Genomic DNA, 72,089 nt, shown 5'->3' on the forward strand with positions numbered 1-72,089 from the left:
AACCCATCTGGTTTTCCAGAGCCCTTTAGGAAGGGGAAACGGCTATTGTTGCCTGACCTGATCTAACTGTGAATCCACACCCCCAGCAGTGTGGTTTACTGTAAACTGCCCCCTGAAATGGTCCAGGAAGCCACGAGTTGTATTATAACTTGTACATTCAAACAAAGTATTGAATGGCAGGGCAGGTTTGAGGGGCTGATTGCCTACTCCTGCTCCTATTTTCTTGTGTTCTTGTGATTATTGATCCAGTCATCTGGATTATTTGTCTGATAATGTAGCCAAAACACCACCACGTACCCATCACTGCAATTACTTGCTAAGGCTATTCGAAAAGCATTTCCCAAACCCACAAACTCTATTATGAAATAGGACAAGGTGATCAGGTACATGGGGACTCCACCCTCTTTAGGTTTTATTCCAAGTCACACACCATCCTGATTTGGAAATATATCGTTATTCCTTGTGGTCACTGGGTCTCACTCCTGAAATTGTCTACCCGACAGCTTTGCGGGAGTACCTTCACCAGAAGGACAACAGAGGTTCAGAAGGCACTTCTCACTATCTTTTCCAGGGCGATTAAGGATGGGCAATAAACACCGTGAGTCTCAAATCCCCCCAAAAAATGATAAATATGTTATAACTGTACACATTGATGAGACAGCACTTTCAGTGCACTGTTCTGGTCGCCCAGCTAGAGGCAGGATGTCATTAGGCTGGAAAGGATGCAGAAAAGATTGACGAGGATGTTACTGTGAGTGGAGGGCTTGAGTTATAAGGAGAGGCTGGATTGGCGGGGACATTTTTTCCCTGGAGTGTGGGAGGCTGAAGGGTGACATTATAGAGAGCACAGACAAGCTGAGAGGTCATAGTCTTTTTTCCCAGGGTAGTGGAGTCTAATGGGGAGAATAAAGGGGGATAGTCTAACTAGAGCACAGAGACTTAAGGTGAGAGGGGAAAGATTTAATAGAGAACTGAGGGGCAACTTTTTCACACAGAAGGTGGTGGGTATATGGAATGAGCTGCCAGAGGAAGCTGTAGAGATGGGTATAATTAGATATTTATTTCAAGATATTTATTTATTAGTCACATGTACATTGAAACACATAGTGAAATGCGTCTCTTTGCGTTACTGAGAATGTGCTGGGGGGCAGCCCCCAAGTGTCGCCATGCTTCCGGTGCCAACATAGCACGCCCACAACTTCCTAACCCGTACGTCTTTGGAACGTGGGAGGAAGCTGGAGCACCCGGAGGAAACCCACGCAGACACAGGGAGAATGTACAGGCAGCAGCAGGAATTGAACCCAGGTCGCTGGTGCTGTAATAACGTTACGCTAACCGCTTACAGCATTTAAAAGAAGTTTAGACAGGTGCATGGATAGGAAATGTTGAGATGGATGTGGGTCAAATGCAGGAAAATGGGCCTAACTTAGGTAGACGACTTGGTCAGCATGGACAAGTTGGGCCGCAGGGCCTGTTTCTATGCTGTGTAACTCTATGACTATAAAGCTGGATATAGGAGTGTGGACACCTGAAACTCACGAGGAACAAGGGTCCCTGGATGGGAGTCCTTTCTCCTATCTTCTCTTGGGGTCCCTGAGCAGATCTTCTGCCTTTCCTACAACTTCACTTCATCACCTCACTCTGTGGGACCACCATGAAAGACTGGCAATAAGTAGAAAAGTGGCATTGCACCTCATCCAGCGTTGCTATGTAAACCTGCGGTGATCTCCTGGATCCCCAGGAATTTGTCTAAATGCTCAGCAGACTAAACCTTGTGAGCATCCATTTAAGTCATGCAGTTGTAGTGAATGGAGCACAATGAAACTATGTGAACGATCTGTTGAAACCAGTGGCCCAGTTCCACCTGGCAATGTTCCTAGAGGCATTCTCCATGACAAATGACGTTAACCTTGGTGCATCCTATATGTCAGACATCTGTTGTATGCTAACGCATATCATAATCAGAAGCTCTGGATCCATTTTCCTGAACTACATGGCTGTTTAAGACATTGCATGTTTACAATTTCCTCCCAAAAATATTGATTTTCAATTGCATTTAAGAAAGCAGTGCCACACAATCCAATGTCTAAAGAAATAATTTTCTATTTGGAAAGTTTACTCCTAGCAGAAATATCTGAACCATAGCTCAACAAACTTGTTGAGCAATGTGTGAGTTTGCCACATATTTTGCTGTCTTTTACGCAGGCATGATAAAAGAGATTTGGTTTTTTGCGTTATCAGTAACAAAATTCCATTAAGTACCATGATAAGTGAAAGGGAAAACTAAGATAATAAAATCACATATCAAATCACATATCAAAGAATATCGCAGATGCTTGGGATTCTGGTACCTGTTATCAGATAAATGAACGCTGCTTTGTTTAAAATCATTCTGCACTAATATGAACTACAGTTCTATTTATCAAAATAAGGTGATTGAAAATTTCCTCAATATTTTATCTTTAGTATAATTGTCATAACAGAAAACTAGAGATTTAATGAGAATGGATTAATATCATTGAATATTCAAAAGTGTAAATTAATACATGTTAAATATTTGTGCTTCACTTGACATAAATGACATCAAACATTTGTAGTCACACCGCACTCTTCATGATGTGAGGATGTGCTCCAGTGTTTTACACTCAATGAAGTACTTCTTCAAGGGCAGTCGCTGTTATAATGTAGGAAACCTGGCAGCCAGTTTACACTTGAGATTCACCATCCGCAATACGATAATGATTTGATTATTTTTTTAAATGTAGGACAACACAGCAGGGAGAACTCTGTTGTTGTTTTTCCAGATAGTGTCCTGGGATCTCTTATGGCCACTTCGAGAAGGTAGATAAATTTTTATCATCTCATCTAAAAAAAATAGTGTGTCCTTCTGCAGCTCTTCCTTGGTACCAACAATACCAAATAAATGGAATTGTAATTGATTTATTATTGTCACTTGTACCGAGGTACAACAAAAAACTTGTTTTGCGTACCATTCGTACAGATCAATTCATTACACAGTGCATTGAGGTAGTACAGGGCAAAACAATAGTAGACTGCAGAGTAAAGTGTCACAGCTACAGAGAAAGTGCAGTGCAGGAAGCCAATAATATCCAAGGTCATAACGAGGTAGATTGTGAGGTCAAAAGTCCATTTTATTGTACTGGGGAACAATAAAAGCTGTCTTATAACAGCAAGATAGAAGCTGTCCTTGAGCCTGGTGGTATGTGCTTTCAAGCTTTTGTATCTTCTGCCCAACAGGAGAGGGGAGAAGAGAGAATGTCTGGGGTGGGAGGGGTCTTTGATTATGTTGGCTGCTTTACCGAGGCAGCAAGAAGTGTGGACAGAGTCCATGGAGGGGAGGCTGGTTTCCGTGATGTGCTGAGCTGTGTCCACAACTCTCTGCAGTTTCTTGTGGTCCCAGGTCGAGCGGTTTACTGCCGATAGTATTACTGCCAAAGGGTTGTTTCCATGTCCATTCAGGGAAATAGTGATTTGGTACCTGTCTAATAATCAGTTTGTTTTATATGAAAACAGACATAAAATCTACTTTTTACTTCTTGAAAGGAACTCATGCCCAACTCAGTTGGTTTGTAGTAAACATTTTAAGCAAACTTATTATTTGAATAAAGAGAGAACATACATCTATGGTCATCTATAGATGCACCTTGTTATGTGGACACAACATGGTGGTGCATATCAAAGGAATTAATATATTTTTGGTAAAATTAAGCTTGGTCACATGATAAACTATGTTTATGAAACTTTCCTTTCAAAATATTGCTTGTGAAATGTGGTACACGACTTGAAGGTTAAATTAAAAAGCCTGGGAAAAAATAGGAAGTGAAATTACTTTTTACATCTATTAGAGCTTGTATGTGACATTTTGATTGATGTCAGTAGGCTGCTAAGTATTCTGATGTGCATCCTTTGTTTTTTAATACTTGGACCATTACAAAACTATGGAGCAATTTGAAAGCAATCCGATAATTAATGTAAAATTCCACTGACAAAAAATCGGCCACCCATTAAGAACTTCTTCCTTCCGTGTTAAATTCAGTTTGTTTTTCACACCTAATTTGAATGGATGGAATTAATACTGTGCAGGCACTTCCATGAGCGGTTCAGGAAGCAGAGGGTGAATACCAATGTGCTCATTTAAATGCATGTGCACAGTTTTGGAACCCTTACCTAAAGAAGGATATAGAAACATTGTAGGCAGTCCAAAGGATATTCACCAGACTAATTCCTGGAATGAGAGGGCTGTCTTATTAACAGAGGCTCGACGGTTTGGGTGTGGGTTCCTTAGAGTTTAGAAGAATGAGGTTTGACCTTATTCAAACATATAAAGTCCTAAGGGGGATTGACAGGGTAGATATTGAGATGTTTTCACTAGTGGGAGATTCATGAACAAAGGGACATATCTACCAAGGAAGGGGACATTCATTTAAAACTGAGGTGTGCAGAAATTCCTCAGAGGGTAGTGAATCTCTGGAATTCTCTGCCCCTGCGAGTGGTGCAGGTCAGATGGAGATTGATAAATATTTGAAAGATTGATAAATTGAGGGGTTATGGGGAACTGGCACAGAGGAGGCCAGCATAGATCAGCCATGGTCATATTGAATGGAGGCGACGTTTGAGAGGCTTGGTGGCCTACTCCTGTGCCGATTTCCTTATGTTTTTGTGTCGTGAATCTGCCCTGCATTCCACTGAAGACAGGCTGAGAAATTATACATTGCCTGTTTGGAGCAGAAACTTGGTGAATTCTTGAAGTGTTTTCCTGAAATTACATTGACTTAGAGTCGTAGAGCAATACAGCAAGGATACAGGCCCTTCGGCCCAATGAGTCCATGCCGACCACGGTGCCCAGCCAGCTAGTCCCAAGGATCCTCAGGATCACAAAGCACTTCAAAATGAATGAAATTTGGTGAAATGCTTTATTGTTATACTGTAGGTAAACATGGCAGCTAATCAACGTACAGCAAGATCTCACAAATGTACAATAAAGAAATGAGAAGTCATTCTGTTTAGAGATGTTGACCGGGAGATAAAAATTCACCTGGATACTGAAAAGCACTCCTCTGGCCTTGGATTACTGTGCTTGGCTCCTGTGATATGTTGGGTGGAATAGGTTAACCTTACATATGCTAATTCACAATAACTGTGTTCCAAAGAATAGTACTAATGGCAGTATTGTACTTCTTCAATATCTGAATGGAATAGGTGTCTGGATTATTGATGAATCGAGGTATTTAATGTAGATAAGTAGATTATTGGGCAAAGTGACAATGCTGCAAAAGAAGTTTTTACAAAATGTAGTAAGGTTTTTGAACACACATAACTCCGTGAAGTCCCTATTTGTTATGTCATGTATCAGTAGTCCTACAATATTTTGTTGCTGGGTTTTATCACTTGGGGTATAATCCTTTCTCTTATTCTTCTTCCCGAAATGGATCTCAAATTGCTCCATATCAAACTCCATCTGTCATTTAGAGAAACAAAGGACCGCAGATGCTGGAATCGAGATGAAAAACACAATGATACTGGAGGAACTCAGCAGGCCAGGCAGCGTCCGTGGAGAAAAGCAGGCGGTCAATGGTTCGGGTCAGCACCCTTCTTCAGGATTCTAAAGTATTCAGTGGAATTGGGTGGGATGTACAAGAGGGAAAATACTTCGCTCATTTTGTGCTTCCGCCCATGGCAGATTTCTACGCCTCTCTGTGTTCTACCCCTATCCCCTATCCCCATCCACAAACCATATGTGGACCTGACATATTCTGTGCCTGTGGAGAATAACCACTTGAAGTTCCATGTAGCTTGATGTGAGGGGCAGAATGATATAGATGTGTTATCAATTCATGATTTTTTATAATTATAAAAACTGGAAGTTTTTCTTCATTTTCTTCTGATCTTTCGGTTTAGCTTCCCTAAGATTCAAACATGTATGATTTTGCAGCAAAGATGGAAATGGCTTCTTTTATCAAACCCAAAAACATCTTGCCAATTTCAAAAGATTATGTAAAACTAAGTAGAAAGAGTTTTTTGTCTTCAAATTTTGATAATATTTATTCAACTGGGTGGACCATGCATTCTATTGAGTCACTTGCACATATGGTAATCTATCAAGACTGTTTACCTTTCTGTTTCCTCAAGAAACCACACTCTTCAGTGCCGTGACCATTGAAGACTGTGCTGATATTCATCCATGTACGCCGGTGTTACAGTGATTAGTGTAACCACACATACACAGGGAAAGTAGTGCATGGCCCATCATTAACTCCAGTAAATCCTGTTTGTAAACAGTCTGTGATGTAAAGGGAAACATTTATAAGTTTAAGCGGAGTGGGAACAAAATCCTGATTGAAGTACTGCAATGAGGCAACTACTTTCCTCAGTTGTTTTAGCTGCCATGATATCCTTTATATGGGCATCTGGATAGAATTTCCCTGATCCATGTTCCAGCAGTAACTGAACTCAAACATACTGAACTCAACTGTAAAACACTTCAGGACATCCTGAGGTGTTGTATAAATGTGTTTTATTATTCAACACCTTAGCTGTGGAATTTCATCTTGAGCCACTTTTGGTAGAAGGGTCAATTATATGTTTCATTTTATGTTTATGTATTTCAGTATGTTTTATTGCAGGTTTGATCGATTTGAAGAACTGATTATCAGTTAAAGTTGTCAGTCATAAATTAGGTGTGAAGTTTTTACAACCTGCTGAAAGTGAATGAAAAAATCATTTTGTACAAAAACAATGGTTCATTTGAAATATAAGATGAAACACAATCCTTCTGGACACGAAGAATTATTTTCAAAAATGAAAAATTAATATGATCTGCCAGAATGAAATGAAGAACTATTAAATAATAAACTTTTTAAATTTTCTGTATTGTTTTTCAGTTATTGAATAACAGCCACATCTGAGATATTGGGTAAAAGTACTATTGTACTTTCAACAAGGTTCAAAAAGTTAATTTAGTTGTGAATCTATCCTTGATCACAAAAAGAACAGGTGTCACAAGGTAAGTAATTATTGATTATTCATCTTAATGGTCACTTCAGTACTAGGAGAGAATGAGGGGTGACTTTATTTAAACGTACAAGATCGTGAAGGGTTTGATGGGGTGGATGTTGAGATGTTTTAAGACCTTAAGACACAGGTGCAGAATTAGACCATTCAGCCCATTGAGTCTGCCCTGCCTTTCGATCATGGCTGATTTATTTTTCCCTCTCAACCCCATTCTCCTCCCTTCTCCCCGTAACCTTTGATGCCCTTGCTAATCAAGAATCTATCAACCTCCGCTTTAAATATACCCAATGACTTGGCCTCCACAGCCGTCTGTGGCAATGAATTCCACAGATTCATCACCCTCTGGCTAAAGAAATTCCTCCTCATCTCTGTTCTATACTGAAGCTGTTCCCTCTGGTCCTGGACTCTCCCACTACTGGAAACATCCTCTCCATGTCCACTCTATCCAAGCCTTTCAATATTTGATAGGTTTCAATGAGGTACCCCCCCCCCATCCTTCTAAACTCCAGTGACTACAGGCCCAGAGCCATCAAACACTCCTCATACATTAATCCTTTCATTCCTGAAATCATTTTTGTAAACCTCCTCTGGACCCTCTCCAATGCCAGCACATCCTTCCTTAGATGTGGGACCCAAAACTGCTCACTATACTCCAAATGTGGTCTGACCAATGCCTTATAAAGCCTCAGCATTACATCCTTGCTTTCATATTCTAGTCCTCTTGAAATTAATGTTAACATTGCATTTTCCTTCCTTACTACCAACTCAAACTGCAAGTTAACCTTTAGGGAATCCTGCACTAGGACTCCCAAGTCCCTTTGCATCTCCAATTTCTGAATTCACTCCCCATTTAGAAAATAGTCTACACCTTTACTCCTTCAACCAAAGTGCATGACCGTACACCTCCCTACACTGTATTCCAGCTGCCACTTCTTTGTCCGTTGTCCCAACCTGTCCAAGTCCTTCTGCAGACTCCCTGCTTCCTCAACACTACCTGTCCCTCCGCCTATCTTTGTATCATCCACAAACTTGGCAACAAAACCATCAATTCCGTCACCCAGATCATTAATGTATAACGTGATAAATAGTGGACCCAACACTGACCCCTGCGGAACACCACTAGTCACTGGCAGCCAACCAGAAAGGGACCCATTTATTCCCACTCTTTGCCTTCTGCCAGTCAGCCAGTCTTCTAGTGGGAGATAGCTGCAAAATAAATGGCTGGTAATTTAAAACTGAGGTGTATTGAAATTTCTTCTCTCAGAGGGTAGTGAATTTCTGAAGCTCTCTGTCTCCAAGTGGTGAAGGCCAGATCATTAGATATATTTAAGATAGATAAATATTTGAAACATCAAGGAATTAAGAGTTATGGGGAAATGGCACAGAAGCAGAGTTGAGGCCAGCGTAGATCAGCCATGAATACTCAAATGGCAGGACAGGCTTGAGGGAACAGGTGGGTTACCCCTGCTCTTATGTCTGCCTTTTTGCTGGCTACGTTGAACAGTCTCTGTTTCAAGCCTACTCCGGCCCCGTTCCTCAACTCTTTCTCTGTTATATCAATGACTGCATTGGTACCAGCTCTTGTACCCGAGCAGAACTTGACAGTTCCATAAATTTCGCCACGAATTTTCATCCTGCTCTCCAATTCACTTGGACTATCTCTGACACCTCTCTCCTTCCTCAGTCTTTCCATCTCCAGCTCAGGAGATTCCTTATCCACTGACGTCTTCTACAAACCCACTGACGCCCACAGCTCCCTCGATTACAGCTCCTCCCACCCTGTCTCTTGCAAGGATGTGATCCCTTTCTCTCGATTACTCTGCCTCCGCTGCATCTGCTCCCATGATGAGGCTTTCCACTCCAGAACATCCGCGATGTCCAACTTCTTTACTAACCGGGTCTTCCCCGCGACTGTGGTCAAGAGAACTCGCACCCACATCTCTGCCATTTCCCACACCTCCACTCTCACCCCCCCACCCTTCCCAGACCCAGCAGGGATAGGGTTCCCCTTGTCCTCACATTTCATCCCACCAGCCTATGTATCCAACACGTCATTCTCCGCCACTTCCGCCATCTCCAACGGGACCCCACCGGCAGCATATCTTCCCCTCCCCACCCCTTTCGCAGGGACCGCTCTCTCAGCGACTCCCTAGTTCACTCCTCACCCCCACCCACCCATCCCATTCCCACCCAGGGAAACTTACACCGCCCCTGCCGTAGGTGAGACACCTGCCCCTACATCACCTCCATCCAGGACCCAAACAGTCCGTTCAGGTGAGACAGAAATTCACCTACACCTCCCCTAATATCACTTACTGCATTCGGTGTTTCAAGTGTGGCCTCCTCTACATTGGTGAGACCAAACACAGACTAGGTGACCGTTTCACAGAACTCCTGTGCTCCATCCGTAACCGCGATCTGAGTCTCCCCGTTGCCGGTCACTTCAACTCCCCCTGCCACACTATCACAGATATGTCCGTCCTCGGCCTCCTCCACTGCCAGGAGAATTCCAAGTGCAAACTGGAGGAACAGCGCCTCATTTTCCGTCTTGGAACCTCACAGCCTTATGGCATGAACACAGAATTCTCCCACTTTAGGTAATCCCCACCCCCTCCCCCACAACCCTTTCCCTCTCCCAACCATACTTCTCTTTCCTAGCCTCTTTCTTTTTTTCTACCTTTTTTTTCCTTTCTCTCCTTACCTTTGACTCATCCCCTGGTGGATCTGCTCTCCCCTCCTCCCCCACACCTGCCTATCACAGTCTCTTACCTGCATCTACCTATCACCACCCTGCGTCCACCCTGCCTCCCCTCTTTTGTCCACCTATCACTGCTCTGCTTTTCCCTCCTATATATTGGGCTTCCCCTTTTCCTATCTTCAGTCCTGAAGAAGGGTCCTGGCCTGAAACGTTGACCGCCTGCTTTTCTCCACGGATGCTGCCTGGCCTGCTGAGTTCCTCCAGCGTCATCGTGTTTTTCATCTAGATTCCAGCTTCTGCAGTCCTTTGTTTCTCTACTCCTGTTCTTACTTTCTTGTGTTCGTGTGAGGCTCAGTCTGGAGAATGGCAGGAGGATTATACATGTTGTGTGTGAGAGTCCTTTAAAATTTATTTTCAGACCTGGGACTCACTGGCAAGGTCAGTATTTATTACCCATCCGCAATTGGTAATAGTGAGACACCTTTGTGAAATGCTGCTGGTGAAAGTATCCACACAGTGCTCTGGGGCAGGGAGTTCTGGGATTTAAATTCAGTGACAATGAAAGAATGGAAGAATCCTCTCCAGTAGTTTTCCTACCACTGATGTGAGGCTAACCGGCCTATAAGTTCCTGCATTACCCCTATTGCCCTGGATGCATCGCGGCTTTGTACAGCAACTGCTCTGCCCGTGACTGCAAGAAACTGCAGAGAGTTGTGGACACAGCTCAGCACATTATGGAAATCAGCCTCCCCTCTGTGGACTCTGCCTATACTTCTCGCTGCCTTGGTAAAGCAGCCAACATAATCAAAGACCCCTCCCACCCCAGACATTCACTCTTCTCCCTTCTCCCATTGGGCAGAAGATACAAAAGCCTGAAAGCACGTACCACCAGGCTCAAGGACAGCTTCTATCCCGCTGTTATAAGACTATTGAACGGTTCCTTAGTACGATAAAATGAACTCTTGACCTCACAATCTACCTCGTTATGACCTTGCACCTATTGTCTGCCTGCACTGCACTTTCTCTGTAACTGTAACACTTTATTCTATACTCTGATATTATTTTGCTTGTACTACCTCAATGCACTGTGTAATGAATTGATCTGTATGAACAGTAAGCAAGACAAGTTTTTCACTATACCTTGGTACAAGTGACAATAATAAACTAACTTACCAATTTAATTTACCAATTTATATGACCTCTCAGAATTTGACTTCCCAATGTGTATAACCTCATACTTGTCTGGATTAAATTCCATCTGCCACCATCCCATCCAAAGTTCCAGTTGATCTATGTCCTGCTGTCTCCTTAGACAACCTTCTTCGCTATTAGTGAGAGAAAAATTACCCAGATCCAGATTACTACCCAGTTACTGATGCCTGGAATATATTTATTGGACGTGTGATATGGTGCATATGTGCCTGAAGATAAACAGAAATGCTTCAAGGTATTGGAGAATACTGGAGCATCAAGCCACACGAAACACATATAAATTAGGTGATAACCTGTGCCCCTTATCTGCACAGAATGTCACATTAGTTATGTCAGCTTTCTGTGTATGCACAGCTAATTGATAGCTAAATTATGCATGCATATCTATTGGTACTAATCTCAACGGTTTAGCAGACTAAAGTCTGGTCACTTCTCGAATGCCAGACAGCCTGGGAATATCAAACGCACCTGGCCTAACCCGGACAGAAGCTGAGTGCCACCAGGTCATTCTGCCTGAGAACCGCCATGGTACGAAATGCACTGCAGTGGTCAGAAGAACGATATTATGTTTGCATGTGGATATAGTCAGGCTGGGACAACTACAGTATAAGTAAATAAGAACGGTCGATATTCAGGGACCATTAATAGAAATACAAAGAACAAGTGCACGCCTTAGTAAAGTGCAGTTGATAAAAGTAAGATAATGTATCAGCACATCATATAATTTCTAAATGGTGTGAAGTCAGAAATACAGCTGGCATTACTGAATCATGACATAATCTTTCACAGAAGTGCAGGTGTTTACGTGTTGCACCATCAGTGGCGTGATGCTTTTGTTTACTCTGTGAGTTCACTTTTAAATTTCCGATGGCTGGGTGATAATTAATTGCAATTACAATTTTAATTTTCACTGCAGTTAATTCAGTTAATTATCAAATCCATTGACTGTAACACATCACTAACACTTACATAATAAATCAGCCTCACACCGCAATGCTGTTTTATTCCCTTCTTTTTGTTATGCTCCTTGGGACATTCACTGCATTAAATCATGTGGTGAAGAATGTGTTTTTTTAATGTAGAAATTAAATCCATAAGATTTTATAATTCACTCCTTATTACTAGTTTTGGTTTCTTTCCTAAGTAAGGAGGAACATAGATTTCATCTCAAGCATACTTAGAATAAAATCTAATTGACAAAATATAACCTACGAAGTTCACTAAAAAGGGATCATCAGGAACTACCATAGTCAAACTTATTTCATGCTTACGAATTCTCTTATAAACAGCAAATCACATTTTTACTTCCCTTCCAATTTTCTTTCTTATTCTGATGAAGAGTTGTTTGTGAAGTATTTAGTATTTTTGATGACATCTGTAATTTAGTTATTTAATGCAGATAGTGCAGTTCCAGGTCTAATACGCAAATTCCTGGAAGCAGCAAGGAGTCTGTAGTGCCTGCAAAATAGATGTGTTTTCTCACTCATCAATCACGATATCTCACTGCTCAACATCTGTCACCTTCATTCACAACTCAACACGTCAGTCATAAATTTTCACAAATACGTATTTCAGTTTTTTTTTAAAAGTGACTTAATTCGGTACAAGAGTGTGCAGCACTGCTGTGAAGAGCACTTTCAATGACTGAGCTCTTGACGCCGGTAAAACAGTCACAACCTAGACACAGCTCTAAAGCAACAAGAAAATAAGCTCGAAACATTTTATACTATTGAAGCTTAACACATCCTCATTGTTGCTATAACTCTTAAAAGAACACTGTTTTTCCCTTTACTGGACACAAACCAAATCCCACATATACAATATCAACCTACCATATGCAGTATGTCAAGTCATTATATGTTTAAGGCAATTGAAAAGTAAACTCATGAAAGTAATCCCGTTATTTTTAACATGTAAGCATGAAAATTGCTCTTTTTCATCAGCAGCTTCAAGTTCCTGGGCGTCAATATCTCAGAGGATCTATCCTGGGCCCAGCACATTGATACAATCACAAAGGAGGCACGACAGCAGCCTCTGCTTCATTGGGAGTTTGAGGAGATTTGGTCTGTCACCAAAGATTCTTGCAAATTTCTACAGATGTACGGTGGAGAGCATTCTGATTGGCCGCATCACAGCCTGGTATGGAGGCTCCAATGCACAGGATTGCAAAAGGCTGCAGAGGGTTGTAGACTCAGCCAGCTCCATCACGGGCACAACCCTCCCCACCATCGAGGACATCTTCAAGAGGCGATGCCTCAAGAAGGCGGCATCCATCACTAAGGGCCCTCACCATCTGGGACATGCCCTCTTCTCATTACTACCATCAAGGAGGAGGTACAGGAGCCTGAAGACCCACACTCAATGATTCAGAAACAGCTTCTTCCCCTCCGCCATCAGATTTCTGAACTGTCCATGAACCCATGAACACTATCTTGTTATTCCTTTTTTTTGCACTATTTATGTATTTTATAATTTATAGTAATTTTTATGTCTTACACTGTACTGCTGCCTCAAAACAACAAATTTCATGTCCTGTAAGTCAGTGATAATAAACCTGATTCTGATTTTAATTTAGTATCTTATTCTTTCTCTTAGGCCATCCCTCAGGATCGAGGATGATTTGAATTGGCTCTGAGGGTTCTGTTGCACCTGCTGAGAACAACATGGGAGCTGCAGCCAACAGATGGATCAGGAGGTGTTGAGAGGCAAAGGTGGAAGGATAGTCTGGGAGGTCCTGTGCTCCTTCTGCTGTTTATGCTGGGCTTTTGTGTGATCCCGACACATAGACTGAAAGATCACTGCTCAAATGCTCCTTCACTACCTTGACTGCTCATGGGCTGGGTCCTAGACATCAGTCATTTTCCCAAGAAGTTTTTGAGAACATCGTTGAATCTTTTCCTCTGTTTACCTGGTAATCTCGTCCTTTGGCACATCTTCCAATAGGGTGTCTCTTTAAGGAACCTGGTGTCAGTCGTGCAAATGATGTAACCTGTCTGACAGAGCTGTCTGGGTATATTTAGGAGCTCAAATCTGGGGACACTGGTCACTGGTGTTGCTCATCCTGCTAATGGATTTGGACAATGATCTGTACCCTGAAATGCAGTGTGGAATCTGTCCACACTGCGGACATGATCTTCACCAAGGACAACTCCCGGAGGAACATAGGGGCAGCTCGAATTGCTCCAACTTAGTCTCTTCAACCTCCGAAAAGCATTTGACACCATCAATTGGGAGGGACTGCAGAGAACTCTCCTCAAGTTTGGCTGCCCATAGAGGCATTTCTCCATTCTACATTTCAGGTCTTCAACTTGGAGCATTAACCCCCTTTCTCCTTCCATTTTGCCCATTTGCTACACTTCTTTTGCTTTTTCTTGCTGCAGAGCTGCAGGTCACCTCCAACAAGCTTCCCGCTGGAGTGAAGTTAATCCACAGGATTATTAGGAAGCTGTGAACTAAGGTCATCCACTCCGGAACCAAGGTCACCTCGGTCTCAGTTGTTGAACTGCAGTATGTACCTGTTCAGAGATTGAGCATCAGGTCGTCAACGATTTCTTCACTGAAGAATATGATGGGTTGGAGCTTACACTGAACATCTGCAAAACAAAAGTCCTCAAACAACCTGTCCTTGCTGTAAAACATCATCTTCTGACAATGGAGGTCCATGGTGAATATATGGGCTACCTCATATCCCTCAGAACTATCTCTCAGTGAAAGCAGACATCAATGAACAGCTTCAAGTTCCTAGGCATCAACATCTCGGAGGATCTATCCTGGGCCCAACACATTGGTGCAATCACGAGGAAGGCAAGCCAGCGGATGTACTTCATTGGGAGTTTGAAGAGATTTAGTACGTCACCAAAGACTCTTGCAAATTTCTACAGATGTACAGTGGAGAGCATTCTGACCGGTTGCATCACAGCCTAGTATGGAGGCTCCAGTGCACAGGATCACAAGAGGCTGCAGAGGGTTGTAGACTCAGTCAGCTCCATCACGGGCACAACCCTCCACACCATCGAGGACATCTTCAAGAGGCGGTGCCTCAAGAAGGCAGCATCTATCACTAAGGACCTTCACCATCTGGGACATGTCCTCCTCTTATTACTGCCATCGGGGAGGAGGTACAGGAGCCTGAAGACCCACACTCAATGATTCAGGAACAGCTTCTTCCCCTCTGCCATCAGATTTCTGAACGGTCCATGAACCCATGAACACTACCTTGTTATTCCTACTTTTTGCACTATTTATTTATTTTGTAATTTATAGCAATTTTTATGGCATTGCACTGTACTGCTGCCACAAAACAACACATTTCTCATCAAATAAGTCAGTGATAATAAACCTGATTCTGATTCTGATGCACTCAGTGCACCAGCTCACCTTTTGGCTGTCTGAGGAAAAGGGAGCCTGAAGATCAAGAATCTCAAACTTGGCACATTGAATTCAGTATCGTTTGGAGATTACACACCTTGTGCAATGAGAAGATGCCCGAAATATTTTTCTGAAAGATCACATTTGAAAGACTATTCAAAAATTTTAAGTGCTTTAGAGAAAGTATTTTGGGAATAAAATCAGGAGCACTGTAAAACAGGTCTGCAAATGCACTTTGTTGTGACACAAAAAGTCTAGACCTTCACCCCTGAGTAGACCAGATACCAGCTGTGGGAGATTGAAAGTGTTTGAGAGAAGATGAATTGACTGTGTCTCAGTGGAAGGGAGGTTTCTTTATTATTTATTCTTTTCTTGAACCATTGTATTTCTTTTGTTGAATGCTGTTGGTAAGGTGTCCCAGGAATTACACCAATGATGATAAAGGAATGGCAGTACTTTCCCATTATTCGATAAGATGCACTCTTGACCTCACAATCTACCTTGTTGTGACCTTGCTTCTTATTGTCTACCTGCAACGCACTTCCCTGTAGCTGTTACACTTTATTCTGCATTCTGTATTGTTTTACCTTGTACTACCTCAGTGCTCTGTGTAATGAATTGATCTGTATGAACAGTATGCAAGACAAGTTTTTCACTGTACCTCAGTACGTTGACAATAATAAATCAATTTAGAAATATCTGAGTGGTGTTTGACCAGAGGGGAACCTGCAGAGAAGTTCTTGATTTCTTGTGAAACGCAAAACCGCTGTAGATGCTAGAAATCTGAAATAAAATCAGAAAATGCTGGAAACACTCAGTAGATCAGACTGAGTGGATAGAGAAACAGAGTTGACATTTTAGGTCAGAATCCTTTGTCAGAGTTGGAAAAGAGGGAAAAACAAGCGGAAGAGAAAAGTAAGTTAGTTTTGAGTCTCAGAGAACATGGGGAGAAGGATGGTTTGGAGAACAGCCAGGGTTTCCATGTGGATGAGTGTAGAGGTTAAAATAGGATTTCTTTGTTAGTCACATGTACATCGAAACACACAGTGAAATGCATCTTTTGCGTAGAGTGTTCTGGAGGCAGCCCGCAAGTGTCGCCACGCTTCCGGCACCAACATAGCATGCCCACAACTTCCTAACCCGTACATCTTTGGAATGTGGGAGGAAACCGGAGCACCCGGAGGAAACCTACGCAGAGATGGGGAGAACGTACAAACTCCTTCCAGACAGCGGCTGGAATTGAACCTGGGTCGCTGGCGCTGTAATAGCGTTACGCTTAGTGGGAATAGAAGAGGGAGCCAGGAAGGAAACAGTCCCTTTGAAATGCTGGATGGGGCAGGAAGGGGAAAATGTTTCTGGTGGTGGAACCTTGCTGGAGTTGGCACAGGTTCCAGTCTCTGACCTGCTCTTGTACCCAGAGATCTTGATCAGTGGTTGGCCCCAGGATCTTAATAGTGGGGGGACTCAGCAATGATCATGTCATTGAATAACAATGCTGGGCTGGGCTGACATCAGTTTTATGAAGGCTCCTCGAAGCCACACTCAATCAAATACTGCCTTGGTATCAAAGGCTATTGCTCCTAACTCACCTTTGGAAGCTCAGCTCTTTGGTCCGTGAGATGCCTTCTGGAGATAAGTGGTCCTGGGAAGCCCAAACTGGGTATTGGTGAGCACCTTAGTGGCAAGTAAATGCTGTTTAATGGCGCTGTTGATGCTTTCAACCATCACTTCGCTGATAATTGAGGGTAGACTGAATAGACAGGACTCAGCTAAATTGGATTTGCCCTGCTTTTTGTGGACAGAACGTACCTTGGTAATTTTCCACATTGCCAGCATTCTGATTTTATTGTAGCAGCTAGCCCAGGTATAACTTAAACCTGATGGAGCAAAGGCAGGAGATAGGTTTAAAGACCATTTTCATATGGATAGGTAGTTCTAAGGAGGAAAAGATATTTGATGGGCAATGTATTCAGTGTGAGATGACTCATCTTTGACTTCTCAAAGTCTTCCTACACTTGGTAAGGCAACAAGTGTGATGATAAAGATAAAGTCCGCTTGATCCGCATCTGATCACCACCCTGTACATTCGTTCCCTGTTGCACAATGTATGGTTGAACAAACTTGGGCTGTTTTCTCTGGAGGTGGCTGAGAGATACCTGATAGAAGTTTATCAGATTATGAGAAGCACAGATAGAGTAAGACAGTTGGTATCTTTTTCCCAGGGTCGAAATGTCTAATACTAGAGGCCGTGCATTTAACGTGAGAGGGGGTAAGTTCAAAGGAGATGTGCAGGGCAGGTTTTTTACACAGTGAGTGGTGGGTGTCTGGAATGTGCTGCCAGGAGTGGTGGTGGGAGGCAGATACACAGAGGCGTTTAAGAGGCTCTCAGATAGGTACGTGAATGTTAGGGAAATGGTAGGAGATGGGACATTGTGTGGCAGAAGGGATTAGTTTAGTTAGGCATTTAATTACTAGTTTAATTAGTTTGGCACAACATCGTGGGCCGAAGGGCCTGTTCCTATGTTCTAACGTAGCTCGGTCTACAAAATGTGGGCACAGCATCCTGCCATAGTTTCTAACCCTTAGAAACATGAGGTAGTAAGGGAGCATGAATGGGTCTGAGGATGATGGAGTCAGAGATGGTGGGGTGTTCAATGAATCGCCATGGGGACAAGGTCCCCTCCAGTAATCTGTAAATACATTAATATCCTGTGTATCGGTGTGTGTGTGGGTATAAATTATGTCTAGTTAACATATTCTTCTGAAAGCAGCTAAGTTTAATATCCCTGTGAGCATCAGGAACTTAACCTTATATCATTATTCCTTCAAAGCCCTGGACCTTTCTGCCTGATGGTTCCATCAGAATGCTTAAAGATTTTGAACATTTTAATCAAATTTCACCTTAACCTCTGAACATAAGAAATAGGAACAAGAATAAACCACGTGGCCCCTTCAGGCTGCTTAACCATTCAATAAGATCGTCACTTATCTAATCTTTGGCACCAACTCATTTCCTCCCTGATTCCATAACCCTCTAATCCCTTATAGCCTAGAACTCTTAACACCTGCCTTGATCATACTTAAAGGGTCAGTAGCCACAGCTCTCTGGGTTAGACTCACAGGCCTTCAAAAGAAATCACGAAGAAGGCATGTCAGCAGCTCTACTTCTTTAGGAGTAGATTTGGCATGTTACTAAAGGCTCTTACAGATTTCTAAAGATGTACGGTGGAGAGAATCCTGACTAGTTGTGTCACCGCCTTGTATGGAGGCTCCAATGCACAGGATCACAAGAAGCTGCAGAGGGTTGTAGACTTAGCCAGCTCCATCACGGGCACATCCCTTCCCATCATTGAGGACATCTTCAAGAGGTGGTGCCTCAAGAAGGTGGCGTCATCACTAAACACCGTCACCATCCGCGACATGTCCTTTTCTCGTTACTACCATCGGGGAGGAGGTACAGGAGCCTGAAGACCCACACTCAACGATTTAGAAACAGCTTCTTCCCCTCCGCCATCAGATTTTTGAACGATTCATGAACCCATGAACATTACCTCATTATTCCTTTTTTTTGCACTACTTATTTACTTTGTAATTTGTAGTAATTTTATGTCTTGGCACTGTACTGTTGTCGCAAAAACAACAAACTTCGCATCATATAAGTTACTGATAATAAATCTGATCCTGATTCTAAAAAATGTATTCCTCATTGGCATCTTTAATGGGCATCCTCTTACCCTTCACTGCTCTTAGATGAGCAATCTCAGCTTCTTTAGCCCCTCTACATTACCAAAGTCCTCAGCTACAAGCACTATACTAAATTCTTCAGTATCTTTTTTTAAGGCCTTGATAACCCTCCAGAACTGTGGTGCCCAGGAACAGACACAATACTCCAGCTGAGAACATACATAAATATTTAGCATAACTTTCTTATTTTTTTCTCATGATTCCATTTATAAAGCCAATGTTCCCACTTGCTTTGTAAACAGACTTCTTAATTTGTCCATCGTTACTTATCCTTCATCAGTTCTGATGCAAGGCCATTGGGCTGAAACAGTAACTGCTTCTCTCTCCACAAATACTGACCCGAGCTGCCAATAGTCAGCACAGATAATCATTGCGAATGATACCTCGAGTGTTAAAACCCAAGATGTTCAAGAATGGTAATCACACACATGGGCTCTTTTCCAAGAAAATTAAGAAAAAAAACTGCAGATGGGCTGGTTGAGTGGTGTCGCAACAACAACCATCAGCAAGACCAAGGAACTGATCGTGGACTTCAAGGTAGGGAAGTTGGGAGAACACACACCGGTCCTCATTGAGGGGTCAGCGGTGGAAAGGGTGAGCAGCTTCAAGTTCCTGGGCATCAACATCTCAGAGGATCTATCCTGGGCCCAACACATTAATGCGATCATGAAGAAGGCACACCAATGGCTCTACTTCATTAGGAGTTTGAGGAGATTTGGTACATCACCAAATACTCTTACAAATTTCTATAGATGTATGGTGGAGAGCATCCTGACTGGTTGTATCACCACCTGGTATGGAGGCTCCAATGCACAGGATTGCAAGAGTCCAGCAGCACCTCTGTAAGAGAGACAGTGTTAACATTTTAGGTCGAAGATTCTTCAAAGGAACTTTGAAGAACATTCTAGGGATGAACAATGCTAGTTGCAGATTAATGAGGCATTGTTATTTATTGCTAAGCAGAAGAATTTTCCATTTTACTGCTGTCAGGTTCTTCCCACCCACCCAGCACAAAATGTACTGAAGAGCTGCATTTTTCATTAATCATTTATTGCTTTTGACAGTTTTGTTTACAAATGCCTTATGAGAGCAACCCACAAATATATATTTCTTGCAGTCTTTCATAAATTACTGGTAAACTTAACTTATAATGTTTTATGTTCATCCGAAATAGTGCAGGAAAACTTTCTGCTGAACTGAAGAATTGTGAGTTTTTCTCGAAATTTTCCATCGATACCACGTAATTTTTCAAATTCATCACGGTGACAAAAGATGATAAATTGTTTTTCTTTTCCTTTATTTTAAAGAAAGAATTTCAAAACCAGTTAAATATTTGTCCGTGACAGTACTTCAAGGACTGATCATTGCATAATCTTTATGGAGACAAAGTCCCGTCCTCACCCTGAGGACACCTTCTATTGCTGAACTCCTACTCTGCTAAATGGAATTGATTCAGGAAAGATCCAGCACCTCAAAATTAGGCATTGATAAAGCAGGATGGGCTATCAGAGTCAGTAGAACTATATTCCACCACAATGTAAAGACACAATAAAGACACTGTAAAGACACCGTCTACACTTCTCACTGCCTTGGTGAAGCAGACAGTATAATCAAAGACCCCACCCATCCTGGACATTCTCTCTTCTCTCTTCTCTCATCAGGCAGAAGATACAAAAGCCCGAAAGCACGTACCACCAGGTTCAGGGACAGCTTCTATCCCGCTGCTATAAGACTATTGAACGGTCCCCTTATGCGATGAGATGGACTCTTGAGCTCACAATATACCTTGTTATGACCTTGCGCCTTATTGTCTACCTGCACTGCACTTCCCTGCAGCTGTTACACTTTATTCTGCATTCTGTATTGTTTTACCCTGTACTACCTTAATGCACTGTATAACAAATTGATCTGTATGGGCGGTATGCTAGACAAGTTTTTCACTGTACCTCAGTACAAGTGACAATAATAAACCAATAATAATCAAATTTATGTGTAAGCTCATGACCTAGCATATCCCTCGTTTTGCTATCACCATCAAATTAAGGGGGCATGAGGGTGGTGGGAGGTCAAACCTGATAAAATAAAGAACGTAGAAGAACAGTCTAAATGAGTGCCTAAAAATGAGGCGTCAAAGGACTGGATGCACGTTAATCAGTGAAAACAGTGTGCTATATGCAGAGCTAAGTGATGTGCAACAAAGAGATCAGTTCAAAGTTCTGAATGCCACCACTTACCTTTGAGGATGACAATGAAACACCAGTGGATGGAGGGGGCTCCGTGCCCGTCTCCCCAAACAAGTGCAAAAAGCATCGCTGAGCTGTTTGCAACCATCTTTAGCCAGAAGAGCTGAATGGATGATCCATCTCGAAGTCCTCAGGAAGGCTAGTGGTATCATCACGGATGCCTGCCACCCCGGCCATTCCTTTTTCTCTGTTCTACCTTCTGGGAGGAGATACAGGGGCTTGAAAGCCCAGACATCCAGAACAGCTTCTTCCTCACTGCTGTCAGACTCCTGAACCAGTCACCTCTCTCACACCTGCTTCCTGGCAGTGCTGCCATGTTCTTGTGCTCTGAACTCTTCCTCTCTCTGTTGGTATTGGTATTGGTTTATTACTGTCACTTGTATCGAGGTACAGTGAAAAACATGTCTTGCACACCAATCGTACAGGTCAATTCATTACACAGTGCAGTTACATTGAGTTAGTACAGAGTGCATTGAGGTAGTACAGGTAAAAACAATAACAGTACAAAGTGTCACAGCTACAGAGGAAGTGCAGTGCGATAAGGTGCAAGGTCACAACAAGGTAGATCGTGAGGTCAGAGTCCATCTCATCATATAGGGGAACTGTTCAATAGTCTTATCACAGCGGGATAGAAGCTGTCCTTGAGCCTGGTGGTACGTGCCCTCAGGCTCCTGTATCGTCTGCCTGATGGGAGAGGAGAGAAGAGAGAATGACCCGGGTGGGTGGGGTCTTTGATTATGCCGGCTCCTTCACCAAGGCAGCGAGAGGTATAGACAGAGTCCAAGGACGGGAGGCTGGTTTCCATGATGTGCTGGGCTCTGTTATTCTGTTATTGCCACTTTAATTTTTTTTTGTTGTACTGCTTCAAATCGCACTGCAACCTTTGAACCATTCTGCTGTTTTTGCTCTCATCATTGTGCTCACTGTTGTGTTTACTCTCACCATATATACCATTTACTCTGTAAGCTTAATGCGAACAAGGAACTTCATTGTACCCTGGTATATATGACAATAAACTAACCTAATCTAATCTAACAGGGGCAGGCACGGTAATGTAGGGGGCAGACATGGTAGTGTAGCAGTTAGCGTAACGATATTACAGCGCCAGTGACCCAGGTTCAATTCCGGCTGCTGTCTGTAAGGAGTTTGTATGTTCTCCCCGTGTCTGTGTGGGTTTCCTCCGGGTGCTCCGGTTTCCTCCCACATTCCAAAGACGTACGGGTTAGGAAGTTGTGGGCATGCTATGTTGGCACCGGAAATGTGGCGACACTTGCGGGCTGCCCCCAGAACACTCTATGCAAATGATGCATTTCACTGTGTGGTTCGATGTACATGTGACTAATAAAGAAATCTTATCTTATCACCTTGAGGTCCCCATTTTCACAGAAGCCAGTCTCCACATAATTTGATTTGCTCCATGTGATATTAAGAAATAGAAGAACAAACTGTTTACAGCAAAGGTCATAGATCCTGACAGCATCCTGACTGTAGTGCAGAATTACTCATGATTCTAACCAGTTTCAAAAATAAATGGCTCTGAAACACTCAAGCACTGCTGCACCTGAAGGTACAAAAGACAATTAATTCCACTGTTGTTTGTATGAAATAGAAAATAATTGATTGTGTAATTGTTTCTAGCCATGTTGTTCCAAATACCTATAAATCTGGTATTTACCCGAGAAAGAGGTAGCTCTCGTCCACAAAGAAAGCAAAGTAACCATTCCAACTATAACATCAGCCTACTCTCAAACTGCAGCAAAGCAACAAAAGATATTGATGACAGTGCTCTCAAGCTCTGCTTATTCACTAATTCCTTACTAACTGAAGCTAGCTCCATGTTCTCTCGTACACAATCCTGGCTTCAACACGAAAAGTAACGGCAATTTGTGATTGAATTTGTAGGCATGGAAAGAAAAAGGCTGGACTTTTCTTGCAGCCACCAAATAGACTTCTGTTCATCAGTTATGTAAGTTTGCAATTATACAATGATTTTTCAAAAACTTTTATGTACAGTGTGGTAACAGGCCCTTTCAGCCCAACGAGTCCGTGCCGCCCATTTTAAACCCCAAATTAACCTACCCGTACGTCTTTAGAATGTGGGAGGAAACCGGAGCATCCGGAGGAAACCCACGCAGACACGGGAGAATGTACAAACTCCTTACAGACAGCGGCAGGAATCGAACCCCGATCGCTGGCGCTGTAATAGCGGAAAGACAGGAAATAACACTTCTTCAGCATTAAAGTAGTGGAAATATGGAACTCGTTACCAAAGGGAGTGATTGCAGTGAAGAGTACAGATATATTTAAGGAGAAGCTGGACAAGCATATGAGAGAGAAGGGAATAGAGGGTCTTGCACTGTACTGCTGCCGCAAAACAACACATTTCACCACATTTGTCAGTGATAATAAACCTGATTCTGATATTGATAGATTCAAATGTGGTAAGATGGGAACGTGCTTGAGTGGAGCATGAATTCTAGCATGGACGGGTTGGTCTGAATGGCCTGCTCCTTTGCCATATATTCTGTGCAATCCAGGTAAACGGTAACCTAAGAAAAAAAATTAAATAATAAGAGAAACAATATAACTAATGCTTTTAATCTATTAGTGCTTTGGGGCCATTTAATTTTGAGATTAGCAAGTGAATCTGACCATATGTCCCTGTACATCCTATTTTACTTGTTCTTTCATATGTACTGTACATTGCTCAATGAGCAAATTATAATGTAGATTCATACTGTAGGTACATTAAAGAGATGATACTTAGTGAGTTTCCTCTGGATTAGTGGAGATCTGAAATAATTTTTAGATTAGTTTATGATACATTGGTGTGAATTCATACCTTATAGGCAGCACGGTAGCGTAGCGGTTAGAGTAACACTATTACAGCATCAGAAATCGGGGTTCAATTCCGGCCGCTGCCTGCAAGGAGTTTGTACGTTCTCCCCGTGACTGTGTGGGTTTCCTCCAGGTTCCCCGGTTTCCTCCCGCATTCCAAAGACGTACGGGTTAGTCGGTTATTGTGGGTGTAATTGGGTGGCGTGGGCTCATTGGGGCGGAAGGGCCTGTTACCGTGCTGTATAAATAAAGTTTAAAATTTATCAAGATTGTCTGCGGCACAAGGGCAAGTGTGAAAGAAAATTATGGTGAGTTAAAAAAAAATCAGTGGCACAGTTTTGTAGTAATCCCCTGAGTGAAATGGGAGAAGAAGATCTGAACCTAAAGAGTACATAAAAGCATCACAACAAATGTAACAGAGGAATAAGAGAACAGCAATGTGCTAATGTAGGAAATAAAGGCTTTCTATTAAATTGCAATGAGAAAGAACAACATCATATCATTGCAGGAATCTAGCCTTAATAATACACAAAGAGAATGAAGAAAGGCAATTGAGAAATAAGGGCATGCATTTGGACCCTGTAGCATAAAACTAATGCATTATATATTAGACTAAGGTTATCTCTGCTATCTTCTTGTTAAAGTGGCAATTTAATTTTCCACTGGTATCACTCATTTCTCTCTGGAAATAAGGATTTGCGGCGTCAAAAATGTTTAGAAATAAATATTCCGTCCAGCAAATAAGAAATTTAATCTTGGGGTAGAGTTCCAAAGGTACCAGCCACACAAGGTTGGGTCTCAGCAGGTTATTGCTCTGTTTGAAATCACATTTACACTTTTTAAGAGGGCAGCCTTCACATTTTAATATGGTAGAAATCAGCACCTTTAATATAGCAAAATAACCCACAAGAACATTATCAAACAGAATTTGACCTTGAGTCACATAAGGAGGTATTAAAAGATGATCAAAAGCAGTGAAAGAGTTACATTTTAAGGATGTTTCAACCAAAATCACCGTTGGTCAATTACAGAGTAAAGGTGAGGCAAGGTTGAAAACAAAGATGAGAATTTTAAATTAGGGCTGTTACTTGGATGCAGAAGTAGACAGTGGTCACAAATACATGATCTAAATCTTATTTCAGGGTTGAAACTGACATTAATTTTGTGCATCATCTGATTCCATTTTAGATAGTTGCAGGAAGAAGGGCAGAGTTCATGGCTGGGCACTGAGAAAGGAAATACGTTGAAGCCGACAGCTTGGGTATTCCAAACATTTAGTTCATACATTGTTTTGTTCCTCCTGGACTGTCTGTTGAGCAAGTGTTTGGGCATTTTAGATGCAGTGGAAGGTTTAAGGCAGGTGAAGCAGGCCAGAGCTTGTGATTGGCCTTCTGTGCTGTAAAACACTAAATGAAAACTCAAATTCTCTAAGCTTATATCTGGAAATGAAACATCATCAGATTCAAAATCCATCATACTTTATAGGGTTCAAAACCAGATACTATTTTAAAAACATAGACCAAAGCTGTGCCAAGATGAATGATCTCAGTTTTGTACCAGATTAACTTAGAAATAAGCCATTAGCTTTCCCGACAGATACTTCACGGTGCTCATGAAATTCAGTGAATGGTCAAAGACCATGATTGCTCTTCAAAGATATGTAATTACAAAAGGAAATTGTTCTAAATCTCAGACTATTGTATCAATTCAATATCACTCGTATTCTTTGCAGAAATACATTTATTGTATGTCATTCAATTGAAGATAGTATTACCTAGAAATTCAGTCACATAACATCAATATTTTCAGCTTTGGACACATGAAATTCTGATTCTCAGAGTGAAACACAGCCATGCTGGCTTTCTGGTAGAGTCACACTGTTCCAGAATTCAACCTTTCCCAAATCACACTTTTACGAAGGAGCTATTTTCTCTTTCGGATGTGTCCACAGTAATGTGTTTCAGAGCGCAGACAGTCATTTAGAGCATTACCAGGAGAAATTACATCAAAGAACTGGAAGTATGTCAGTCTTTGGACATTAACAGCTCAACCAGGCCTACATAACCTTATTATGTAACCCTATTAGGCAAAACCCTAATAACTACAGTTTAGCAACACTATGACCACTTTGATCACTTTGCAGTGAAATGGACTTTGTTTTTTTTTGTTCGAATTGTGTTCTTGTAAAAATTGTGTAACTCAAAACTTTGACTTTGACGTAATGGTGCTTGCTTGAGTTCCTGGGAGTAGATGCTAAATAGGCATTGGGAACTCAACTACCTCGGGTTTCTTTTATTTGCTAACTAGGTCTCCTTCAGACTCCTCATTCTCATCCACTCTATTCTCCCAAGATTAGGAGTCTCACCAGCTACCACACGACAAGAACTTCCAACCTCCCCCCCCCACCCCCACCCCCTCACCCCTGCACAATTCGAAGATCTCCAATCCTGACCGCGATATCACCAGCAAACTCATCAGTCCCCAAACCTGACCAAAGACCCGACTCACTGACATACCCCGACAGCAGGCCCCACCCCATCAGCCCCTACCCCTGCTGTGACAACCAACCACTAGACCTGCCCATGCCTGTGGCCCTTTCAGTTTTCGTATTGCGTACTCTGCATAGGAGCAGCAAGAAAAAGAAAGGCATTTTCTTGTGCAAGGCTGATTCACAACAAAGTATCTTCCACATGACTATATCCATTCTTCTGTCACAACAATGCATGCATTGCCTTGCCATCGATTTCACTCATAGATTCAAAACTTCCTATTATAGAAATTCTACCTTTACGTTCTACTGATTTTCCAGAAAGAAGACATAAATATTGTCCATTTACTTTGACTATTCCAACCTATGAGGCACTGGCACTTCTACTGTCTGTAGCCATAAACATATATGTGCTGGCTGAAACTGTCTTGGAGCCAGGCAGCAAGGCCCTGCATAATGCCAGGGTCTTGCACGATCCACAACAAGTTCCCACTTATAAACCTTGACTGACAGCAAAGGCCTGCCATCAAAGTTGTCAAGGTTTTTCAATGCTTCAGGATCTCATAGGAGTACATAATTTGCCAGCACTTACATGGGTAACTGGCAATTCTCTGCAGAACTGTTGGCAAAATCCAGTCAAATCTGGCTCATTACGTATAACATGTGCTTGTCTTCGCACAGCTCCTTTATTGAACTTAAATTTAGAGACATAGGTTCCTTTACAACTTTATCAATCACACTGCATTAACAAACAATATTCAAAGGGTACTAAGAGAAGTTAGCAGTAAATATAAACATTCAATTTAATGGAGCTTTGAACTAATTATCTGACTTTTTATTTGAGACCCAACTTTACCGTATTTCAGTCTTACTAATTTATAAAAAGTTAATTGTTTTTTAGATTGAAAATTTCCTTTCTATGTGTAACAAACCAATAAAAACAATTTTATACCTGCGCCTTCCTGAATTGTTCTTTATACTTGCATTTATTAATTTATTACCGTCAGTAGCTGGGTTAACCTTTACTCAAGTCTCATTGAAGGAAACAATTTATAATATTAGCCTCTGACCGTTTCATATTGTTTAAATAGTCCTTTACTTCACTTTTATAGCTTTAGTAAATAAGGCAAATCAAACATTATTTTTCCATTTGTTTCTCTAGATTGAGAATTTCAAGGCTAATATCAGAATGCATACAGTGCATTTATCCATGAAGCCATAAAAGAATATTTTTTGAGTAGAGAAAATGAACTTTTTTTTATGCTCAAAGTGTGGATATCAGAAACAAAATACTTCCCTACATTTGGAACTCACTGACATCACCACCGTTCCCACGTCAGTCACAGATGAGCTGGAACACAATACTGAAAGTAAAAGCTCCCATGACAGTGCATGAAAAATGTCCCTCAACCCGAACCATAGTTTTCTATTTCACTGGCAACTATCCAAAATTAAAATGCCAATTTACTGCAAATGATAGGCAGTTTTACCAACCAATCAGTACCAGCTAAGAGCAGGGTTAGATGTTGTATTGTTTTACAAACTATCAGATGTTAAAAGATGAACCACAATCAGAATCAATAAAACAAATAACTATCAGTAATTTAGTCAAAGGAATCAGCAATAACATGAACTAAGAAATTTAACCAACATATCACATCTTTTCATGGCTACACTTCAAATTGGCTGCAGCTGAAAATAAAGAGCTCTTGCCAAGTTGTACAAGCAGCTTAATTTAAGCTGTTGAATGAAATTGTAGTGGTTGCTACCGCGGAATAAAACAAGACTCTACTCGGAGGATTGCCAAACAGAACTGGTTTATTTTCCCGCCTTGTGCGGGCCCTTTAAGGGAGAAAAACTCCCGCCCAAAAAAAACCGGCAATGACGTAAGTCCTACGTCATCAGGACTTTCCCCGGCGCGCGGGTTCTCCCCGTCGCTCGGAAAGACGAGGCCCGCCGCCATCTTGGGCCTCGTCGCTCCGACGCCGCGCGACCCGACTGCCGAGCCGGTTCGCCCGATCTAGACGGTGAGTCGCCACACAACCCCCCCAGAACCGCGAGACAGTCCCCAAGGTCCGTGGGCTGTGCCAGCTGCCGCTTAGGGGGGCGGCCTCTCTGCGTCGTGGCGTGGCAACCTCGACAGGCTGTTGCAGATCCAAATGGGCCGGTTTGAGGCGGTCCGCCGTGAAAACCTGTTCCCTGCCTCCAATGTCCAAAATAAAAGTGGATCCGTTATTCCGTATGACTCGGAACGGTCCCTCATATGGTCGTTGCAATGGCGCCCGAGGTGTGCCCCTGCAAACGAAAACAAACTTACAGTCCCGTAGTTCCTTGGGCTGGCAGGATGGGGCTTGACCGTGCCATGAGGTGGGAATCGGGGCCAAGGCGCCGAGCTTCTCGCGCAGTCTTTGTAGAACTGCTGGGGGTTGTTCCCCTTGGTCCTGAAGGGCAGGTATGAAATCCCCGGGGACAACTAGTGGCGCCCCGTATACAAGCTCAGCTGACGAAGTGCGGAGGTCTTCTTTGGGGGCAGTGCGTATGCCGAGCAGGACCCAAGGCAGCTCGTCAACCCAGTTAGGACCCTTCAGGCGGGCCATCAAGGCCGATTTTAGATGGCGGTGAAAACGTTCCACCAACCCGTTTGATTGAGGATGGTAGGCCGTGGTGGTGTGCAGCTGCGTCCCTAGCAGGTTCGCTAATGCAGCCCAGAGAATGGAAGTGAATTGGGTGCCTCTGTCTGAAGTGATGTGGGCCGGAACACCAAAACGTGAGACCCAAGTTGTGAGCAGCGCTCGGGCGCAGGAATCAGTTGTGATGTCAGTCAGGGGGGTTGCCTCAGGCCACCTCGTGAACCGGTCCACGATGGTAAGGAGGTACCGGGCTCCTCTGGAAACCGGCAGAGGGCCCACGAGGTCGACGTGTATGTGGTCGAACCTCCTACGGGTAGGCTCGAACTGCTGTGGTGGGACCTTGGTGTGTCGCTGGATTTTTGACGTCTGGCAGTGCAGACAAGTCCTGGCCCACTCACTGACCTGTTTGCGCAGGCCATGCCAGACAAACTTACTGGCGACCAGTCGGACAGTAGATCTGATGGATGGGTGCGCCAACCCATGTACCGAGTCAAAAACGCGTCTCCGCCAGGCTGCAGGGACAATAGGGCGGGGCTGACCAGTCGCAACGTCGCAAAGTAGGGTCCGCTGACCTGGACCAACCAAGAAATCTCGGAGCTGCAGACCCGAGACTGCGGTTCTGTAGCTGGGCAGTTCGTCGTCGGCTTGCTGTGCGTCAGCTAGGGCCGTGTAGTCGACACCCAAGGATAGGTTGTGGATGGTTGGTCTGGAAAGTGCATCAGCAACGACATTATCCTTTCCGGAGACATGCTGGATGTCAGTTGTGAACTCGGAAATGTAGGATAAATGTCTCTGCTGACGAGCTGACCAGGGATCGGAGACTTTGGAGAAGGCAAAGGACAGAGGCTTATGATCGGTGAAAGCGGTGAAAGGCCTGCCTTCTAGAAAGTATCGGAAATGCCGGACCGCCAGATACAGCGCTAGAAGTTCCCGATCAAAAGCGCTGTACTTCAGTTCGGGCGGTCTAAGGTGTTTGCTGAAAAATGCCAAGGGTTGCCAGCGGCCTTCGAGTAGCTGTTCCAGTACCCCACCCACCGCGGTGTTGGACGCGTCTACCGTGAGGGCAGTCGGGACGTCAGTCCTAGGGTGTACCAGCATCGTGGCGTCTGCCAGGGCGTCTTTGGCCTTAACGAAAGCAGCCGCAGCCTCGTCAGTCCAGGTGATGTCCTTGCCCTTACCAGCCAGCAGCGAGAACAGAGGGCGCATGACACGGGCTGCTGCAGGGATAAAACGATGGTAAAAGTTGACCATCCCAAGGAATTCCTGTAGGCCTTTGACTGTGTAGGGGCGGGCAAAATGGCGGATAGCATCCACCTTGGCGGGTAGGGGTGTTGCCCTGTCGCTGGTGATTTTGTGGCCGAGGAAATCGATAGAGTCAAGTCCGAATTGGCACTTGGACGGGTTAATCGTGAGGCCGAAATCGCGGAGGCGGGAATACAGCTGGCGGAGGTGGGAAAGGTGTTCCTGGCGGTTACGGCTGGCGATCAGTATGTCGTCCAAGTAAATGAACACGAAGTCCAGGTCTCGGCCTACCGCGTCCATCAGCCGCTGGAAGGTCTGCGCGGCGTTCTTAAGGCCGAACGGCATCCGAAGGAATTCGAACAGGCCGAATGGGGTGATAATCGCAGTTTTGGGGACGTCATCCGAATGGACCGGGATTTGGTGGTATCCCCTAACGAGGTCCACTTTGGAAAAGATGCGGGCCCCGTGTAAGTTCGCTGCGAAGTCCTGGATGTGAGGGATGGGATAGCGGTCCGTGGTGGTGGCATCATTCAGCCTGCGGTAGTCGCCGCAGGGCCTCCACCCTCCGGTGGCTTTGGGGACCATGTGCAGGGGGGAGGCCCAGGGGCTGTCTGACCTGCGAACAATCCCCAGCTCCTCCATGTGATGGAACTCTTCCTTTGCCAGGCGGAGCTTGTCTGGAGGTAATCGTCGTGCTCGGGCATGAAGGGGTGGCCCTGTGGTAATGATGTGGTGTCGTACCCCATGTGCGGGCCGAGAATTTGTAAACGAAGGTGCCAAAATCGATGGGAATTCGGCTAGGAGCTTGGCGAAATCGTCGCCAGAAAGGGTAATGGAGTCCAGGCGCGGGGCTGGTGGGCTGATTTCTCCCAGGGGATAGGTCCGGAGAGTGCTAGAGTGGACTAACCGCTTCCTTCGCAGGTCGACTAACAGGTTGTGGGCCCGAAGGAAATCGGCGCCTAGGAGTGGTCGGGCGACGGTGGCAAGGGTAAAGGTCCAGGTAAAACGGCTGCCGCCAAAGTGTAATTGAAGCGTACGGGTGCCGAAAGACCGTATCGTTGTACCGTTGGCGGCATTGAGTAGAGGACCTGGTGGCCTGTCACGAGTGTCGCGGCCTGTCGGGGGCAAAATACTGACCTCCGCTCCAGTATCAACGAGGAAATGCCGTCCAGATTTCTTGTCCTGAACGAAAAGGAGGCTCTGTCGGCGGCCAGCCGCCGTAGCCATCAGCGGCGGCTGGCCCTGGCGTTTCCCTGAAACTTGCAGGGTGGGCGGCATCGACGGGCCTCCGCACCCCACCTCTGATGGTAGAAGCACAGCTGGTCACCCGTGTCGTCGTCTGCGTTCCTGGGGCGTGGCTGCTCGGTTGCTGGGGCCGGGCGAGGCAGGCGTTGGGCTCGCGGCCTGGTGATTTGACTGACGGACGAACCGCTCTCGCGCTTGGCCCTCCACAGGACATCTGCCCGGGCGGCCACCTCACGGGGGTTGCTGAAGTCGGCATCAGCTAACAACAAGTGGATGTCATCGGGGAGCTGTTCGAGGAAGGCCTGTTCGAACATCAGGCATGGCTTGTGTCCCTCGGCCAATGCCAGCATCTCATTCATTAGGGCGGATGGGGATCTGTCCCCCAGGCCATCCAGATGAAGCAGGCGGGCGGCGCGCTCACGACGGGAGAGGCCGAAGGTCCGGATCAAAAGATCTTTGAAAGCCGGGTACTTATCTTCCTCCGGAGGCGACTGGATGAAGTCTCCAACCTGGGTGGCTGTCTCCTGGTCCAGAGAGCTAACCACATGGTAGTACTTCATGGAGTCGGAGGTGATCTGCCGAAGGTGGAATTGCGCTTCAGCCTGGTCAAACCAGATGCTGGGCCGAAGTGTCCAAAAGGTGGGCAGCTTGAGGGCCACTGCGTTGGCTGCTGCGCTGTCGTCCATTTCGCGGGTCCAAAAGCCGTTTGGACCGTCGGGGTCACCAATGTAGCGGTTGCTACCGCGGAATAAAACAAGACTCTACTCGGAGGATTGCCAAACAGAACTGGTTTATTTTCCCGCCTTGTGCGGGCCCTTTAAGGGAGAAAAACTCCCGCCCAAAAAAACCGGCAATGACGTAAGTCCTACGTCATCAGGACTTTCCTGCGCGCGGGTTCTCCCCGTCGCTCGGAAAGACGAGGCCCGCCGCCATCTTGGGCCTCGTCGCTCCGACGCCGCGTGACCCGACTGCCGAGCCGGTTCGCCCGACTAGACGGTGAGTCGCCACAAAATCCACGTTTTTTTTTATTCAGTCTTGAGATCTGGAATCACTTGCAACATCAGCATTTATTATCCAACTGTCCTTGAATTGAGGAGGTAGTTAAGAATCCACCAGATTTGTGGGTCCGGAGTCACATGGAGGCCGGATCGAGTAAAGACAACAGGTTTCCTTCTCTGAAGGGCATTGGTAAACCAACTGGGCATTTACAACACAAAAGCAAGCATTGCTGAAAGCATTCAGCAGGTCAAGCAGCATCCACAGGGAGAAAAACAGATCGATATTCCAGCTTTACTCTCCACCGGAGCTGATATCATGAGAAAACAAGCGCGCTTTTACAACAGTCCTATAGTTTCATTCTTAACGTTACTGAGAGTATTCTTTTTAAAGTTCTGATTTATGTAATTATTTGCCGGCCTGATGGGATTCAAACTGAAACACTGGATCAATAGCCCAGAACTTTGGTTGCTTGTCCAATAAATTACGCACTGTGCTAATACATGCCAGAATCCTTTTTATTCTGTTTGCCGACCTCAGTATGTGAAATACGAAAGTTAGCATGCAGGTACAGCAAATAATTAGGAAAGCTAATTGCAACAGGTATGAGGTACAAGATATTGTAGTAGGGAAATAATGATGCAACTTTATGGGTCCTGCAAGACTAGACTTGAAGTGAGCCTACGGTTTTGTTCTCTGCATTTAAGATATGCTTTCATTGGAGGTAGTGTGCAGAAGGTCCAGTTGATCAATTCCCTAGACCAAATAGGTTGACATTTGAAGAGAGATTGAGCCAATGCTCATTGGAGTACAGAATGAGAGACAATCTTATTGAATCATATAGATTCTGAGGGGGTTTGACAGTGTGGATGCTGAGAATGTTTCCCCTAGAGGGAGTATCTAGAACAAGGGGGCATATTTTCAGAATATGGGGTCACATATTTCAGATGTAAATGAGTATGAATTTCTTCTCTTAAAGGCTGTGAGTTATAGGAAAGTCAAAGTTGAGCTTATTGTCATTTGCACAAGTGCAATGAAAAACTTCAGCAGCATCACAGGCACATAGCATCAGATAAGCAGCATTCACAAGAAAAACATAAATTATACACTATTTTTTACAAGAACAAAACACAACTAGAACAAAAAGATAACAAAGTCCATTTTAATGCAAAGTGATCAGAGTGGTCATAGTGTTGCTAACCTGTAGTGATTAGGGTTGTACCAGTTGGTTCAAGAACCAGATGGGTGGAGGGAAGTAGCTGTTCTTGAACCTGGTGGTGTGGGACTTCAGGCTTCTGTACCTCCTGCCCGACGGGAGCTGTGAGAAGATGACATTCACCAACCCGACGAGCTCTGGGTCCAGGGTCATTTAACATATTCAAACCCAGATTGCTAAAACATTTAAACTGCAAGGGAGCCAACGGGTATGGAGAGAGAAGCAAGAAAGTGTTGAGGTCAAGATTGAATAGCAGAGCAAGCCAAGGGGTTGACAGCTTACTCATGATCCTGCCTGCGTTTTTTAAAATGAGTTTGAACACAATGTTTCTGGTCCTGATGCAGGGTCATGACCGGAAACACTGACCAACACTACATGAACTGAGTTCCTCCAGCAATTGCTACTTTGCTCCAGATTCCAACATCTACAGTACCTTGTGTCCAACGTTTAGCATAGGATTGTCATATTATGAAAAAGTGGCATTCCTTCCATCCACTTACTTCATTGAGATGTAATTTCAAATTGGCAAACTGCAAAACCATCAACAGGAGTTGAATCTGGGAACTCGTCTCCCAACTTTGCTGCGTATGCAAACATATTATTGACTTTAATCTGTTGTTTCATGGCTTTGGAAAATCTTGGATTTTCTTATCACATTGGTTGGAAATTCCATAGCATGAACCACTTAAGACTTCTGAGGTTTCCTTGCATCCATATATTTCATTACAAGACATGGATCTCTTCTGGCTGGATTTAGGAGTATTCAAACCCTTGCTATAGATGCCAGCATCTTCAGTACATCTGGCATTAAGCTAATGGGTCAGTAGTTTTATTTCCTCTCCCTTCCTTCTAATTTGTTATATTTAAATTCCATAATCTATAGACTTCAGATGTTAACCAGAGTGATCACTTTTGCTATAGCTGCCATTTTCAAAATTATAGGATGTAGATCTTCATGTTATTGGGATTCATCAGCATTAATCTCAACTACCTTTGCCCTTCAGTTCCCAGACTCAGTTTTTATATTTCACCTGCAAATTGCCAGTACTAGCACAACACTAAAAACATGCTTTCAGCCAACACTAATTCATTTGCACGAAACGGTTAAAATGATGTTTGGCAGTACTCAAGAGTATGTTATCACCTGCATTTCTGCAGACATGTCACATAGCCTTTCCCCAGCGTCATGGAGCTGCCCCCTCTCAGAGTTAACCCTTTGTACTTGATTGGGAGTCAGGCAGGTGCATTGAATAACATGCAGCTGCAGTTCCACTGGATTGGACAATGTCTCATTTTTAAATGTAGCAAGTTTACTGAACCAATGATGGACTGGATTTAGGCCTATGGGAACCACACTAAAAAAAACTTATGAAAAATATCTATATTCTACTATTGAACAGTGTGATTGAAGTTGATTAATCAAGTAATAAATTCTTTCCATTGCACGATTTAATCTTTAAACAATTGCTCAACAGCCTAAAGCAACAACTGGCCTGTCCTACAAAAAAATGAACAAGAGGCAGCTAAGAGCCAGGGAAAAAAACTTTAAGCACAGTCAATGTACAGATCAAAAGTAATCCCTGATTCACGCATGGCCTCACTCAATATTATGCAACCATTCTCTGCATCCTACTTCCTTATTGAAGAAAGGAGTTTCATAATAGCTACACAATAAATAAAGAATATTTTCAAACTAAACCAAATTATCAGTGCAGTTCTCAATGGAGACCAATATGAAGAATGTATTTAATGCTCATCTGCAGAGCACACCAACTTCCATTCAATCATTCGAATGTATTTACAGTAAACCTTCAGGACTTTGATGGTGCCGAGGCAGATTTTCAGGGCTATCAGATGTAACTAATGATGCAATTCACTTTTGGATGTTGAAACAGTGGTATTCCATGTGCCCCAGTGAGCTTGAAAGGAGTGTAGAAAACAGATCCTAACGTGCCAGATGCCGAACCATCACGATTTTTGAACAAACAATTGTTGATGATCAGAGTTTTATTGTAACTAATTAGGTGCACAGACAAACAGGTTATATCTTACGTAGGACCCAAGAACTGTTTTACAGGCATGAAATTGTTCATTAGGGTGAAAGAAAAATGGAAAAGCTCGAATGTTGCACTTCACAGCCATTAATTCCACAATGTGAAAAACATTAATTTTGTAATACTTTTATTTACAAGAACATTTCATCAGAAAGGCTCTCAGAAAAACTGCGCAGTAGTAGGCATCACACTAGTTGATGGGAGTTCTATCTGGAAGAAAAAGACAGCCGGTTTATAATCAGAAACATACAAGCTAGAGACGCATTAACCAACCTTCAGAGTATTTTAAACATAAGAAAAATACTTTAGTGCTGGGAAAAAAACTCATGTCTGAAATGTCAAGTACTCTTGCTCTCCAATGCATATTTCCATATGCTATTCAGTTGGAAAACAGCACAAATCTTTCATGAAGTTTATTGAAGAACTGACATAGGCACAGTGGCCTGAAATACCTGATCTGTTGTGTCTTTAACTTTACTGAAGCATATAGTTAATACTACTGCAATGATTTCTCCTACTGTACTATAATAGGAATGTTTCTGAATTTAAAGTCACTCTTTACAGTAGCCAAGTAGCCAGTCCTTACAAAAAGAAACTTCAACAGCCAAGATTCTGCAAAAGGAAATAGAGAATTTATCCAAAATCTCATCCTCTTGTTTTTAAATTCAAACTCTGGAGGGGGATGGGGTGGAAAGACTTCACTGTTGAACTCCCGAGGAATCTTGCTGGTAAAACGACAAAAAGTAACTACAATCACCAAGAGTACCACCTGAAAATGTTCTCTAATTTGAGAAGCTAAGGTCACTAAGGTACCATATGCATGATGTATGATCCCCAGGTAGTGCCGAGAGCAGAGATCTCCCTGGTGCCCTGGACAGCATTAAACCATCAAATAATACAGGTAACCCCCATGTTATGGACAAGTTACATTCCTAGAAAAGTCTGTATCACGATTTTACGTATTGTGCAGTTGGGTCATCTGCACATGTACCAAGTAGTATGCTGACTCCCCGATGGAGGGTTATTGATGAAGCAGCTGACAGCAGTTGGACCTAGGACACTGTCTTGAATACCCGTTGGATTACACTGTCGTTGGTTCTGGTACATCAGAAAGCGTTTACAGTGTCATAGCATCACTCATTCAAACAAACTCACATCATATGCACCAGATACACAACTACTTGAGATTTTCAATATTAGATCATTTCAGAAAATGGTACTTACTGATTAATGTCTCACTTCTTGAGGAATTGGTGCCTTACTAGCAAAAATGGAGCTGCAAAGCCAGAACCAAAAAACACGGCCATCATTGCCAACAGCCTCCACTTATTCTCCACCGAGAAAGGCAAATTCTAAAGAAACAACAAAAACAAAACATCGAATCTTCTGAGTCACAAGAGTTGATTGCGTGCACACCCAGAAAGTCATTGTACATCAAAAATTGATCTGGTACATCAGCAAGCGTTTACATTGTCATGGTTTATTCTTTTTGATAAGTTCACATCATTTGTACCAGTTTCACCAAAACAAAAAACTAATAAATTATGGTCTATCAGTACAGAACTCAAGACGATCAGGATTTCTATCAGTAAATGCATAATTAAGTGCTCAATTCAGCATACAGAACATGAAACACTGACCTTAAATTAGTACAAGGTGCTGCTCTAATAGGAATAGTAAGAATATAGAATCTGTTCTTTTCATTAGGGCATTCTTCAATGAGTATTCTTTGTTCAAATCCTTTTACATTCTGAGGCAGCTGTTTTATTGAAAGCCTTAACATTTTTAGCAAGTGTTCTAGGTTATTGCTGCAAGCATCGGAGATGCAAGTTAATCCAATGCTAATGCAGGGCAGATTGGGGCTGTGGCCAATGTGCGGACGGAGAGCAGCTGAAGGTCAGCTCACTGTCTCACGGACCACGGTTAATGACCGGATCATCCTCCCCGCCGGCATCTTCCGCACCGAAGGATTCAAACAGCCCGGCCCACTTCCCCATTGACCCGCTTTAATCCCTGACCCAATCCCCGACCAGCAGGCTAACAGGAGACCCCTTCCCCTCAGCTCTCACTGCTCGGTCCCCGGGGGTGTGACGGCGCAATGAAAGGCGGATGACCGAGGGGAGGTAACACGGTGGGTAAAAGAAACCAAGGGCAGCAGGGGAGTGTCGGGCCGAAGGGCCGCACGGTGCAGGGAGAGCAGCTCCGGCACTTCCGCATACGGCGGGGCTTCAGCCTTCCGGGGTCAGCCCACCCGCCCCCCCCCCCCCCCCCCGCCGGTACCCCACCCTCTCCCCCGGGACCCCTCCCCACCAGCCCCCCACCGCACGGCCAGAGGATCCTCCTCCTCCCCCCCCCCCACGGTGAGGGAAAACCGGGCCGAGCGGCCGCTCCGGGGAGACACCGCTCCTAAAATGGCGGCGGCGGCCATGGTGACCTTCAGCGGGCGGACTCCCCCCCCCCCCCCCCTCACCCCCCTCCTCCCCTCACCCCCACCCTTCCCCCCTCCCTCTCCCTCCCCTCCTCACCCCACCCCTCCTCCCCTTCCCCCTCCGCTCCCCACCTCCCTCCCACCAGCCCCACCATCTTCCCTCCCCCCCGCCTGCTTCTTCTCCCTCCTCCACTCCCTCCAATTCACCCTCCTTCCCCCACCCCTCCCCCTCACCTCCCTCCCCTTCGCCACTCTTCCCCCATCCACCTCCCCTCCCTCTCCACCCTCCTTCCTTCCCCAACTACCTCCCCTCCCCCTCCCCCAACTACCTCCCCTCCCCCTCCCTCCCCCAACTACCTCCCCTCCCCTCAACCACCTACCCTCCCCCTCCCTCCACTACCTCCCCTCCCCCTCCCTCCACTACCTACCCTCCCCCTCCCCTCCCTCCACTACCTCCCCTAACTACCTCCCGTCCCCCTCCCTCCCCCTACTACCTCCCCTCCCCCTCCCCCAACTACCTACCCTCCCCCTCCCCTCCCCCTCCCTCCACTACCTCCCCTCCCCCTCCCCCAACTACCTACCCTACTCCAAACAACCTCCCCTCCCCACTCCCTCCCCCCCTGTCCCTCCACTACCTTCCCCTCCCCCTCCCCCCAAACTAACCCTACCCTCCCCCTCCTCCTCCCTCCCCTAACCTCCCCTAACTACTCTCCCGTCCCCCTCCCTTCCCCCTACTACCTTCCCTCCCCCTCCCCCACAACTACCTTACCCTTCCCCCTCCCCTCCCCCTCCCCTCTCCCCCCTACCTCCCCTCCCCCTCCCCCAACTACCTACCCTCCCCCTCCCCTCCCCCTCCCTCCACTACCTCCCCTCCCCCTGCCTCAACTACCTCCCCTCCCCCTGCCCCAACTACCTACCCTCCCCCTCCCCTCACTACCTCCCGTCCCCCTCCCTCCCCCTACTACCTCCCCTCCCCCTCCCTCCACTACCTCCCCTCCCCCTCCCTCCCCCAACTACCTCCCCTCCCCTCAACTACCTCCCCTCCCCCCCCCCTCCCTCAACTACCTACCCTCCCCCTCCCTCCCTCCACCACCTACCCTTCCCCCCCGCCGCTCCCGGGGACACCAGGCCCGGGCGGTGACCTTCACTTCTCCCCCGCGGTGTGAGCGGGGCCCGCACCCAGCCCAGTCCCGGGCCCGGCCCCGACCCTCCCCGCCTCCCTCCCTACCTTGCCCGGGCCCTCCTCGTAGTGCGAGCGGCGGACGAGCGAGGTGCCGAAGCGGCGCACGGTCCGAGCCCACACCATGGCTCCGTCCCTTCGCCCACACACCGGAAACCAGCGGCCGACGGGAGATGGAGGCGGGGCCGCCGCCGGCAACTACAAGGACCAGGGTGCACCGGGCGTCCGGCGCAGGCGCAGTCACCTGCCCTGGTCTGTCCTGTGCAGGTCTGTCTGGAGCTGGTCTGAAAGTTTCTTTTTCAATCTTTTTATTAGTTTTCAAATTAATACAGATCGATAAATAGCATCAATATTTATACATGTAATACAAAGAGATTAGGATAACAATCATAGCATATATAATCATAAAGAACAATAAAATATAAAAAAACTGTAGATCCAACGATCTCTTAGTAAATGAATATAATATAAAAGAAAGGGAAGAGAAAGATTTATTATATAAATTAAAAAAAAACCCAAATCAATAGAAAAAATTATAAACAATATAAACTAAACAAAAAAAAACTTTTCAAAAGAAAAACAAACAACAAAAAAAGGGGGAAAAAAACTGGGCTAAACTTTCTCAGTAGAAACAGAGCAACGTTATGTCGTCAAGTCCGTTCCTCCAAGTTGGAAAGTTATTGAAAGGGGATCTACCTCATGTGAAAATATTGAATAAATGGACTCCAAATGTCTTCAAGTTGAAGCGAAGGATCAACAGTACCACTCCTGATCTTTTCCAAGTTTAAACATGATATAGTTTGAGAAGGTCTGAAGGTTAATGATGGAAAGTGTCCTCTGTTTGCAGGCTGCAGTGTGGCCATTCAACACCACCTCAGCTTTAAACAGGTTTAAAATCTAATTATTTGCCAAAATAGAGCAATTCATGTGGCCTTTCCCCACCCAGAACTTGTGGGATAGAAAGGAACCATTAACTGGTTTAATTTTTGCTCTTTTTCTGCTCCATACAAGCCACATGTTAATCTATTTCATTGAAGAGTATGTGCATATCTAGTGTAGCGGGTAGCGTGACGCTTTACAGCGCCAGCGACCCGGGTTCAATTCCCGCCGCTGTCTGTGAGGAGTCTGTACGTTCTCCCCGTGCCTGCGTGGGTTTGCTCCGGGTGCTCCGGTTTCCTCCCACATTCCAAAGACGTACGGGTTAGGAGCTGTGGGCGTGCTGTGTTGGCGCCGGAAGAGTGGCGACACTTGCGGGCTGCCCCTGGCACATTCTCAGTAATGTGAAAAGACGCATTTCACTGTGTGTTTCGATGTACGTTTGGCTAATAAATAAATATCTTGTACTTGTGCACTTATATTGCACGTACAGCTGCAGGCACCTAGAATCAGGTTTATTATCATTGGAATTGGTTTATTAATGTCACTTGTACCAAGGTAGAGTGAAAAACTTGTCTTGCATACTGTTAATACAGATTAATTCATTACACAGTGCATTGAGGTAAGTAATGAGCAGATCTGCAGAGAGCAGCTTGCAACGAGTCGACGTACTCCAGCGCCATCTTTTTGTTCCCACTGACTTATATGTTGTGAAATTTGATGTTTTGTGGCAGCAGTACAGTGCACAGACATAAAAGTTACTATAAATTACAAAATACATAAATAGTGCAAAAAAAAGAATAACGAGGTAGTGTTCATGGGTTCCTGGACCGTACAGCAATCTGATGGCGGAGGGGAAGAAGCTGTTCCTGAATCGTTGAGTGTGGGTCTTCAGGCTCCTGTACCTCTTCCCCGATGGTAGTACTGAGAAGAGGGCATGTCCTGGATGGTGTGGGCCCTTAGTGATAGATGCCGCCTTCCTGAGGCACCACCTCTTGAAGATGTCCTCGATGGTGGGGAGGGTTGTGCCTGTGATGGAGCTGGCTGAGTCTACTCCTGTGCATTGGAACCTCCATACCAGGCTGTGATGCAAACAGTCAGAATACAAAGGAACGACTAACTTTTTTTTTGCTCATTTTCTGCTCCACACAAGCTACCTGTTGCTCTATTTCATCAAAATGTCTGTGCAGATCTTGTACTTGTCTCCATTGTCTACTTACCTATGTTGCCTATGAAGGCACCCAGACAGAGCCATATTGCTGGGTAAATCAAAGATTGTTTTACTCTAGATCTGGGCATACTATGGTCAAAAGCTGTTTGAAATGGGATGGCTTTAATTCCCTCCAACCACCATTCTTCATTTTGATTCTATTTATTTTTTTCTGAAGGGATGGTGTCTAGCAAAACAAATGTAGGCTTTTATGATTGTTCAAACAAAATTAAAAAATTCAAATGAACTACCGGTATTGTAGCGATTGTGATTGGGTCACTAGTCCTCTGACTCCAAGCCAGAGCTGGGCAACATAAAGAAGGAAATGGAAATTGACCAAGTGCAAAATCCTAAACATTCTTACTTTAAGAGTTCTAATTCACGTCTTTTATTACGGCTTTCCACTGCCTGCACATCTGGCAGGATGATTCCTCTTCAGGAGGAGACCTTCACATCTTGCACCTGCACATTGTTTTATGAAACATAGTGGACAACCCCCACTCTGGAGTTCCTGGTCGGTCCATATTAGAGGGTGTCTCCTGATCTGCCGAAGCAAGAAGTGTGTTTTCAGCACTCGGTGACTTGATCAATCGGATTTTGTGTCATCATTCTCCTCCTGGGCCTCGCTGTTTGGCTTCTCCATGGGCGTCATCAGCCATTTTTTAAAGCTCATCCTTTCTCTTCAAGAAAGGAGTCAGTCGGTGTATTTGAAGGTCAGAGAAGATCAAGAAGCATGCAGAGCATAATACCAGAGAAACAAAGGACTGCAGATGCTGAAATTTAGCTGAAAAACACGATGATGCTGGAGGAACTCAGCAGGCCAACCCCCCACCCCCCTTCCCCACACCCCCCCACCATGCTTTTCTTCCCTTTCCTAGACCTTTTTTTCCTTTTTTCCTCTCTTTGACCCATCCCCCGGTGGATCTGCTCTCCCCTCCTCCCCCACACCTGCCTATCACCATCTCTTACCTGCATCTACCTGTCACCACCCTGTTCCTTCCCCACCTCCCCTCTTTTGTCCACCTATCACTGCTCTGCTTTTCCCACCTATATATTGGGCTTCCCCTTTTCCTATCTTCAGTCCTGAAGAAGGGTCCTGACCTGAAACGTTGACCGCCTGCTTTTCTCCACGGATGCTGCCTGGCCTCCTGAGTTCCTCCAGCATCATCGTGTTTTTCATCAAGCACGGAGTGCCCCAGAGTGACGTGTATCTCAGCAGCAAGCCAGGAATCTTGCAGAAAAAAAACCTCAACAGACTGGCTGCCCATTGAGGGAGTGGAAGTTCACTTGATTAATGAACATTCCTGGTTTATCTGCAGCCGCTCGGCAAACCTGGCCTTCTACCTATCCGAACATAGAACATTAGAACAGAGAACAGTGAAGCACCGGAACAGGCCCTTTGGCCTATAATGTCTGCGCCAAACATGATACAAAATTAAACTGAGAACCATAGAACCATAGAACGCTACAGCACAGAAAACAGGCCATTCGGCCCTTCTAGTCTGTGCCGAAACGGTATTCCGCTAGTTCCATTTACCTGCACCCAGTCCATAACCCTCCAGATCTCTCCCGTCCATGTATCTATCCAATTTATTCTTAAAACTCAAGAGTGAGCCCACATTTACTACATCAGATGGCAGCCCGTTCCATACTCCCACCACTCTTTGAGTGAAGAAGTTCCCCCTAATGTTCCCCCTAAACTTTTCCCCTTTCACCCTAAAGCCATGTCCTCTCATACATATCTCTCCTAATCTAGGTGGAAAGAGCCTACTCGCATTAACTTTGTCTATACCCCTCATAATTTTGTAAACCTCTATCAAATCTCCCCTCATTCTTCTGCGCTCCAAGGAATAAAGTCCTAACCTGTTCAATCTTTCCCTGTAATTCAACTCCTGAAGACCCGGCAACATTCTAGTAAATCTCCTCTGCACTCTTTCAATCTTACAAGTATCCTTCCTATAGTTAGGTGACCAGAACTGCACACAATACTCCAAATTTGGCCTCACCAATGTCTCATACAACCTGCATATGTCCTTCCTTGATTTGTCCTTCCCAAATGCAACACCTCACACTTGTCTGCATTAAATTCCATCTGCCATTTTCTGGCCCATTCTTCCAGTTGGTTCAGATCCTTTTCTGCCTGGACTTGATCCATGTCCCTCCATTTCCTGCATATCTGTGTGTTTATCTAAAAGCCTTCTAAACGCCATTATCGTATCTGCTTCCACCACCACTCCTGACACCCATCACTCTCTGTGTAACAACCTTGTCCCTCACATCTTCCTTAAACTTTTCCCCTCTTACCTTAAATGCATGTCCTCTAGTGTTTGACATTCCTAACCTGGGAAAACATTCCGACCTATGCCTCTCATATTGTTATAAATTTTTATGAGCTCTCCCCTCAGCATCTGGTGCTCCAGAGAAGACAATTTGTCCAACCTCTCCTTATAACTCATAGCCTCTAATCCAGGCAGCATCCTGGTAAATCTCTTCTGCCCCCTTTCCAAAACCTTCACATTATTCCTGTAATGGGGCAACCAGAACTGCACACAATACTCGAAGTGTGGCTTAATTAAAGTTTCATGTAGCTGTATCATGACTTCCTTACTCATACTCAGTACCCCAACCAATGAAAGCAAGTGTGCCACATGCCTCCTTTACCATCCTGCCTGCTTGTGTGGCCACTTTCAGGGAGCTATGGTCTTGGACCCCAAGAGCAGTTAAGAATCAGAATCAGAATCAGGTTTATTATCACTGACATATGTCGTGAAATTTGTTGTTTTGCGGCAGCAGTACAGTGCAAAGACATAAAGACATAAAAATTACTATGTTACAAAAATAAATAAATAGTGCAAAAGAGGAATAATGAGGTAGTGTTCATGGGTTCATGGACCGTTCGGAAATCTGAAGGCAGAGGGGAAGAAGCTGTTCCTGAAATGTTGAGTGTGGGTCTTCAGGCTCCTGTACCTCCTCCCCAATGGTAGTAATGAGAAGCGGGCGTGTCCCAAATGGTGAAGGTCCTTAATGATGGATGCCGCCTTCTTGAGGCACCTCTTCTTGAAGATGTCCTCGATGGTGGGGAGGGTTGTGCCCGTGGTGGAGCTGGCTGAGTATACAACCCTCTGCAGCCTCTTTCGATCCTGCGCATTGGAGGCTCTGTACCAGGCGGTGATGCAACAACTCAGAATGCTGCCATTAACTGTACACCTCCCACATTTCACAGAAGGAGCACACCACTCCACCGACTGCCCGGTGAATCTCCTCTGCACTCTCTCCAGAGCAAATCTGACTGGTTTCATTTCTGGCAAAGTGATATAATGGACTACCTTGTAAAAGAAGACATCAATCAACTGCCTGATCCAATGACATTTCGATCCTGCTATATCTCCAGCTGAGTCCTGGAAAATTCCTGAGGCGTGGAAGTTGTCACTGACAAAGCTGCTAGTTAAGCGCAGCCATAAAGTTCAGCAGGGGAAAACAATTGTTCCAATATTTTGTGATATCTGCCCTTAACTGACCTGATAGTCTGGGTCTCCTCAGACACTCAGAAATGCATCTTCTGCCTGTTCATCCTGCCTGGTGAGTGGGGCCTCTTGCAACATGGACCTCATTACCCACTGCCTCCTGCCCAGCTGAAGGTATGTAGAGAGCCGGCTGTTTCTGCTCGTCAGGTTCCTGCTGTCCTTCCACTGTGGCTCCTCTCTCGTTCCACTGTATTGCAGATTAGGTGGTATTTAGGGTAATATAGTCATGGAGTATGGCAAAGTGGGTCCCTCCAAGGTTTGGAAAGTAAACAGAAAAATTCACAATGTTAGTGCAAATTGTAACAACAGGTTTTCCAAAGTTTCCAAGCAATGCACTAATACAAGGCCCATGAAGAAAGCCTTTCACAGAAATGCTTGAAAATGGCAAGATTTATTGCCAGGTTTGCTTCTCAGTTCTTCCACCTCCACTCAACGGCACCAATGCTTTTTAGTTTCAGTGGTGAGCTTCAGGAAGTTCAGGGAACCCGTGCACACTGACCTAAATTCTCAAAGCTCGGTGAACATTGCAGTGACATTTTCAACCTGTCTGTCCTCAGTCAGACGTGTAGCTTGATATACTTGGGATAAAGGTGGCATGTTGCAGCTGGGCAATCATCTTGTGGACGCCTACATTCAGTCCACAGGAGTGATCTCGGGCTTCTGGTTTCCTGCCACTTGAATTCCCCTTCCCACTCCCACTCTCATCTACCTCTCTGTGGCGTCATGCATTGTGACAATGAGACTCAAAAACTACACTTCATCTTCCGTCTGGACACCTTGTAGACTTCCAGACTCAGGATTGAATTTTCCAACATCAGATGGCTCGCTCTTTCCTTCTGTTTGCATCAGAAATGCTCACTTCCGCTAGTCAACATTTTGGCTCATTATGTTTCTCTTTCTATTTGTATAGTCTGGCCTTTTGGGCATAAACCACATCCTTACTATTAACAACACAGAAAAGATACATAATGTGTTTCCAATTGCTACCCTAACTGCCACATTAACTCATTTGGTCTCACTATATCAGAGATATTCCCTTTGTGATTCTTATAAATGACTTGGGTGGAGAAATGTGAGGGTGAGTCAGTAAGCTTGCAGATGACATGAAGGTTGGTGGTGTAGTAGATAGTGTAGAATGTAGGTTGCAATGGGATAATAACAGGATACAGAGCTGGGCAGAGAAGTGTCAGATGGAATTCAATCCGGAGAACTGCGAAGTGATATACTTTGGAAGAACAAACTTGAAGGCAGAGTACATGGTTAATGACAGGATTCTTAGCAGTGTGGAGGAACAGAGAGATCTTGGGGTTCGAGTATGTAGATCCCTCAAAGTTGCTGCACAAGTTGATAGGGTGGTTAAAAAGGCTTTTGGTGTGCTGGCCTTCATTAGCAAGGGGATTGAGTTCAAGAGCAGAGAGGTAATGTTGCAGCTTGATGAGACCTGCAACATCAGTTCTGGTCACCATACCATAGGAAGGATGTGGAAGCTTTGGAGAGGGTGCAGAGGAGATTTACCAGGGTGCTGCCTGGATTGGAGAACACGTCTTATGAGGAGAGGCTGTGCAAGTTAGGGCTTTTCTCCTCGGAGAGACGGAGGATGAGAAGAGACTTTATAGAGGTGTATAAGGTTATGAGAGGCACAGACAGAGTGGACAGTCAGCCTTTTTCCCAGGGTGGTAATGGCCAATACTAGAGGTCACCCATTTAAAGTGTGTGGAGGAAAGTTTGGGGGGATGTCAGAGGTAGTTTTTTTTACACAGAGAGTGGTGGATGCCTGGAATGTGCTGCTGGGGAGGGGGTGGTAGGGGCTGATATGATAGGGTCATTTAAGAGACTCTTAGATAGGCACATGGACGAAAGAAAAATGGAGGGTCATGGGAGGTGAAGTAGAGAGGGTCATAGATAGATAGAATGTGGATTAGGTTTATAGGTTGACAGAACATTGTGGGCCGAAGCAGTACTGTGCTGTGCTGTTCTATGTTCTGTGTTTTCCCCATTCCTCCCTCACCTTCTCTGCTACTGAAAAATAATATATTTTTCTCTTTCCCAGTTGTGTCAAATGGCCTTGGACCTGAAACATTAACTGTTTCTCTTTCCACAGATATTGCTTGACCTGATGATTTCTTCCAGTATTTTCTGTTTTATTTCAGATTTCCAGCACCTATTGTTTTAATGATTTTCACTTCCTTTTTCCATTAAGTTTCTGATGCCCCTGTCACTTTTAGGACATTTACCACCTCTCCCCTCCATCCACAAATCCATACAAGTTCATCTGCTCACCGTTACTTGCTGTTTTTCCTAATCTTTTGCTTCCATTTCGTCAATCATACTCGTTACCCTTTCTGGATCCTCTCAGTTACAGGACTTCTTTTATGTACCATAGCAACCCTAACTGTGCACAGTAATTTACGTACAGTCACATAAATGATTTAGGAAGTAGCGGGATTACATCACTATTGACTTTTTAATACATCTTAACATCTGACTTGCTTTACCCAATGCCAATGAGTATTGTTCAGCAGCCTCAATTTATTGTCATCAGGACCTCAGATCTTTATTATTTTTTATAAACTTTTGTATCACGTGTAATTTCTCGATTACTGGACTGAAATAAGCCACATTTACCTATTTTGTGATCTAAATGCATCATAGTTCAGTGAAGTACATGGAATACTGGAAATTGTATTTTCACACTTGAGAGAACTCAGACTAATAAATGTTTTAAGTTTATATATTACAACAATCTAAAAGATGTTTTAGGCCTTGAAATGACTTTTGTTTTGATTAATAACCTGACAGAGATCGTCCACCCTTGGTGTCAGTTACATTCTCTTTTAAACACAATTGAGGTCAGGAAACATTCTAGCAAAGACCAGTATAGACTATTAGAAGGAACAAAAAGGCCTAATAAATAGAAATCCAACCTTAGCAGCCCTACTCAAATTTATGTTCTAACTCTAACAAAAAATATGACTTCGGTTCGCAAAGGTCTCTCCTGGGACTTTCATCCATCTAGACCGTTTTGTTCTGTGTCTACCTAATCAAGAAGTTGAGTAAATTCCTGTAATATTCCTTGACATTTTATGATATTTCTAAAACAATAATTCAAACCAATCACCGTACTGTCCATTGAAAGACATCCCAGAGATATATTTTGAACTGTACTGCACCACATTTTGATTAATGAAAGAAGAATTGATTGTGGTATAGGTTGTATAAATCTCACATTTTGCAGAACTTTCTCATCTTTTAAGGATATTGGAAATTTAACTGAGGTGACCTTCAGGTTATTAATACAACAGAAGACAAAGTCCTTAAAATTTATGGTGAAGGGTAGAGGTTAGAGAATAGTACATCAGCATGGGGAAGTACATACATCAAAGCTGGGGACACAGAGGTCCTGTTGAATTTAATGGCTGAGCCTGTAGTTGTGGATTAAGATTCCATACAGAGGCCAACAATGTAGGTATAATGGGCCTTTATTTGATTTATGTAAGTATGCAGAGAAGAGCACTAATGAGAATCTCTTAGAGGTTAGAATGTACAGTTAGAAACAAAGGCAATGACTGACAATCAATCAGATTGTGGTTTAAAACTTATAGATCTGTTGGTGGGCAGGTGATGTTCACTCCAACCCATAATGCTGCACGTATGTCTGAGACAGAGGAATCCCACCTCTTGTTACAGTACCAGTGACCTGGGTTCAATTCTGGCCGCTGTCTGTAAGGAGTTTGTACGTTCTCCCCGTGTCTGCGTGGGTTTCCTCCGGGTGCTCTGGTTTCCTCCCACATTCCAAAGACGTACAAGTTAGGAAATTGTGGGCATGCTATGTTGGCGCCGGAAGAGTGGCGACACTTGCAGGCTGCCCCCAGAACACTCTATGCAAAAGATGCATTTCACTGTGTTTCGATGTACATGTGACCAATAAAGATATCTAATCTTGTCTCAATGGTACCAAATTCTCTCAATAGCCCATTCACCTCTTGTCTTTCACTCTCTCACCCTTAAAGTATTTATGGTGCTGGTCTTCAAGCCTCCAGTACAAATTATCATTCTTATACTGACTGACACATGAAGTTAAGCTGCTGATCCTTCTGTGTCAGACTGGGCTATTGAGTTTCTAACTTTGGGCAAGTATCCAATCATACACAATGGTTAAATTACATTCACAGCTTAGAAATTAGTGGGGGATTTTAACTTTCCCGATCTTGACTGGGACTGCCTTAGTGCAAGGGGTTTAGATGGGGTGGATTTTGGTAAGTGCATCCAAGGTGGTGTTTTGAGACAATATGTAGATAGTACAACCAGAGAAGGGGCTGGACTTGACCTTATCTTAGGAATTGAAACCAGACAGGTTGGGAAACACTTTGGGAGCTTTGATTCTAATTCTGTAAGCTGGGGGAAGGCTGATTTTGATAGCATAAGAGAGGACCTGGTGAAAGTAGATCGGGACCAAAAGGGTAATCTATGTGTGGAGCCAGGGATGTGGGCAAGGTCCCAAGTGAATATTTCTCATCTGTATTCACCAAGGAGAAGGACGTGGAGGGTAGTGAGTTCAGGGAGAGGTGTGTTGATCGTCTGGACCATGTCAGTATGAAGAAGGTGAAGGTGCTTGATGTCTTGGAAGACTTTAGGGTTAATATCCCCAGGGTCGGATGAGATCTATCTCGGAATGCTATGGGAAAAATGGGAGGAGATTGCTGGGACCCTGATGGAGATGTTTGCATTTTTGATAGCTACAGGCAAGGTTTCTACAGAAGACTGAAGAATAGCTATTGTTGTCCCTTTATTTAAGAAGGGCAGCAGGGATAAGCTGGGTACATACAGGCCGGTGAGCCTTAGGTCAGTTGTAGGGAAATTATTAGAAAAAAATTTAAGGGACAGGATGTACGTTCATTTGCAAAGGCGGGGCCTGATTAGGGATGGTCAGCATCACTTCCTGAGGAGGAAATCCTGTCCCAGTAATTTGATTGAGGTTTTTGAGGGGGTAATAAAGTAGGTTGATGAAGGCAGGGGCTGTAGATGTTGTCTATATGGACTTTCATAAGGCATTTGACCAGGTCCCACGTGGTGGGCTGGTCGAGAAGGTTATGGGAACATGGAACCCAAAGTGAGCTGGTTAAGTGGATCCAAAGTTGGCTTGGTGATAGGAGGGAGATGGTAGTTGTTGAAGGATGTTTCTCTGATTGGAACTCATAGTTACCACAGGGATCAGTGTGAGGATCTTTGCTGTTTTAATATATATTAATGATTGCACTGTACTGCTGCTGCAAAGCAACAAATTTCACAACATATAAATCAGTGATTAAAAAACCCGATGCTGATGATTTGGATGTGAATGTTGGAGGTATGATTAGTACATTTGCAGATGACATGAAATTTGGTGGTATTGCGGATAGCAAGGAAGGTTGATCAAGGCTACAGCACGATGTAGATCGGATGGAGAGTTGGCAGATGGAATTTAATCCTGACAAGTGCGAGGTGATGCATTCTGAGAAGCCAAATAGAGTTAGGACATATACAGTAAGTGGTAGGGAACGAAGGAATGGCGATGAACAGATAGACCTAGGGATCTAATTCCATAGCTCCCTGAAAGTGGCAACACAGGTTGATAGGGTGATGAAGAAGGCATACGGCATGCTTGCCTTCATAGGTTGGGGCACGGAATATAAGAATTGGGATGTTATGTTGCAAAACACTGGTTAGGCCGCACTTGGAGTATTGTGTGCGTTTCTGGTCACCACACCATAGAGACGATGAGATTGTGTTGGAGGGAGTCTGGAGGAGACTGACCAAGATGCTGCCTGGACTGGAGGACTTTGGTTATTGGGAGAGATCAGATATGCTAAGCTTGTTTTCCCTGGAGTGAAGGAGGCTGAGAGGTGTCCTGACAGAGGCATATAGAGGTATAGGAGAGGCATAGATAAGGTAGTTAGTCAGAAACAAAAGAGCACAGATTAAAGGTGAGGGAATGAGTTTTAAAGGGGGTCTGAAGGGTAAGTCTTTTATGCAGAGAGTGGTTGATATGTGGAACACATTATCAGAGAAGGTGATACAGTTACTGAGATATTTAGGCACACTTGCATCAGCAAGGCACAGAAGAATACTATCCTAATGTAGGCAAATGGGATTAAAGTAGATGGGTAAATATGTTGGCATGGGCATGGTGAGCCAGAGGTTCTATTTCTGTGCTGTTCAACTGTAAGAGAGGAGCTTGTGAGGAGATCTGACAGAGGTATTTAAAATCATGAAGGCCCCAAGCAGAGCAGATAGAGAGAAACTGTTCCCGTTGGTGAAGGGGCCAAGAACTTGGGGACATAAAATGAAGATGATTGGCAAAAGGACCAAAAGCGACACAAGGAGAAAATATTTTACATGGAATTGGAATTGGTTTATTATTGTCACATGTACTGAGGTACAGTGAAAAACTTGTCTTGCATACCATTCGTACAGGTCAATTCATTACACAGTGCATTGAGGTAGTACAGAACAATAACAGAATGCAGAATAAAGTGTTATAGTTACAGAGAAAGTGCAGCGCAGGCAGACAATAAGGTGCAAGGTCATAATGAGGTAGATTGTGAGGTCAAGAGTTCATCTTATCGTACTAGGGGACAATTTAATAGTCTTATAACAGCGGGATAGAAGCTGTCCTTGCAGGAACTAGAATACATTGCCATATAAAGATTAGTTCAACCATAGAACAATACAGCACAATACAGGCCCTTTGGCCCACCATGTTGTGCTGACCTTCAAACCACTCCTAAGACTATCTGCCCCCTTGCTCCCACATATCCCTCTATCTTAAATTCCTCCATATGCTTATCTAACAACTTCTTGAACTTGCCCAACGTATCAACCTCCACCACTGCCCCAGGCAGCGCATCCCATGCCCCAACCACTCTCTGGGTGAAAAACCTCCGTCTGACGTCTCCCTTGAACTTCCCACCCATTACCTTAAAGCTATGCTCCTGTATTGAGCATTGGTGCCCTGGGAAAGAGGCGCTGGCTGTCCACTCTATCTATTCCTCTTAATATTTTGTATACCTCTATCATGTCTCCCCTCATCCTCCTTCTCTCCAATGAGTAAAGCTCTAGCTCCTTTAGTCTCTCCTCATAATCCATACTCTCTAATCTAGGCAGCATCCTGGTAAATCTCCTCTGCACCCTTTCCAACACCTCCACATCCTTCCTGTAATGAGGAGACCAGAACTGGACACAGTACTCTAAGTGTGGTCTAACCAGAGTTTTGTAAAGCTGCATCATTACCTCGCAGCTCTTAAACTCGATCCCACAACTTATGAAAGCTAACATCCCATAAGCTTTCTTAACTGCCCTATCCACTTGTGTGGCAACTTTCAGTGACCTGTGGATATGAACCCCCAGATCCCTCTGCTCGTCCACACTGCCCAGAATTCTGCCATTTACCTTGTATTCCACCTTGGAGATGGTCCTTCCAAAATGTACCACCTCACACTTCTCTGGATTGAACTCCATCTGCCACTTGTCAGCCCAGCTCTGAATCCTATCAATATTCCTCTGTAAGCTTCGACAGCCCTCCACACTATCCACAACACCACCGATCTTTGTGTCATCTGCAAACTTGCTAACCCAGCCTTCCACCCCCTCATCTAAGTCATTAATAAATATCACAAAAAGTAGATGTCCCAGAACCGATCTCTGTGGGACACCACTAGTCACAGCCCTCCAATCCGAATGTACTCCCTCCACCACAACCCTCTGCTTTCTACAGGCAAGCCAATTCTGAATGCACATGGCCAAGCCTCACTGGATCCCTTGGTCTCTGACCTTCTGAAGAAGCCTACCATGCAGAACCTTGCCAAATGCTTTACTAAAATCCATGTAGACCACATCTACTGCACTACCCTCATCAATCTTCCTTGTCACCTCCTCAAAGAACCCTATCAGGTTAGTAAGGCAAGATCTTTCCTTCACAAAGCCATGCTGGCTGTCACTAATCAGTCCATGATTCTCTAAATGATCATAGATTCTATCTCTTAGAATCCTTTCTAGCAGCTTACCCACCATAGACGTAAGGCTCATCGGCCTGTAATCCCCTGGACTAGCCCTACTCCCTTTTTTGAATAAGGGGACAACAGTCTCCACCCTCCAATCCTCCAGTACCATTCCCGTGGACAACGAGGACTCAAAGATCCTAGCCAACGGTTCAGCAATCTCCTCCCTTGCCTCCCAAAGCAGCCTGGGGAATATTCCATCAGGCCCCGAGGACTTACCTGTCCTAATATTTTTTAACGGCTCCAAAACATCCTTTCTCTGGATATCTACATGCTTTAGAACACTACCCTTACCAACACTGTCCTCAGCGTCATCAAGACCCCTCTCCTTGGTGAATACTGAAGAGAAGTATTCATTGAGAACCTCACCCACTTCCACAGCTTCCAGGCACATCCTCCCACCTTTGTCTTTAATCAGACCTACCTTTACTCTAGCCATCCTTCTGCTCTTCACATACAAGTAAAAAGCCTTGGGATTCTCCTTAACTCTACTCGCCAAAGCCTTTTCATGTCCCCTTCTCGCTCTCCTCAGCCCCTTCTTAAGTTCCTTCCTTGCTACTCTATATTACTCACGAGCCCTGTCTGATCCTTGTTGCTTTCACCTTATGTATGCTGCCCTCTTCTTCCTAACTAGTCGTTCCACCTCTCTCGTCACCCACGGTTCCTTCACCCTGCCATTCCTTCTATGCCTCACCAGGACAAATTTATCCCTAACATCCTGCAAGAGATCCCTGAACAATGATCACACCTCCACAGTACATTTCCCTTCAAAAATGTCATCCCAATCTACACTCTCAAGTTCTCGACTTATAGCCTCATAATTCGCCTTTCCCCAATTAAATATCTTCCCTTCCTCTTTGCTCCTATCCCTGTCCATGACAATGCTAAAGGTTATGGAGCAGTGGTCGTCTCCCAAATGCTCACCCACTGTTAGATCTGTCACCTGACCCGGTTCATTACCTAAAACTAGATCTAATATGGCATCCCCTCTAGTCGGCCTGTCAATATACTGTGCCAGAAGTCCGTCCTGGACACACTTAACAAACTCCGCCCCATCTAAACCTTTGGCACTAAGCAGGTGCCAGTCAATATTTGGGAAGTTGAAGTCTCCCACGATAATAACCCTGCTATTTTTGCATCTTTCCAAAATCTGCCTTCCAATCCGCTCCTCAATATCCCTACTGCTACCGGGGGGCCTATAGGATACTCTCAGTAGAGTAACTGCTCCTTTCTTGTTCCTAACTTCCACCCATACTGACTCTAGAGAGGATCCTTCTACATTATCCACCCTATCTGCAGCTGTAATAGTGTCCCTGAGCAGTATCACCACCCCTCCTCCTCTTCTCCCCCCCTCCCTATCCCTTTTAAAACACTGAAAACCAGGAATATTCAATATCCATTCCTGCCCTGGTGTCAGCCATGTCTCTGTAATAGCCACAATATCATAGTCCCATGTACTTATCCAAGCTCCCAGCTCGTCTCCCTTATTCCTGATGCTTCTTGCATTTAAGTAAGTGCACTTTAGCCCATCCACCTTACTACTTTTATAGCCTGTACTCAGCTTCTCCTTCCTCAAAGCTTCTCTACCTGTTATATCTGACCTTTCCCTATCCCTTTCTTCCTCTGACCTACTCCTCCGGTTCCCATCCCCATCGCAATCTAGTTTAAACCCTCCTGAACCACCCTAGCAAACCTGGCTGCAAGGATATAGGCCCCCCTCAGGTTCAGGTGTAACCTGTCCTCTCTGTACAGGTCCCACTTTCCCCAGAAGAGATCCCAATGATCCAAAAATCTAAAACCTTCCCTCCTGCACCAACTTCTCAGCCATGCATTTATTTGCCATCTCCTCCTATTCCTACCTTCACTATCGCGTTCAAATGGGAGCTGGATAAGTATCTAAAAAATAAGCTTTTTTTGTGCTATGGAGAGATTATGGAATGAAATCAACTGGATATTGTTGCATAGAGCAAGTAATGACTCAACAGGCCTCCTTCTGTGCTGTAACTACTCTGAGACTGATGGTCTTATTGCCTCAATCGTCAGTAGATCCTTCCACTGATGAAAAGGTCTGGGAGATATTGTTGGTTAACTGAGCTCTACAGGGGGTTCCGATGAATACTTGTCAACTGGAAATTTTAACCCTGCTTCTCCCTCCACATTTGCTGCCTGACCTGCTGAGTATTTCTAGCATTTTCTGTTTTTTTATTTTTACAGGGAACTCAGTGGCACAGTGGGAGCCCCAGTCAAATGATACGGGGCAATGAAGGAGATCAGTGGATGGTTACAGGCACTCTCCAAGTCAAGTCTGTGACCATTCAAGCATCTTCAGATTAGTGAAGTCCCCAATTACCATCAGTCACAGCAGTAAATGTCAGCAGATCTTCGGAAAATATGGTCCATGATTTGTTCTGCTTGTGGCATTATTTAGTATATATCTGAATCAGTTAGCTATATCCTCATTAGCAAACATAGACCAGAATGCAGGATCTTGTATGAACAGCAACAATGTACAATGGATTTAATTTTAGCCTCTGGAACTGTGAAACCTGTTTCTTTAATTTACTTTTTCATCGTGGGTGAATACATTAAAATAATGAACATCTAAAAATAATGGTACCATCATTTTTATAGATCAATTAATTCAGGCTGAATACAAGAGAGTTGTCAGGCATATAAATAGAAGAACTAATTGAGAAGAATCACTTTGCTTAAAGTGCACATGTACTGAAGGTCACCTTCAGCAAAGACGTACCTCTCCATAAAATGTACGGTTATCCATTTACCTGCTGCAAGTTACTTCTACTGAATGTAGTTTACTCAAATTACAGATAAAATTTGACTTCAAAATGTAACCTTTAAAGATAAAGTTATTTTATGTATGTTCTACTTTTACTTTTCGTGGTCTAGGAGTATGATTCTTGCTTGGGGTGCAAGAGGTCCTGGGTTCAAATCCCGGATGAGCCCCCAATTTTGTTACGAACCAGCAACAAATGAAACACACTGAGTCATGATTCAGTGTTAAAAACTATTTTATTAATAACTACTTATGATAATAAGAAAAATAAAAGTAAAAATGTTAGTTTGTTAGAAGTAAAAATGTTAAACCTTGAACATTAACCCCAAAAACTAAACTCTTTGTGTGTGTGTGGCAAAGTCCCAAACTCCAAGTCCAGGAATAGTTCTTAAAGTTCAGTTCTGAACTTAATTAATCTTGAACCGAAAGAGACATTGTTGGGGGGGGGGGGTGCAGAGGTGGGGGTGGGGTGTTGAAGGGGTTGAATTTTAATGCAGGTGAGTCGATTGGCTTGTGAACAGTGTAAGGAAAGAGTTAAATTAGCCAAAAGTCATTTCTGATTACTCCTTAGTATGTGCAGTAGTGATTAACACAAAATGGCAGCCGTAAGACAAAATGGTGCCAGCTGGGAATGTGGGAACACATTAAGAACTTACGGCAGTACTGATGCACAGTCTTGAGAGCAGAGAAGGCTGACAGACATGTCTTCCTTGCAGACCCGCTGTCTCTGTTTCTAAGTTATGTGCCTAGGCCAAAGGTCATGAGAGATAAGAAGGTTCAGGCTGGTACCATGAGGGGATGGAAAAGTTCTGGGGTAAAAGTTATGTTAAGTTTTTGAAGGGTATAAAAAGGGGCAACTTCTTGGTGTAAATCGGAATCTTCCCTTAGGCTAGGTCACGACTGGTGCTAAGAAACAGAGAGAAGGCTGTTGGACACCTGAGGTTCCCTCTGGCATTACATAGATCAGTTCATTGATGGGTTGACAAGTGTTATTTTGCTTCCTTCTGTAATTTGTTCAGTATTCTTCTGTATTTCTGTATTTTATTATTTATATAACTTTAATAAAGTAGTTTCTATAACCTTTAACATGTGTACAGTGCCTCCTTTGTCTGCGAATACCTCTTGTTACTGAATCAGGAAAGAACAAGGAACGGATTTTAAAATATTTTCATTACAAGCAGACATGGAGTTAAATCCATGGAAAATATCAGCCCTTTGGGAAGCTAGCTTTACGCCAGAATCTGCTAGGTTTTACTGAGCTGCTTCAGAAGAGAGGTTGGCATTTAAAGGAAGTTGCTTTGCAGTTTTCACTGCAAGTGATTGGATTTCCCTGATGACAAGCCCAACAATAGCAGCAAGGGAAGAAGGTAGTTGCTTTTACAGCACTCCTTGGGGCCAGGAAGACCAGCAGTGTTTCTCAATGAAACTGAGATCCTCTGCAATCAAACTCTCCGTCCTTCAATCTGGGATTGGACTCCACCCATCAAATCAGACTCCTACCGCTGGGATGGAGAATCAGGTTCTGTGGTCAGAGCTGGAGTGCTTTCCACCAGGCTAATCTCCATGCATGGTATCCGTCCTGGGCCAAAGTATCAACCTGAGGAGAAAAAGAGAGACTCCATAGCATGTGGAGAAAGAGACAATAAATCAAGCAAAAAATGTTCCTCTATCTATCTTACCATTGCCCTTTGACATCAAGAAAACTTTTGTTTAAATAACTCCCTAGTATTCTATATTCCAGAGTATACAACCCTTGTTTGTTAATTTATTCTTGGTATTTAACTCTTGGAGTCCAGGTATTATAAATCAATGTTGCATTATCTCCAGATTTAAGCTGGCTGATGCCCAGAATGGTGCATAGCTTTTTAAAAATGCAATGTGAATGTTGTTGTCACTGCCAACATCGGCAGGGCCCTGTGGAGTGTTGCAGAACAGAGGGACCTTGGAGTACAAGTACAGGGTTCCCTGAAAGTGGAATCACAGGAAAACAAGGTGGTGAAGAAGGCTTTTGGCACGCTGGTCAGGGCATTGAGTATAGAAGTTGGGAGGTCATGGTGCGGTTGTACAGGATGTTGGTGAGGCTGCACTTGGAGTGTTGTTTTCAGTTTTGGTCGCCTTGCTATAGGAAGGATGTTATTAAACTGGAAAGAGTGCAGAGAAGATTTAGTTGGATGTTGCCAGGACTTGAGGGATTGAGTTATAGGGAGAGGTTGGACAGGCTAGGACTTTATACCTTGGAGCGTAGGAGAATGAGAGGTGATCTTATAGAGGTGTATAAAATTATGAGGGGCATAGATAGGGTGAATGCACTCAGTCTTTTTCCCAGGGTTGGGGAACCAAGAACTAGAGAGCATAGGTTCAAGGTGAGAAGGGAAAAATTTAATAGGAACTTGAGGGGCAAGTTTTTTTACACAAAGGGTGGTATATATGTGGAATAAGCTGCCAGAGGAAGTGGTTGAGGCAGATACAATAACAACTTTTAAAAGTTGGACAGGTACATGGATAGAAAAAGTTTAGAAGGTTATGGGCCAAACACTGGCAAATGGGACTAGCTTGGATGGGGCATCTTGGTCGGCATGGACCAGTTGGGTCGGAGGGCCTGTTTCTGTGCTGTATAACTCTATGAACTCAATCTATTTATTGTCTAAATCTAATTGCCCCTGGAGCAGCAAATAATCTGCTGAAGGAACTCAGTGGGTCGAGCAGCATCTGTGTGAGGAAAGGAAATGTCAACGTTTCAGGTCAAAACCCTGCACCAGGACTCGGAGTCGGGCTGAAATGTTGACAATTCCTTTCCCCCAACAGATGCTGCTCGACCCACTGAGTTCCTCCAGCAGATTGTTTGTTGCTCCAGATTCTAGTATCTGTAGTCTCCTGTGTCTCCTTAATTGCCCCTGAACTGAGCAGTTAGGAGCTGACCTGGTGGGTTAGGGTCCAGGTTCCAATTGCATCTAACTAGGGTTTTATGCCAGCAGTATAGTTTTCATCATGTTTGTGGTGTGTTGGCTATAAAGGATAGCATTGCATTAGCTTTTTTGATTCACTCCCATCCCTTTCCAATAATATATTTGTCACCACTCCTTCTTCCTTAATGCACACCTGCATATCTGGTACTGTAGACAACAGAATCTTAATAATTAAATGCTGTACCAGAAGTATTTATGTTTACATCCCAATATTTTCAAATGTTTGTACAATTACATAGATATTGGCAGAAATGTCAGGAATTGATGATAAGAACTAAGGCAAATGAAGGTAACTGTTAATAGGGATTAAAATTAGTTATTTAATGAGATGCTGGTAGACATTTGTTTGAGAGATACATCTATTGAAATTTATTTTAAAAAAATGGACTCTACTTGTCTGCAAGAAAATCACAAGAAATTTCCTTTCAGTTCTTTCTGTCCTGACACTGACAGAGTGAGACAACCTCAGGGAAAGCTTCTTGGTATTCATTTCTTGCTCTCACTCTTTGTGTTACATTTTTATTTCAGTTTTTTTCCCAGTGTACATTCCTTGGCTGTGGACATTTGAAACAGAATTCAATCTTGTAAACTCTTCTAACAGCACAATCTCACCAATGGGGAGCACTTCCCCACAGAATTGCTCAAAGTAGTTTTGGAATTTTTAATTCACCATTTATTTTCTCATTGTTTGTTGGGGTATCAGAAGTTCAGAGCTCTGCATCTGGATTTGGAAGAAGTAATGATAATTTGTACTTGGTTTGTTATTGTTACATATATTGAGATACAGTGAAAATGTTTTGTTTGCATTCCATCCAGACCGAGCATCCCACACATACATCGAGGTAGTACAAAAGGAAATAAAAATCAGAATGTGGAATATAGTGTTACAGGTACAGAGAAAGTGCAGTGCAGGTAGACAAATAAAGTGCAAGGGCCACGACGAAGTTGATTGAGAGATCAAGAGTTCATCTTTAGTGTATAGGAGGTCCGTTCAAGAGTCTTATAACAAAGGGATAGAAGCTGTCCTTGAGCCTGGTGGTACATGTTCTCGAACATTTGTATCTTCTCCCCGATGGGAGAGGGGAGAAGAGAGAATGAGTGGGGTGGGAGGGTTCTTTGATTATGTTGACTGCTTTCCCAAGGCAGTGGGAAGTGTAGACAGACTCAGTGGAGGGGAGGCTGGTTTGCCTGATGGATTGGACTGTGTTCACAACTCTCTGCAATTTCTTGCGGTCTTGGGCAGACCAGTTGCCGTACCAAGCTGTGATGCACCTGGATAGAATACTTTCTGTGGTGCCTCTGTAAAAATTGGCCAGAGTCATTGGGGGCATGCTGAATTTCCTTAGCCTTCTTCTGTACACCTTCCGTTATTTATCCCGACCAGAAATTGAACATATGTAGTTACTGGGCAAGAACAGACTGAAGCTCTAATATAACATCCTTCCAAGTTGAATCAGTTGCCTTTTATTCACCCTTTATGCTTAGTTCTAAAGAATTGCTGCTGAAATAAAGATCTGGAGGCTGCTGTCCTGCATTAAACTCTACCCAATGAGAGTAAGTGCCCTGAAGAGATGAAGGGATTAAAGGAAGAAAGTTGAGGGAAATGTATATAATACTTCCATTTACAGGCCTTTGATATTCTTTATCACAGGAGCAGGATATAGTTAGGGAGTTAATAGAATTTGTTCAGCATTAGAATGACAGAAAAGTGCTCTTCTGAAATTACTTTTATGGCTAAGGTTGATGAACCATTGTTACAATAAAGCTGAAATTATTAGTTATAACTTTTTTAGTTGATTAATGTATCCTAATCACGCTTGGCTGAGGCTTGCTGGTTTTCCATTTAATCTGAGTCAGTTTAACCCAACTGACTCAACTTTGCATTCAGTTCAATTAAACGATTGAAGTGATGCCAGTGATCAACGTAGGCTGATCCTTACTGGCTATAAATTAACAGAATCTGAAGGTTGATTGTCATATGATTTGGGGGCTGTGTAATATTTTAGTGAATGGTGTTTAAAAAGTTTGAAAACATATGAGCAGAAGTGATAAAAAGTGAGTACGCTGGAATCCACATCAGATAAGATAAGATTTCTTTATTAGTCACATGTACATTGAAACACACAGTGAAATGCATCTTTCAGGTAGCGTATTCAGGGGGCAGCCTGCAAGTGTTGCCACACTTCCGGCACCAACATAGCATGTCCACGACTTCCTAACCTGTATGTCTTTGGAATGTGGGAGGAAACCAGAGCACCCGGAGGAAACCCACGCAGACACGGGGAGAACGTACAAACTCCTTACAGACAGCGGCCGGAATTGAACCGGGGTCGTTGGCGCTGTAATAGTGTTACGTTAACCACTACACTACTGTGCCTGCAGGCTGTTTTCTGAAGGGTCTGCCGAAGTATTAATTTAAAATGGTGACCAATTTGTTGTGTGTTTAAACATTTTTTTTGTTTTCACTTTGGCCTCTTGGCATTATTAATTTAATTAGAGATGCAAATAATCAAAGTCAAAAAATGGTGGAGGATGTACATAAATTAAAGATCAAATAAACTGTGTCCTTTATTTCATGTAATTGCAGGCTTCTTGGGGCACCGCCTCTTGAAGATGTCCTCGATGGTGGGGAGGGTTGTGCCCGTGATGAAGCTGGCTGAGTCTACAACCCTCTGCAGCCTCTTGCGATCCTTTGTATTGGAGCCTCCATACCAGCCCATCTGACACTCCTGTATTTGGTCTCCTTACATCATTTGTGGCATCTATTGGCCTCTTTCAGAAACACATGTAGCTCTAGGATGTTAAAATGGTAAGCCAGAGGTTGAAAGAGTCTGAAGAGAGGCAAGATTTGTGAGGCTGCAACATCAAGGCACAGTCCTCTAAATTTACTAGCTCCTTTACTGAGACTCTGACAGCAGAAATAACTCAAAGGAATCATGCAATCCTTGTCACTAGTAGAAAGAGACCAAATAAATGACGTTAAGAAACCATTTCACCCTTGATACAAAACCAAGGATCTACCTAAGGAAAACAAACATGAAATTGGCTGACATAAATATTGTATGTAATCTGTACCTTGCAGTGCTCTGAGGGTGTAATAAAGCTACTAAATGATCTTCGTTTAACAAAGATGGTAAAGGGAGCTTGGTAGTTGATTCTTGAAGGAATCTCTTGCCCCAGGTGCCACTTTGTAACATTTCCTTAATATTTACAATTTATTGTGAACAATATCAATAACAATATTAAAATTGAGCAATGGAAGTACTGAATTTGGAAGTCCAAATAACTGTGATTTCACACATTCAGCCCATTCTCGAGCTATGTGTTTTTGAAAATGTTGGTCATGTTTTTGCTGGTTTTATTGCTTGGGAAGATTGTTTCAAATTTTCTCATTTACTCTTTTGTGCCATACCAGAAATCAACCGCACTGTGCGACACCTGTCCCTACACCTCCTCCCTCACCACCATTCAGGGCCCTAGACAGTCCTTCCAGGTGAAGCAGTGCTTCACCTGTGAATCTGAGGGTGTCGCTTATTGCATCCAGTGCGGCCTCCTCTACATCAGTGAGACCTGACGCAGATCGGGTGACCGCTTCGTCGAGCACCTTCGCTCCGTCCGCCGCAACAGCCGGGACCTCCCGGCGGCCGCCCACTTCAGTTCCACATCCCACTCCCACACCGACATGTCTGTCCACGGCCTCCTCTACTGCCACGTCGAGGCCAGGCGCAGGTTGGAGGAACAACCCCTCATATTCCGCCTTGGGAGACTCCAACCTGACGGCCTCAACATCGATTTCTTTAACTTCTCTAACCCCTCCCCTCTTCCCCCTTTGTTTTCCCTCATTCCTGTGGCCCCCTCACCCCTTCCCTTTCCCCTCCCCTGCCCTCATGACCTGCCCATCCATTCCCCACCTCCTTCCCTTTATTCCATGGTCCATTGTCCTCTCCAACTGCTTTCCTCCTTTCTTCAGGCATTTACCTCTTCCACCCATCACCTCTCAGCTTCTTACATCGCCTGCTTCCATCCCCCCTCCCCTACCCACCTACCTTCCCCCCTCTCACCTGGACTCACCTCTCCCCTGCCTGCCTGTGCTCCTCCCCCTCCCCCGACCTCTTTATTCTGGCTTCTGCCCTCTTCCTTTCCAGTCCCGGTGAAGGGTCTCGGCCCGAAACGTCGACCGTCCATTTCCCTCCGTAGATGCCGCCTGACCTGCTGAGTTCCTCCAGCAATTTGTGTGTGTTGCAAGAGATAATCTCCCATTTTCACTAAAATAGCTAACGCCAAATTAACATTACTAAATTGTATAAGAATTTGAAAGGTTTTTAACCTTTCAGGAGGAACGGCAGATTCTGATGGAACAGGAGGATGAGGCATTCTGCAGGCAAACAGCACATTTTATGTTTCTGTGCACGAGAAATTCTGGTAGAAATAATTTAAAAAATCCACAGATGCTGGAAATAAAAACAGAAGATGCTTGAAATACTCAGCAGGTCAGACCACACCTGTGGGAAACGCTGTTTCTCACCCCCCTGATGCGGCCTAATCTGCTGAGTATTTCCAGTATTTTTATCTTAGAAATAAATTTGCTGAGTATTTTTATTTTAGAAATACTGGTGGATGTTGGGCACAGCAAAACAGGAAAGCAAAATGCAACTAAACCCTCAACAAACAAAAATGCCCAATCAATAAGCTTGTGCTAGAGAGATAACTTCCAAACATGCACTTGATTAAACTGGTTAAAGTTTTAACATGATTGGATTTACACTGAACAAAGATGGAATGGAAGGTAAGAAGAACTCAACTCTTATGGGGAATGTCACAAACCAGCAACAAAAGAAACACACTGAGCATGATTCAGTGTTAAAAACTATTTTATTAATCACTACTTATGATAATACGTAAAATAAAAGTTAAAAAAAATGTTAGTATGTTAGAATTCAAGAATGTTAAACCTCGAACGTTAACCCCAAAACTAAACTCTTCGTGTGTGTGTGTGTGACAAAGTCCAAAACTCCCAGTTCCGGAATGGTTCTTAAAGTTCAGTTCCGCAAGCCATAAGGTGAAACATGAGCAAGGGCTTCTTCAACAACCACCGTTGTCTGAAGATAAGATGTAGATGTAGAAAAACATAGAGAGAGTACATACGAAATCCAAATGTTCCATGATGGAACCCAAACGACACTTCAGTGTTTACTCGGTAGTGACTTCCTCACCCCGAAAAGCATCCGAACCGTGGTCGTCCACACACAAATACCTGTTTCCTTCTACAGGTCAGCAACAAAGTGAACTCCACCGGATTACTTCCGACTTCCATACATGGATTTCAGTGGCAAACACAGTTATTGTTTCTCATCCATCGATAGAGAAAACAAGCAGGCTGGTGTCTTTCTCCCTTCTCTCTCTCTCTCCTTCTTCTTCTGGCTTCTTCAACAACGTCATTACGTCCTTTATCTTCTATTGACGTAAGCACGCCCCACACACACATACACACACACTCTCTATCTTAAAGGGACTTTCACTGAGTCCATAACACCTCCCACCTAAAAAAAAATTCCCAAGAAAATTTTAACCGCGCATAGTTAGTAATGTTAATAATTATCATGCTACACAACTACAGACTATCAGATTAGTACAGATACATGTTTCCCATTTAACATCGGGAAAGACAATCAGCAATCACATTATCTTTGCCTTTAATGTGAGTTATCATGAGATCAAACTCTTGCAAAATTAAACTCCAGTTTAACAGCCTTCTGTTCTTGTTTTTGACTCGGCTCAGAAACACCAATGGGTTGTGATCTGTATACACAGTCAATGGTTTCTGAGCAGTGCAAACATATACACTGAAATGTTGCAAGGCTAAAACAAGCGACAGTAATTCTTTCTCTATGGTGCAATAATTCTTTTGATGCTCATTAAATTTCTTTGAAAAGTAAGCTACAGGATGGTCAATATCATCAAGGTCACCCTTCTGCAACAACACAGCTCCTGCAGCTTCATCACTGGCATCTACTGCTAATGAAAATGGCTTTTCAAAGTCAGGTGTTTTGAGCACAGGATGGTAGCATAAAATGGCTTTCAGCTTCTCAAATGCTTCTTGACAAGAATCTGTCCAAACAAACTTTACTCCCTTCTTCAGAAGATTAGTTAGGGGAAGAGCAATATCAGCAAAGTTTTTACAAAATTTTCGATAATATCCAACCATTCCCAAAAATCTTCTAACAGTCCTCGTACCTGTGGGAATAGGGAACTCAGATATTGCTTGAACTTTTGCCTGAACAGGAGCTTGCTTGCCTTGACCTACAACATAACCAAGATACGTCACAGTGGCATGGCCAAATTCACTTTTAGCCAAGTTAACTGTAAGGTTAGCCTTGGAAAGTCTTTCAAACAACCTTTCTAATGCAGAGATGTGATCCTCCCATGTATCATTCCCAGTCACTAAGTCGTCAATGTAGGCATCTGTATGGTTTAACCCATGAATCACTGAATTAATCATTCTTTGAAATGTTGCCGGAGCATTCTTCATTCCAAATGGCAAAACATTGTATTCATACAATCCAGAAGGGGTTACGAAGGCTGAAATCTCCCTTCCTCTATCTGTTAATGGAACACACCAGTACCCTTTTAATAGGTCAATCTTTGTAAGAAATTTTGCCTTTCCCACTCTGTCTATGAAATCATCCACCCTAGGAATAGGGTAAGCATCTGACTTTGTTACAGCATTCACTTTCCTGTAATCTGTGCAAAATCTAACAGTTCCATCAGGTTTAGGTACAATAACACAGGGCGAACTCCAATTTGAAGTAGAATGTCTAATAATATCATTTTCCAACATGTATTTTATTTCCTGATCAACAAGTTTACCTTTTTTCCACATTCATTCGATATGGGTGTTGTTTGATTGGTTTTGCATCCCCAATGTCAACATCATGGGTAATTAGCGATGTTCTGTTTGGAACATCTGGGAACAGATTTTTAAATTTTAAAATTAATTCTCTCATCTGTTGTCTTTGTGAAACTTGTAAATGGTCCAACTTCGTTTCAAGGTTCTCCATGATATTTCGGTTTTTTAGTTTCGATGGAACAATATTTGGTCTAAATTGGCCTTCCTCAACATCAACATCAGGCATTCTAGAAACAACCTTTACATCATCCACCAAGGCCACCACTGAATCCCTCTCATAATAAGGTTTTAGCATATTTACATGACAGAGTTGTGTTTTCTTGCGTCTATCTGGTGTTTTGATTATATATGTTAGATCAGTCACTCGAGATTCAATAACATAGGGTCCAGAAAAACGAGATTGCAAGGGATTATTTTGGCTAGGGAAAAATACCAACACCTTTTGCCCCACTGCGAATGTCCTAGGCCGAGCACGTCTATCAAAATATGTCTTCATTCTTATCTGGCTGGTTTTCAAATTCTCTCTCGCTAGCTAGCAGACTCTCTCCAACCGAGTTTTAAATTTTTGGACATGGGGAGATCTCCATTTCCTCATTAACACTCCATTTTTGACATAGTATCCAACTGGCACTTTTTCAATCTCCTCACATGAGAGAACTTTTTCTTTCAATTCTGTCAACTCAGGATCCTTTGTCTGTTCCACCATAAAATCCTTCCTCGACAAAGACAAATCTTTAAATTCAGGCTCACTATAAGGATGTTGATCCTCCAGTGAAGACAGAAAAGTCTCAGATAAGGCATCATAATTTTCTTCCTGTTTAGGACTGTCACAAGGAACTACATCAGACTGCACCGGACTGTCTGTCTTGGCTAATTCTCTAGCTCTAGCTCGAGTCACTGCACATGATGGGTAAACATCTGGATCATTCTCAGACTCATCAATCCTTGGTTTGGTCGTTAACCGTACCACAGGAAAAATTTCTCCATCTGCAAGGTCATTTCCCAATAACAAAGAAACTCCTTCCACTGGCAACCTAGGTCTTATCCCTATCTCGACTGGTCCTTCTACGAACTTTGACTTTAAAATCACCCTGTGTAAAGGGACAGATATGGTGTCACCTGTAACGCCTTGCACTAGATTTACCTCACCAGTGTCACTTTCTTCACCAAAATTTAAAACACTGTCCAGCAAGAGAGATTGACTAGCCCCAGTAACTCTAAGAATTTTCACTGGCACCTGGGGTGACCCATCATTCAGTGAAACAAAACCCTCTGATACATACGAACGGAATTCCTTCCTCACCTCCTCCAACTTTTCTGCTTTTCCCTCTTGCAAGGACTGATCTTTAACAGCATCTCCTAAACCTTTTTGATTTTTAATTGCCTGAAAGCAAGCATTGGGCCCAGCTTCCTTCTTTTTCTTCAAAAGGGCACAATTAGATATCACGTGGCCAGGTTTCCTACAGTAATAACAAGTACGCTCAATAGGTTTCTCCAGCCCTGGCTTCTTTTCATCTTTTCCTTTTTGATTACCTCTCAATTTAATCTCTGGTTTACCTGGATTGTCTTTGTAACTCTTTTGAAAGGTTTTAGGTTGTCCCCATTTGGATTTATGGGTTAAAGCATAATCATCTGCCAACCTAGCAGTTTCTTGTAAAGTTTCCACTGCCTTTTCATTTAAATATGTTGTTAATTCAGCTGGAACACATCTTTTAAAGTCTTCCACCAGTATCAATTCTGTCAATTTATCATAATCCCCATCTACATTTTTAGCCATGTACCATCGTTCAAAACATATTCTCTTTCCATTGGCAAATTCCATATAAGTCTGATCTGCAGATTTCCTCAAGTCTCTGAATTTTTGTCTATAAGCCTCAGGGACCAATTCATAGGCCTTCAAAATAGCTTGTTTTACCTTGGTATAATCCGCTGCGTCCTCAGCAGACAAAGCAGAATAAGCTTTTTGAGCTTTACCTTTAATCACACTCTGTACCATAAGAGCCCATCCTTTCCTTGGCCAGTTTGAACTCACAGCAACCTTTTCAAAATGTTGGAAATACTGATCAACCTGATCTTCTTCAAACGGAGGGACTAATCGAACCTCCCTGCTGGCTGAAAAACCATCTTCAGAATCAGATTCCAAACTCCTACGCTTCATTTGTAACTCATGCTGCCTCTGTTTCTCCTTCTCCTCTGCCTCAAACTTTAACCGAATTAGTTCCCGTTCCCGTTCAGCCTCTAACTTCATCTGAGTTATCTTTTGTTCAGTCTCTAATTTCTTTTGTTCAGCCTCTAATCTCTTTTCCTCTTGTTCGGCCTCTATCTTTAACTGGGTTTGTTCTCGTTCAGCCTCTATCTTTGCCAGCTGCACCTGTGCCTCAGAAATTGCTATTTCACTGCCAGGAAACTGTTTTAACACTTCCTTCTCAAACACCTTCTTTTCCACATAATGGCCAGCTATCAGTCTCTGAATATCTGCCTTTCTCATAGACTGCTTTACTTCTGTAAGGTTTAGCCTTGTAGCAATCTTTATCAAATCATCCTTTTTCGCCACCTCCAATCCCTTTTGGATTGGTGACTCCAAAAATGCCTTAATATCCATTGCTGCTGGTTTCCACACACACAAGCCAATTAAAAAGAATTTATCAGACCTCCCTCAAAAATCTTTGGATTGAATCCCGAACAAATCTCGTCAATCTGGGGAACGATCCCAGACGACACTCGTTAACCTTGGGAACTATCCCGGACGAGCCCCCAATTTTGTCACAAACCAGCAACAAAAGAAACACACTGAGCATGATTCAGTGTTAAAAACTATTTTATTAATCACTACTTATGATAATACGTAAAATAAAAGTTAAAAAAAATGTTAGTATGTTAGAATTCAAGAATGTTAAACCTCGAACGTTAACCCCAAAACTAAACTCTTCGTGTGTGTGTGTGTGACAAAGTCCAAAACTCCCAGTTCCGGAATGGTTCTTAAAGTTCAGTTCCGCAAGCCATAAGGTGAAACATGAGCAAGGGCTTCTTCAACAACCACCGTTGTCTGAAGATAAGATGTAGATGTAGAAAAACATAGAGAGAGTAAATACGAAATCCAAATGTTCCACGATGGAACCCAAACGACACTTCAGTGTTTACTCGGTAGTGACTTCCTCACCCCGAAAAGCATCCGAACCGTGGTCGTCCACACACAAATACCTGTTTCCTTCTACAGGTCAGCAACAAAGTGAACTCCACCGGATTACTTCCGACTTCCATACATGGATTTCAGTGGCAAACACAGTTATTGTTTCTCATCCATCGATAGAGAAAACAAGCAGGCTGGTGTCTCTCTCCCTTCTCTCTCTCTCTCCTTCTTCTTCTGGCTTCTTCAACAACGTCATTACGTCCTTTATCTTCTATTGACGTAAGCACGCCCCACACACACATACACACACACTCTCTATCTTAAAGGGACTTTCACTGAGTCCATAACAGGAAGTGCAATCTGGAAGGGTGGGAAGAAATTTGAGAGTGTGGGAACCAGTGAGGAAGGGGATTACGTGTGGACCAGGAGGAAGGGTGAGAGCCCTGGACTTGTCTGGTGTGGCCTAGAGGAATATCCTAACTCCTCCAAACTCCATAAAAGAAAATAAAACATCTACTGGAAGGATTCTTCCCGAAGGTCAGCCTAACATTCACTAGGCAGGAAAGCTGCTTAGGCTAAAGTTACAATTGCTGTCAAGATCCAGTGACGGGGTTGGACCTCAGTTAACATATACAGATTACATCTATGCCAGCTTTGGGCAGACTGTGTGGCCACCTGAACAAAGCTACCATTAACATTGAATATGATGGGATCTGAGGAGTTTCCTGGGGACATTTTAATTACAAACACCCAGAATCAGAATCAGGTTTATTATCATTGACATATGATGTGAAATCTGTTATTTTGCGGGAGCAGTGCAGTGCGGGACATAAAATCTAAAAATTACAAAAATAAATAAACAGTGCAAAAGAAAGGAATAAAGAGGTTGTGTTCATGGATTCATGGACCCTTCAGAAATCTGATGGCGGAGGGGAAGAAGCTGTTCCTGAATCGTTGAGTTTGGACCTTCAGGCTCCTGTACCTCCTCCCTGATGGTAGTAACAAGAGGGAATGTCCCTGGATGGTGCAGGTCCCTAGCGATGGATGCTGCCTTCTTGGGGCACTGCTTCTTGAAGATGTCCTCGATGGTGGGGAGTGTTGTGCTCATGATAGAGCTGGCTGAGTCTACAACCCTCTGCAGCCTCTTGCGATGCCATTTTTCTCTTGGTGTGCAGGGTTAAATTAAATCTTTGCAATGTGCTTTCAGAAGGATGCTGGTTAAACAGAATATTCAAAATTGCATTGTAATGTACACTCAACTATGTTTGAAGGAAACTCAGAAACAATAGAGCTTAGTGATCAACTGAGAGTAGTCTTCGTTTTAAAGAACTAAACTGGGACAGTAGGCTCACTATTTTACTGAGAGTCCAATGTTTGTATACTTGTACAGGGAAAAACAATCTTCCTGGAAAAGAAGAAGGAGGTCAGAAAGGGGTGAAGAGCAGTTAAGGGAGAGTTTCAAAGGCAAGAGGCCAGAGACGGCAAGGCCACTTTAACAGTGGATAGAATTACAGAGGGCGGGCGCAGGGTGAGTGAAGGAGTGACTGTACTAGTTAAGCAAGGACTGAGAAGTAGGTCAATTTTACAGACCGCTGAGCACATTAAGGTGATCATCCAAGTGGGCAAAGTGAAGGCCATGGAAAACTTGAAGGTGAAATTGAACATCATAAGGTTGATTCACTGGTATCTGGGAGGCTGGCGAGGCAAAGGTTGATGAGGTTTTAAGCCTTTGTGCAGATGGAGACGTGGGCCATGCCATTCCAGACATCTTGTAAGGATTGATATTGAAAAACTGCGGCCGCAGCATAATGCGGTCATTATAATTCAATCCCATATAACTGAGCTGTAGTATATTGTGATTTTATGTTTGCATCGACATTTATTGCCCTTGATATGAATGATTTGTTAGGTAACTTCTGAGGACAATTCAGAGTCAGCCACCTTGCGGTGAATGTGTGGTTACATATAGCCAGGCACAACAATTTGGTAGTTTCATGTCAACCATGTCTGGTTCTACATTTTTTCAAAATTCTACATAACTTAGTTAGCTGAATTCAAATTTCCTAGCTACCATGCTGAGATTTGAACACATCTTTCGACCAGTAGATTAATATAGGATATCTTTATTAGTCACATGTACATCAAAACACACTGTGAAATACATCTTTAGTGTAGAGTGTGCTGGAGGCAGCCCGCAAGTGTCGTCACACTTCCGGTGCCAACATAGCACGCCCACAGCTTCCTAACCCGTACGTCTTTGGAATGTCGGAGGAAACCGGAGCACCCGGAGGAAACCCATGCAGACACAGGGAGAACGTACGAAGATTCCTAATCAAGTAATTTAACCACTGTCACCGTTCTCAGTTAAGATTTTGCCTTGAAGTTAAAGAGGAACCACATTCAAGGATGGATTTCACCAGTTTATGGGGGTGATGAACTGTTGGATTACCAGTGAAGAACAGGTGGTCCATGTGCCTTTTGTGGTTATGGGTCAGAAGGGTGCACCAGTTATACTACCTCAATGTGCTGTGTAATGAATTGATCTGTATGAACAGTATGCAAGACAAGTTTTTCACTGTACCTCAGTACATGTGACAATAATAAATCAATTTACCAATTTAATATCAGCCCTATACATTGTAGACTGAAAACGGACAAGACAGATTTGAAAACCTTGGAGACATTCTAGACAGGGAGAGTCAGGGAAAATATTTTCATTTTTTGTTAGTTTTTCAGGATCAGGGTATCATCGGTAGGGCCATTTCTACTCATCCCTGAGAAGGTAGCGGTGAGACATCCTCTTGAACGGCTGCAGTCCCTCTGATGAAGGTTCTCTCACAGTACTATTGGATAGGGAGTTCCTGGAATCTGATCAGTAGTGCTGAAAGAACAGTGAATTTTGTGACTTGAAAAGGGACAGCAGGAGAGAGGAAATGTTGGGTAACTGCAGGGAATCAAAGTGAAAGTCAGGATGAATGGCAGTGTGAAAGCATAACCATAAAGATGGGGAACCTTGCAAAATAGAAATGATG

General features: G+C 43.8%; 1 protein-coding gene and 1 non-coding gene across 2 annotated transcripts; both read right to left on the reverse strand.

Annotated features, from left to right (window-relative positions):
- Positions 1-36,116: 36,116 nt before the first annotated feature.
- Positions 36,117-39,825, reverse strand: LOC127572540 (cytochrome c oxidase subunit 7C, mitochondrial). Its single transcript, XM_052019912.1, has 3 exons — positions 39,663-39,825; positions 37,231-37,358; positions 36,117-36,216 (listed from the first exon to the last, which is right to left on the reverse strand). Exons 1-2 carry the CDS (start codon positions 39,738-39,740, stop codon positions 37,242-37,244), a joined length of 195 nt encoding a protein of 64 aa, XP_051875872.1. The 5' UTR covers positions 39,741-39,825; the 3' UTR covers positions 36,117-36,216; positions 37,231-37,241.
- On the reverse strand, positions 37,109-37,172 carry LOC127572990 (small nucleolar RNA Z39). Its single transcript, XR_007956730.1, has one exon. It is a non-coding gene; the product is annotated as a small nucleolar RNA Z39 (small nucleolar RNA).
- Positions 39,826-72,089: the final 32,264 nt, after the last annotated feature.

Source organism: Pristis pectinata, chromosome 7 (assembly GCF_009764475.1).
Source record: "Pristis pectinata isolate sPriPec2 chromosome 7, sPriPec2.1.pri, whole genome shotgun sequence".
In the NCBI taxonomy this organism is placed as follows: Eukaryota; Metazoa; Chordata; class Chondrichthyes; order Rhinopristiformes; family Pristidae; genus Pristis; species Pristis pectinata.

Coding starts and splice junctions, on each gene's coding strand:
- LOC127572540 (XM_052019912.1), bottom strand. CDS start 39,740: ATGGTGTGGGCTCGGACCGTGCGCCGCTTCGGCACCTCGCTCGTCCGC. Junction 37,359..39,662: donor ACGAGGAGGGCCCGGGCAAG/GTAGGGAGGGAG, acceptor TTGTTTCTTTAG/AATTTGCCTTTCTCGGTGGA.